The 72,089-nt window shown below is 41.2% G+C and overlaps 1 long non-coding RNA gene across 1 annotated transcript; it reads left to right on the forward strand.

Moving 5' to 3' along the window:
* Positions 1–38,268: 38,268 nt before the first annotated feature.
* Positions 38,269–41,853, forward strand: LOC137151929 (uncharacterized). Its single transcript, XR_010919411.1, has 4 exons — positions 38,269–38,300; positions 38,496–38,556; positions 41,484–41,512; positions 41,826–41,853. It is a non-coding gene; the product is annotated as an uncharacterized lncRNA (long non-coding RNA).
* The last annotated feature ends 30,236 nt before the right edge of the window (positions 41,854–72,089 follow it).

Here is a 72,089-nt window from a genome sequence, read left to right on the forward strand (position 1 = left end):
GTCCCTGGATAAAGATAAAAGGGAAAAAAACAGGGGCAATGTAACAGTAATAGTTACTACAGACCACCAAATCAGGAAGAGGAGGTGGATGTGGCGTTTTTAGAACAAATAGAAACAACCAAAAACACAAGACCTGGCAGTAATGGGGGACTTTAACTACCCACACATCTGTTGGAAAAGAGCTATGGGAAAACACAAAATATCCAATAAGTTCTTGGAATGTGTTGGGACAACTTTTTGTTTCAGAAGATGGAGGAAGTAACCAGAGGACAGCCATTTTAGACTTGAAGAATCTAACAGAGGAACTGGCTGTGAATCTGAAAGTGAAAGGGAACCTGGGTGAAAGTGATTAATAAATAATATATTTAATCATTCTAAAGAAATGAAGGTGTGAGAGCTGCAGAATCAGGGCAATGAAGTTGAAAAGAACAGACTAACAAACTCAGAGAACTGGTAGGTAGGGTCCCATGGAAAGAAAGTGTAAGGGAAAAAGGAGTTCAGGGGAGTTGGCAGTTTCGCAAAGAGACAATATTAAAGACACAACTTCAAACTATTCTGGCAGGAAGGAAAGACTGGAACAAGAGCCCAGCATGGCCGCATCAGGATCTCTTTAATGACCTGAAAATCAAAAAGGAATCCTACAAAAAGAGGAAACATGGGCTAATTGCTAAGGAGTACTAAACAACAATAGTGCAAGTATGTAGGGACCAAATCAGAAAGGTACAAAATGAGTTATACCTAGCAAGAGTCATAAAAGGCAATAAGAGAAGAGACTATAAATGCAATAGGAGCAAAAGAAAGATGAAGAAAAGTGTAGGTCCATTACTTAGCAGGGAAGGAGAGTTAATAATGGATGACACTTAGAAGGCTGAGGTGTTTAATGTCTATTTTGCTTCAGTCTTCATTAAAAAGGCAAATAGTGACAAGATGCTTGAAGACAATATTAATAACAAAGGTGAAGGAACACAACCCAGAATAGGGAAAGAACACGTTAAAGAATATTTAGATAATTTAGTAAGTCACCAGGGCCTGATGAAATTCACTCTAGAGTACTTCAGGAACTAGCTGAAGTAACCTCAGAACCATTAGTGATTATCATGGTGAAATCCCCGAGGACTGGAGAACGGCAAACACAGTACCTAATCTTTAAAGACAGGAACAAAGAGGACCCTGTGAATTATAGATCAGTCAGTCTAACTTCGATACCTGGAAAGATACTGGAACAAGTTATTAAACAATCAGTTGGTAAACTCCTAGAGAATAATCATGTGATAAATAATAGCCAGGGTGGACTTCTTAAGAAAAAATCATGCCAAACCAACCTAATTTCCTTTGACAGTGCTGCTGGTCTACTGGATGGGGGAAGCAGTAGACATGATATATATTAATTTTAGTAAGACATTTGACACAGTCCCACATCACATTCTTATATGTAAAGTAGGAAAATGTGGTCTAGATGAAATTACTATAAGGTGGTGTATAACTGGTTGAAAAACTGTACTCAGGGAGTAGTTATCAATGGTTTACTGCCAGACTGGACATAAATATCTAGTGGGGTCCTATTAGACACAGTCCTGGGTCTGGTACTACTCAGTATTTTTATTAATGTCTTGGATAATGGGTGGAGAGTATGCTTATAAAATTTGCGGATGATACCAAGCTGTGAGGGGTTGCAAGCACTTTGGAGGACAGGATTAGAATTTAAGTGGACCTTGATAAATTGGAGAATTGATCTGAAATCAACTAGATGAAATTCAATAAAGACAAGTGCAGAGTATTATCTTTAGGAAGGAAAAATCCAATGTGCAAATGTACAAAATGGGGAATAACAGATTAGGCAGTAATATAGCCGGAAAAGATTTTGGGGTCATAGTGGATCACAAACTGAATATGAGCCCATGATGTTAGGAAGTTGCAAAAAAAAAACAAAACCTAGTATTCTGGGGTATATTAACAGGTGTGTTGTATATAAGACACAGTAGGTAACTGTCCCCCTTCACTCTGTACTGGTGAGGCCTCACTTGGAATACTATGTCCAGTTCTGAGCCACATTTTCAGAAACATATGGACAAATATGAAAGAGTTCAGGGGAAAGCAACAAAAACTATAAGAGTTGTAGCCTATAGGACTAGCCTTCTTCTTTGCATATATAGCTATCTCTTTCCTCATAGATGTAAGCGTTGTTGTTTTATTATAATAAAGTCATAGATTCATTTTAAAGTATTATAGCTATAATGCAAGGTACCTTACAGGCCATATCCTGTATTAAAGCTAAGGCAGTTAGGATACATATGTTCGGGACCTTTGGCCCAGAGAAGTAATAAGGAGTTAAAGGATAAGGCATATATGGTTATAACCTTTACCCTAGAGAAGTCAGGAGGCATCAAAACAAGGGGGGGAGCTCTCTCAGGTTATGCCCTGAGTAAACTTCACAGATACACCACACTACCCACAAAAGGGCCAGAAATAACAAAGGTGAGATAAACGAACTGTCTGGAAAGGATGTGGACCTGTCATTAATACACATGAACCTGCCAGCCAGCCTACAGAATAAGTGTACCCTAATAATCTGCGGGTGAAAAATCCAAGTTTGGACCTAGGAGGAGGACCCATATTGCTCAGGGTATAATAAGGGGCAAACCATGTTACTTGGGGCGATCGTCAGCTACTCCTTCTTGAACCTTCTTTTAGTTAGTGTATTAAGATTCCTTCGTTTATACTTAGTATTATTTGTAGTCTTAGTCTTAGCCATATAGATCTTAGCTCTCGAGCATTGCCTACTCCACCCCACTACTCAAGAGTGGAGGAACTGAAGATCTCTCTCAACCAGGTCATCAGGGAAGGGTGTGAGTATATTAATCCAAAGCATACCATAGAAATATATATATATATCACATGAGTCTCAAAATAAGACTGTAATCCTATTATCCATTTGATTATTCATTTTCTTGTAATCAGTCATTTGTCTATCATTTTATGTTATCTTAATAAAAGCTTATAAAATTATACAGATTCGGTTATCAGTGTGAACATTCCTGTCGTGCACCCCAGGGTCTCTATAAAACTTCTCTGGAGTCTGATTCCAGGACAAGAACCTCATTATCTTCTGATCAGCTCAATTGGCAAGCCCATAATCCCATTCAAATTACTAAAACACCCAAAATCAGGTTACAGACTGGCGAGCCGCCAGGAAAGTCAAGGAGTGTGTGACAGGAATTCTAGGTGTTTCCAGGTACTTGGGAGACTCACCTGAGGTAAACTGAGCTTGCAAGCAAAAAAAGGCTGTCTGTGTATGAGTCTAGTAGGCTGTTTGAAACACCGGAAACTTGATTTCCTTTGACTGTTTCTTGGAAGTGGCCCCAGAAATGTTTTTTTTTTTTTTGTTCTTCACTCCACTATAGCATCTGTTTATGAGTAGCAATTAATCTTGCAAGAAAAAGTTGTACTGTTTAAAGTGATATGCATGTTTAAGGGGCTTTGGACTGTAGGATGAGTATTGATATCAAGGTACCAGAAGTGAAAATAATTGCAGTAGCACCTGGGCCCGGTGACCCACACTTTGAGGTAGCGAGGGAGTTGATTTTTGTTTTGTTTAAGCCTCCAGAAAGGCCGCAGTATTTTCAATCCCTACAACTCTCTTGGGCTGCGCCAAGATCTGTCTATCACCAGTTTACCCCAGCTGTTTGGTAGGTCCCGACTGGGTAAAGACCTCTTGATCAGCTAAGAGCACATTAGTCATCGAGGGAAGAGAAGGGAACTTGCCCCACCCTTCTGTTGTTTTGGGACTTGTCTGAAATAAATTGTTGAGACTGGTCAGGGGTGTTATTTTTTCCTTTTATTATCTCTTCTTTTGTTATCAAAGGGACGCCTTCAGATTGAGAGTTAGAGATTTTAAAGTTTAGAATATAGTGGTTATTAGTATGGTGTTGGAAATTAGGCTAGCCAATAGAATTTTATAGAGTTTAAGTTTAGAGTTTAAGTTCTTCATTTTGGATTTTGAGTAAGCTCATTTAGTGTTAAAATGAGTGAGGCAAGAGCTGTAGAGTTTGTGGGAGTTGCCTGCAGTATGGCTTTGGAAAATTTTGCCAGGAAATACATTAAGGAACATAGAGGAGGCTTAGGACAACTAAAACAGTGAAATTATCTCTGAATATAATAATCCATGAGGTTTGGTGAGTCAGGTTTTTGATCAGGAGGTAGAACAAAAGAAAAGAAAGGCTAAAGAGGTGAAAGGAATTGCCATAGAGTGTTTGTTGACAGCTTGTAGCGCAGTTGGGCAGAAATTGAATAAGAAAATAAGAGTTACTTAGAAGAGCCCAGCAAACTTTGGAGGAGAAAGAGAAAACTAACAAATCGGCTAAGTGAAGTTTCGGAGGACTGATTAGCCATTGATAAAAAAGGACAGGAGTTGGAGAAAATGTTAGAGCAAAGTTGGCGTCAGGTGCAGGAAGCAGAGGAGAAAATCCGTTGCTGGCAGGAATGGGCAACTGCCAGCGTATGATTGCTAGATGACTATAGATCAGAGCGTGGTCGGTTGCTGGACTGAATCAGTGAGTTGGAAGGTCTATTAGATGGTTATGAATCAGAACATGGTCTGTTGTCAGATCAAATCAGCGAATTGGAAAGGCTTTATGAGGTGTCAGAGAGAGAGAAGACGAATCAGCGCACAGCATCGCTGGAGTATAGCAGGGCTACAAAGACTTCGGCTGCGAGCCCCTTGAGAGAGAGAGAGAGAGTAAGCAGAGAGGTGCAGTCGGTGACACAAATTGTGAGAGAGCTAGAGGATAATGGAGCATCAGTTCCTATCCCTATTAGCATGGTAGAACCGACGGAGGTAGATCAACTTGCAGGACTACTTACTAAAAGTAGGGCAAGAGAGTTAGTTTGATCTGACACGGTACCTTTGGAAGCTGAGTTGGAGGTTACGTCTCAGGAGTTGCAGGAAGAGCCAAAAGAGGAAGTAAGTGGTAAAGTAGCTGAAAGCGGTCTGTCAGAAGAAAAGCGAAGCACAGCTGGAGGAGGAGTTAGATGTCATCTTAGCGGATGTGACTGGTGATGTACAGGATAAGACGAGTGGAGCAAAAGGGGGGGAGATCTCTTCTCTTCTGTTAGCATCTGCCCTCGTTAGAGAAGAGGATGTGCCTTTGGAGTCTGTGATTGTGCAGGGATTGGAAGATGCAGTTTCACAATGACACAAGCAGCTAGTGCCTGTGATATAGTAATCTCTAGATTACAACAAAGAGCTGTACAACAGCCCAGGGATGCTATCCCTGCGCCCCCAACTAATGTTACATTGGCACCATATAGTTCAAGAGATCTAGCCCCTTCGGGTGGTCACTTGGTGTCATTTGAACAATCATTACAAGCACTACCTAGATCCTTTGAATTTCATGGACCGAGATCACCCCCTTAGTATATGCTGGTATCTCCTGGTGTACCTGTAGAGCACCCAAGTACACCTCTTCAGGAACTAGACAATGTCCTGCACCAATGTGGGGAAGCCTTAAGTGGGAAATGGAGAAATTTAATGGAAAGCCACCCTAACCCAAACTTAGAATTGTGTTCAGAAGAAAGTTCTGATAGTTCTGATGATGGACGTACTAATCAGGATAGGAGAAGAACCCTATCTCCTGATTTGGGGAGTCAAACCCCGGAAATCATAAATTCAGATTCAGATTGTCCTGGGGCAGTAGTTACAGATATTAAGACCCTTGATTTGGGTAAGCAAGTAGAAATGATGGAGAATACTTCTGTTGCAGTACATGCACAAAGTGTACAGGAAATAGCAAAAGTGTTTGGCTTACCAAGGGAAGACTGGTTAAAATCCTACAGCTCATGGTAAATCGAGCGTTATGGAACACCTTACCCCTTGAATATAGAGTGGGTGAGAAATCTTTTAAGGAAAGAGTAGCTCTATTGGAACATAATCAGCACCCAGGGCAAGCTATCCTGCCGAATTTAAAGCAAAGACTTAATGAGTCTCCACATCAATTTCATCTTCGGTTATGTGCAGCTTGGCACAGTCACATGAGCAAGGACATAGACGGGCCACAATATGTTAGCTTGTTGATCAATAATTCTTTTCTCCATTTGCAGGAAAAGGTTAATATGCATGTCAATGATAACACTTCCTTGAAGGATGCATTGGCCTTATTGGCTAAGGCACATTCCCAGGGAGGCCTTAAATTAGGTCGGCATGGGCCCCCTGTTGCAACGCTTCAGGAGCCACACACCAATCCTACCGTAAGAATTGAGGGACCTTTGAGGATATCACCTCAAGGATTATGCCAAGGTGTTTCTAAATTCCCTGGAAACCAACGTTGGCAAAATAATTCTAACCCACGTAATAATCCTGAACCTTCAAATAGGTGTGCCCCTCGAAAGGGTTATACGTTTGGACCCCGTGCGGGGCCTCAGGATTGTGTTCCTCTCTTTTCAGATATGGCCCAGAACCAATCATGCCCGCAGGTATCCAGATCACCACCTTCCCGCCGAAATGAGGACTTGGTCATGCCAATGATTAAAGTAATGCAGCAGACTTTAGAAGCTCAATGCCAGGATATCCAGGAACGTCGGACGCGCCTAACTGAGTTGATGTTGGAAGGCCAAGGCCCAGTACCCTCGGACCATCCCGGGGCCTCCACTGACTCATTTTCTTCTCTCCCATGGACTTCTTCTCCTCGTACAGGGTTGGCTGCCCCCGAGGAGATGGCTGGAGAGCCCGTGGACTACTTGTCTGCAGAATACTAAGCATGACACCATCAGGCGCCAAGTGAAGTCATAGCCCCTTTAGGCAGGGATGCAAGCGGGAGACCCACAGTATCTGTGGTGGTAGGAGGCTGCCACATTAATTTTATTATAGATATTGGGGCAGTGATTAGCATTATCCATGTCAAAGACCCTAAATCTTTTCCTCTGTCCTCAAGGCGTACAAAAATGCTATCAACTTTTGTAAGTAAGCAGGTCATAACCACACTGTCTAAACCTACCGAAGTACAAATAGGTCACCTGCAAAAAACTGTACAAGCCCAGAAACAATATCCTTACCCAGACCAAGCCAAACCATATATAGACATGACTGTTAAGTCTTTACTAACACAGGGAGTACTACATAGATGTACTTCCACTGCCAATTCCCCTATTTGGCCTGTTAGGAAACGAGATGGTTCCTGCCGTCTCACAATTGATTACAGACGTCTCAATCAAGTAACATCTGCTTGTGCCCCTACAGTGGCCAAAATGCTAGACGTTCTCAAGTCCTTTGATCCAGAAGCAGCATGGTTTACTGTTCTCAATATCAGTAACAGCTTTTGGATGTTACCATTAGCCCGCATTTCCCACTACCAATTTGTGTTTAGTTTCCAGGGGTTCTAAAATACTCGGAATCATTTACCCTAGGAATACAAAAATTCCCCAGCATTGTTTCGTACACAAATGAGGCGGGTACTGTCGTGATTTTCTAAACCAACTGTTTTGTTCCAATATGTAGATGACCTTTGTTTAGCAATTTGTACCAAGAAGGAACACCTGGAAAGGCTTGACGAGCTCCATCAGATTCTAAAGGAAGCAGGCTTGAAGTGTAATCCTGCCAAGGCACAGTTAATGACTACCTGTGTCTCTTAGGTCTCATTTTGACAAAACTGGATTGAACCCCAGCACAACAGAAAGTGGACACAATACAAAAGTTGCCTCTACCACAGGACACAACAGCTTTAAGATCCCTTTTTTGGGTTTAATTGGGTACCACAGAGACTTAATTCCCAATTTTGCTTCCATTGCAGGTACTTTGTATCAATTGTTAAGGAAGAATGTTCAATGAGAATGAACTGAGCAACACACGGAAGCAGTATCTCAGTTGAAATTGTCCAGGCTCCTGTATTGATCACTCCAAATAGAGAGAGATCCTATCATCTAGAGGTGGCAGTGAGTGTTAATGCGTTAGCAGCTGTGGCTTCACAAGACAGGTATGGGAAAATCCGACCCGTGGCTTATGCCTCACATTTAATGTCATCAATTGACCTTAACTATAACAATTGTGAGAAGTACTTGTTGGCCACTAGCTGGGCCATTCAACATATTTATTTTCTGATTGGCCTGAGATCCATCATAGTACACTCATTGCACACACCCCTTCAGTTTTTGTTGTCTAATAGGGTAAGGGATGAGCAAGTCTCAAATGCTCACTTAACCCACTGGATATTGCTGTTGCAAGGGAAAGATATTGCAGTGAAACCTGTTAGGACACCATCTCTGTTACCAACTGCCCTGCTGTATGAAGGGGACCCACATTTTTCCAGATACTGCTCAACCCCAGAAAAGGGGGGAGGTGAGAGAGCTTTTCCTACCCTTACTACAGGAAGCAGGTTCCTTCAAGGGGTACCAGTTCTTTGTAGACGGCTCTAGTTACTATCATGAAACCTTATACTGGGTTTGGAATCTATGAAGTTCTACCGGAAGAAGGAGGAGAACCTCGGGAGAAAGCATATTCATGCACCCCACATTTGGCCCAATATGCTGAATTAGCAGCAGTACCTTGTATATTGGAGTATTGCATGCAGTTCTCCATCACCACTGCAAATCAAAACATCTGTCTGTTTTCAGACTTAGCATGGGTATGCAATTCTCTTAGAGTTTCTACCATGTTGGGAAACTAATGGGTTTACATCTTCAGATGGGTCACCTATTAAGTATGCCTCACTGTTAAAATACATTCAGTGGTTAGCAGCAATACTCACTACTCCGAAAAAGTTAGAGTGAAAAAGATAAGGTCCCACTGTAAATTAGAACCCTATACTATGGAAAATGGGAAGGCCGATAAATTGGCCAGCGGAGCCCAATCAGGAAAATCCTGGAGTGAGAAATCAGCCGCCACATGAATTTTATTATAGATACTGGGGCAGCAATTAGCATTATCCATGTCAAAGACCCTAAATCACCTCATACAAATTACCAATGATATGGACAAGGCCAAACAGGCTGTTACCCAATTAATGGATGAAACCAAGGAACCTTCAGCAGGCCCCTGTGTAGAAGTCTGATTACAGGGATACATTGTTGTACAGGGAATTGCAACAGGAATTATCTTTATCCTATTAGGATTCATGCAGTGTAAAATTAACACGTATAAGCTGAAACCCAGACCCAACCACGTACCAGATAATAACGTCGGAGAATATGTATCCATGGTACCCATGATTGCAAGGCACCAGGACATGTAGGAAGAGGTGGTGAAATTATCCCCTCAAACAATTAAACATCCATATCCACACTTGTGTGATGGGGTTCATTTTGCAACCACCACATCAAAGGGGGGATTTGTAGCCTATCGGAATAGCCTGCTTGCTTGTGTATATATCTTTCCTTATAGATTTAAGTATTGTTGTTTTATTATAATAGTCATAGATTCATATTAAAGTATAGTTGTACTGCAAGGTACCTTAGAGGCCATATCCTGTATGAAAGCTAAGGCAGTTAGCATACATATGTTCGGGACCTTTGGCCCAGAGAAGTAATGATGAGTTAAAGGATAAGACATATATGGTTATAATCTTCACCCTAGGTAAGTCAGGAGGCATCAAAACAGGGGTGGGGAGACTCTCAGGCTATGCCCCGGGTAAACTTCACAGATACCCCACAGAACCCACAAAAGGGCCAGAAATAAAAAAGGTGAGATAAACAAACTTTCTGGACCCGTCTGGAAGGGATGTGGACCTATCATTAATACACACGAACCTGCCAGCCAGCCTATAGAATAAGTGTAACCTAATAATTTGGGGGTGAAGAATCCAAGTTTGAACTTAGGAGGAGGACCCATATTGCTCAGCGTATAAATCGTGTTACTTGGGGCGATCATCAGCTACTCCTTCTTGAACCTTCTTTAATTAGTGTATTAAAATTCCTTCGTTTATACTTAGTATTATTTGTAGTGTTAGTCCTAGCCTTATAGCTCTTAGCTCTCGAGCATTGCCTACTCCACCCCACTACTCAAGAGTGGAGAACTGAATCTCTCTCTCAACCAGGTCATCAGGAAAGGGTGTGAGTATATTAATCCAAAGCATACCATAGAAATATATATATATATATATATATATATATATATATATATATATATATATATCACAAGTCTCTAAAATAAGAATGTAATCCTATCCATTTGATTATTCATTTTCTTTTAATCAGTCATTTGTCTATCATTTTATGTTATTTTAATAAAAGCTTATAAAATTATACAAATTTGGCTATGAATGTGAGCATTCTTGTCGTGCACCCCGTGCACCTCGTGCTCCCTCTTTTGGAGCCTGATTCCAGGCCAAGAATCTCATTATGTTCTGATCAGCTCAACTGGTAAGCCCATAACCCCATTCAAATTACTAAAACACCCAAAATCAGGTTAGAGAGTTAAAAAACATGACTTATGAAGAAAGGTTAAAAATACAGGGTATGTTTAGTCTTGAGAAAAGAAAACTGTGGGGGGAACCTGCTAGTCGCCAAATATGTTAGAAGCTGTTATAAAAAGGTTTTTTGCCTTCCTGTGCAGCATGGGGCACGGGTCACTTGCTGGTGGATTCTCTGTACCTGGAAGTCTTTAAATCATTATTGGAGGACTTCAATAACTCAGTCTTAGGTGAGGGGTCTATTCAGCGGTGGGTAAAGATCTGTGGTCTGTGTTGTGCAGGAGGTCAGACTAGATGATCATAATGCCACATTCTGACTTTATAGTCTGAGGCTATGAGGACAGTGATCATCTCCACGTTCACTGAAGGTGGGACAAGAAGTAATGGGCTAACTCTGAAGCAAGAGAGATTTAGGTTAAACATTAGGAAAAACTTTCAAAATATAAGGATAGTTAAGCTCTGGAATAGGCTTCCAACGGACATTATGGAATCCCCATAATTGGAGGTTTTTAAACAGGATAGTCAAAACATCTATCAGAGATGGTCTAGGTTCACTTGGTCCTCGCTCAGCACAGAGGGCTGGACATGATCACCTCTGAAGATCCCTTCCAGCCCTACATTTCTATAAATTCATGTCTCAAGAATTTAGAAAAACTCTCACAAAGAGCTTGTCTGAACTAGAAAAATGTTACAACACATGGTAATCAACATGATTTAGCACTAAGTGCACACAAGGACTGTCATTATTAACATCATGCCAGCTGGATGAAGTTAACCCTAAGACACTTGAACTTCTGAATGTGTACTCGGTCAGTTAACATGATGTAATTTTCCACTGCAGACAAGCCCAAGAAGCAGCTTAATTTTACTCTTCACTCTATTCCTTTTCATCTCCAGACCCCATCTTGTAGACTCTTTGCTGCTATACTAGGGATAAAGATGGGAGATAGTTTGGTGCTTACTAATGCTAATATTGTTCCCATTAAAGGTACAGTATGGCGGTACTAGATTAAGTTTTTGTGCCTGGTTACATGTATGCATTTTCAGATGAACCATTTGTACTTTACACAAACATTCACACTTTGGTATCTTCCATAAATACTGTAAATAAAATATGGGAAAAAAGTTACTCTGCGAAGTCCTGGGCAGCTTCCCCCTGGGAACAGGGAGAGGGAAAGCCCCAGGCAGCATTAGCAGGCTGCATTAACTCTTTAGCTGGTTTTCCACAGGGCTTGAGAATAATGAAGAGTTAATGATGGATGCCTCTTCCCCAGTCCTCCTGCTCCCACTCCTTTCCATCCCAATCCTATTGAGGAGTTGAGGGGGTGTTTCCTGAAAGTTCTGTCACAAAAGTGGAAGTCCCACAAAAGCAGGTGAGCTCCCCATCTCCTTGGGGATGGGAGAGGAAACATATGGAGGGTCTCCTGTGAAAAAGCAGGAGTGTTCCAGGTAGAAGACAATCATCATGTATAGCATTTCACCACTCTGCGCTTTAGTTTCCCTTTCAGTAATGGAAATAATTCTAACCTCATTCACAGGGGTGTTGAGACAAAATTTGTAACAGCGCTTTGAAATCCTTAAGAGTGAAAAGTGGTAACTAAGCGCAAATTTCTCAATAACATTTATCCCAAGATTGTCAGCATGACTTAATAAATGGCTGTTAAAACGACAGCCATGCTTCTCCTCTTGCTTTAATGGGAGACGTTGATGGGGGAAAAATCAGTGACCCTTAGATCAGCAGTTCCCAACCTTTTCCAGTGCATTGACCCCTTTTCAACCTCCAAACATTTAGTGGACCACCACATGCTACTAGTTGCCTTTTACACTCCATTTTTATTTTAAATTGTACGTTTCCTTGGTGAAGATGTTATTTTTCTTTTCTGCGGACCCCCTGTAGTAGCCTCACGGACCACCGGGGGTCCGCGGACCACAGCTTGGGAACCACTTAGATTAAATTAAAAAACAATTTCTATTCATTGTCACTATGCAGGAGCGCTCAGGGCTAGTTGGTAGATAAAACACTCTCTTAAAATGAGTATTAATCCACCAAAATGAAGGGCTTGTGTTTTTGATTTAGCTTCGTAACACTGGAAAAATGACAAGAAACTATTATCATCATTCCACCAGTGGAGGACTAGGAGGCACTAGTTTCTGATGTCACAATCCTATTACTGAGATGGAAAAGGGGGAAGGGGTTAGTACAGATTATACTATGCTCATCAGAGATGTATACTGCAGATAATTTTTCTTTTGTGTGAATGAAAGCTTGCTTAACAAATTATATATATTCACACACAATTTAAAAACATTTAAAACAGACACAAATGATGATAAAATCAGAAGGAAAGGAAGCCTAAAGAGGGGTTGGACATTGTTCACTGATTCACACTAACATGAATTAAAAAGCAGTTCTACTGTAAACTCAGTATATTAAGGCTAATTGGTATTTACTGTATTATCCATGAACATATAATGGAAAAGGTTCATTATCTGTTTCAATAAGGCTAAACTAATTTTAGCTGTCAAAGGTTGTAGTCAAAGACCTATAAAAAAAGATCCATTCCCTCAATGAAATTAGAAGCGACATTTAATTTATTTCTGCTCTATTAACCGTGCTTCCAAAGAAACCATTTTGAAACAAATAATGTGTGGAAACAGACTCCAGACTTCTTCCATGGCCTTGTAAATTATAAATATTTTCTTAAGAAAAGCAGAATTTGGAAACATTTAATTTTAAAACATGGACCCAAAATTTTCTCTCATGCTTAGCTACCTACCAGTCAAAGTTACTGTGTCTAGAGAAGATTCATGAACCTTAAAAAATATTCTGAGGTATGAATTTTTTTAAGATTTAAGGTAAAGAAAATTAATAGATTGCTTAGTGCTAGTGTGAATGTAGCCCCAGCAAGGGATTTCAACATACAAATTCCCTTAAATACAAAGTTTTGATTGTTGTTGTTGCCTGATTTCTGGGTGTTGAGTAATTTGAATGGGATTATAGGCTCGCTGATCTGATCAGAAGATAATGAGGCTCTAGTCCCAGAATCAGGGTCCAGAAGAGTTTTTACAGGGAATCCTGGGGTGCACGACAGGAATGCTCACACTGATAACCGAATCTGTATAATTTTATAAGCTTTTATTAAGATAACAAAAAATAATAGACAAAAGACTGATTAAAAGAAAATGAATAATCAGATGGATAATATGTAGGATTACAGTCTTATTCTAAAGACACGTGATTATATATACACACACACACACACACACACACACACACACACACACACACACACACAGTATGCTTTGGATTAATATACTCACACCCTTCCCTGATGACCTGGTTAAGAGAGATGTCCGGTTCCCTCAACTCTTAAGTGGAGGGGTGGAGAGCTAGGCATTGCTTCTCAACCAGCCACAAACAGTGCTTCTGATTCCCCACACTGGTTATCAAGAAGCCAAAATACAAATATACACAGCCCCCTTTACTGCATTTGAGCCTCCGGCTCCCAATCAGCCACTAGGTCCAGTAAAGAGACCACTTATTTAAAACTCTATGCTCTTTACCAAAAAGGTTTCTCCTGACCCCAAAGGGTCAGCCACAGTACCAGATCAATATAAGTTTGGATCTTACCCAAAATACCACATGGCAGCCAATCCTTTACTAAATAAAACTAAAGGTTTATTATAAAAAGAAAGAAACAAACCATAAGAGAAATGTTAAAGGATTAAAGCAATCAGATACATATAAATGATTTGAAAGTCCATATATATCAGGTTTCTAGTATAATTGTGGAGTTTGCAGGCTTGTATAGTCCCTCTGGTATACATCCAGTACCTGGATGGCTCTCAGTCCTTCATTTCACAGCTTCAGTTCAGTTCAGTAGTCTCGGCCTTCACACCATCTTCTGGTCAAGAGTTCCACAGGTTGACTGTGCCTTCTGTGAATAAATACTTCCTTTTGTTTGTTTTAAAAGGTGCCTATTGATTTTTTTTGGTGACCCCCAGTTCGTGTTTTGAGAAGGAGTAAATAACACTCACTTATTTACTTTCTGCACACTAGTCATGGTTTATAGACGTCTATCATGTCCCCACTTTATCATCTCTTTTCCAAGCTGAAAAGTTCCAGTCTTATTAATCTTTCCTCATATGCAAGCTGTTCCTTACTCCTAATAATTTTTGTTGCCCTTTTCTGTATCATTTCCAATTCCAATATTTCTTTTTTTGCAATGGGGCGATCAGCTTTGCAGGCAGTATTCAAGATGTAGAGGTACCATGGATTTATATATAAGCAATAGATGAGACAGAAAATATACTCTCTCTTTCCTCATGATTCCCAACATTCTGTTGTTTTTTTGACTGCCACTGTACATTGAGAGAATGTTTTCAGAGAACTAGCCACAATGACTCCCAAGATCTCTTTCTTGAGTGGTAACAGCTAATTTAGACCATCATTTTATGTGTATAGTTGAGATTATGTACTCCAATGTGCATTACTTTGCATTTATCAACACTGAATTTCATCTGCCATTTTGTTGCCCAGTCACCTAGTTTTGTGAGATCCCTTCACTGTCTACTTAGGACTTAACTATCTTGAATAGTTTTGTATCATCTGCAAATTTTGCCACTTTACTTCCAGATCATTTAGGAATATGTTGAACAGTACTAGTCCCAATACAGACCCGTGTGGGATACCACTATTTACCTCTCTCCATTCGAAAACTGACAGTTTATTCCTACCCTTTGTTTCCTATCTTTTAACCAGTTACTGATCTGAGAGGGCCTTCCCTCTTATCCCATGACAGCTTAATTTGTTGAAGAGCCTTGTCAAAGGCTTTTTGAAAAATCTAAGTACACTATATCCACTGGATCACCCTTGTCAACATGCTTGTAGACCCCCTCAAAGAATTCCAGTAGATTGGTGAGGCATGATTTCCCATTACAAAAGCCATATTGACTCTTCCTCAACAAATCATGTTCATCTATGTGTCTGATAATATTGTTCTTCACTATAGTTTCAACCAATTTGCCTGGTACTGGTACTTATGTTCTTAATAATTTAAGAAAGTGGTAAATAGACTCAGAGTATATCAGAAAACAAGTATTTTATTAAAAGCTATTAGTAAAATTACATAAGACTTACTGACAAGAAATACTGCTGCAAGTTTAAACCCAAGGTAATTATAAAATGGGGGCACTGCAAAACATGTAATACATTGCAATAATGTAAAAGACCTATAACAAGGATAAAATAACTAGTGCAATGGAATTCTTATATTTAAGCTGGAGTTATTTTTCCAGATGGTTAATAGACTGATCTGAGCTAAACCATGGGACATATCTGTCTTGGAGAATTGGACAGACATTTTAATGTTTCTCAAACTTCATTTGAAGAAATATATGGTGGGGGTTAGGATGATAAATATTGAAGCAAACGGAAGTCTTAATTATGATATTGGCAAGCATAATCTCAGTTTCCTGCAATGATGTATGGTGCACAAAATGACCACATACAAGTTACAATTACTAAAACATGGTAAAATCAGCAGCTTTGGATTCAGTGGTGGTTTTCTTGTCTGCCACTAAACAGAACCCTTTCGTGTTTCCATTCATCTCTTGTCTCAATGCCAATTTGCCTCCAATCTGAGTCTTGACTTTCCCCGATTGAGAATAAATGATAGAGGCGGGCATCATTAAATTATATACTGTAACATTTGAAGTATGGGAAGGAAGGGAGCTCCTGAACCTATGCAACGTCAAGCTGTCAGACAAGGTTGAGAGTTGTGGTCTGTACGGAATAAGTAATTGGAAAGAGATAAAAGGGTCAATGCATCAGGCCAGCATTTCAACCCCACTCATGGTACAAACTCTGATTAGTTTTAGTTTCCTAAGTCTCTCTTCTATATGCTCTAGATTTTTATAGTTTGACTTAGAAAAGAATGTTAATGTATATGGCTTTTTTTCTATCTTTCCCTAATACTTGTAGGTTCTCTAGAGTGCAAGGACAAGCTGCTTAGCTAGCATAATACCACTTTTTACACCAGTTAGAATACCAAGAAATTGGTTTCTTCCACATTTGACATGTTTCAAATTCATTACATTTGGAAAAATATAGAAATTATAGACTTTTTTTTTACTCTTAAAATACTAAATGCAGAGATACACAGCAAGCTGCTGTAGTACAACTGGCCTTGGCCATGAGATACCAGCAAGGGAAGAGCTCTGAATGCACACTCATCTGGCCTTGCCCTCCTTCTTGGAGACATTCAGATAAGATGAAGAGGGAACAGAAAGACTTACCTTGATCACAACAGGGAGTTTGAGACAAAGTGGCATAGTGGATAACTAGGAAATGTCAATCTGTAACTTGGGACAGCAAAATAAGTTAAGGAGGGAGATTTCTGGACTGAGGTGCAAGGCAGACACTCCATTGGGAAGAATATAGAGATAGGTACAAAAAGCCACATTTCCTTGTAAAAATCCAGGAAGGATAGGTCATAAAGGTTAAAATGAGGACAAGCACTTGATTTACTCTGTGGACAGAAGAAATGGCTACTAAAAAGCTTCTAGGAGAGGACAGAGAAAGGGAGAGACCTGAGGTGTTCAAAGAGATCTGAACACTGGGCTTTAGCTCTCTGTTGAAACTCCAGGGAGGGACTACAGACCTAATGGGAGGCTTTAGGTTAGATTTCACTTGGTAAGGTTACACATGGGGAAGTGAGGCACAGAAAGACTAAGTGACTTGCCCAAGGTCGCACAGAAAGACTAAGTGACTTGCCCAAGGTCGCACAGGAAGTATGTGACAGAGCACAGAACTGAACCGGTGTCTCTTGAGTTGGTGCCTAACCACTGGACCATCCTTCATCTCAGAATCCACATCTCTATAGCATCTGAGAGATAATAGATAAGGGGGAGGGAGAATTAGGCCATGAGTGTGAAATTAAGTAAGTAGTTTATGTAGGATATGATGGATAAGGTGGATCCACTGGAGGGCTGGAGATAGAGGAGTGATAGGGTCAAAGCAATGATATAGGAAAATGATCTTTGCCACACCATTTTGAAGTGTGCCAAGAGTGCCTTTCTCAAGGCCAGAGAAGGGGATATTGCAATAATTCATGAGCTGATGAGAGCCTGGATGAGAGTTTTAGCTGTGTGGATTGTTAGGCACAGCTAGCTATTATGCAGGAAGCATCAGCAAAATTTAGACCCAGCCTGGATGTGAGGATCTAGAGCGAGGTCCAGGTCAAAAGATATCACACTGGTTAAAGGCCTGAGGCTTGGTCTACACACTTACCACAGTGATTCAGCGGCAGTCGACAGGAGTTACACAAAGTATGCAAAGAACTTGCCTAACTCCCGTCGCCTTCTGTGCCTCTCTTCTGCGCACTGTCTTCACTACACTGCACTAACGGGAACCGCGTTCCTGGCGATGCAGCGCTACACCACTTGAGGAGATGGTTTTAGTACGTTGACTTCTGGATCGACTGAGCGGGTCTTCAGTGACTGTTCAGTCGATCCAGATAAGTCAATCTGACAGCGGCAACTTTGCCACTGTCGGTGTAGACATAGCCTCAGTGACAGGGAGGATGGTGGTGTTTTCCATAGTGACTAAGAAAGGAGGGAGTGTGCGGGGAACTGAGGTGAAAGGTGGCATTTTATTTCAGTTCCACAAGAACTGAACTGTCCAGGTGACCAGAACTACACATATCCCGTGTTAATTATAATAGCACGTTCTTGGGCAATTTCCTTGCAACACACTTTGAAATACCGCCTACTCCTCTTAGTCTCCCTTGATCATTAGAGGGGCCAGAATTTTTCAAATAATTTTCTTGTAAAACGAATGGGCTTTTTTGAGAATAGAAATTTTAATAAAATGTTTTATCCCCCCCCCAAAAAAAAAAAAAAAAAAAAAAAAAGACAGGGAGACCAGGAAAGGTTTTGATTTTTCATGTTTATTTATCCTTCCTAACCCTCTTCCTGTGGTAAAATGAAAAGGGGGAAAAAGTGTGGGGAAAGGAAGATGGAAGGAGCGGGACAACCCCCCTTCCCTCCACCAAATCTGATAAAAGAGTAACACATTTTGAATAAATGAAAACTCATTCCGTTTCAAAATTTGAGGAACAAAAATTATTTCAAAATTTGATTGTGAATTTTTGCAGGAATCACATTTTCAAATAAATCAAAATTGATATGAGCCAGCTATAAACCTGTTTAAGTCTGCATACACTTGGGTGTGCACTGGTGTAACTACGTATATTTCAAAACCAATTTTAGTTAAACTGGTGCAAGTTGTGTGTAGACAAGGCCTTCGTCCTCTAGAATTTGATAAATACCCTCTTCCCCTTCTTTTTCCTACGTAGATTGTAAGCGCTTTGGAACAGGGACTGTATGTTACTCTTCTTCTGTACAGTGCATAGCACATTTAGTTGGTCCCTATGTACCACTGTAATGAACATGAATAACAAATAAATTTTCAAAGGGTATTATATAATGTAGTGTACACACAAGAAGTGAACATACGAGAATGTCATTGTCATGAGAAGAGTTGTTTATTGTACAGTATTTTGTCATTATTTCTAGGTGTAATGCAACAATTAAGCTCTTCATTAAAATAGTGACTTGCAGGAGCACACAGAAGGGCTAGATTCTGTTTATCATACTTGTCTACAGACTTAAAATGGAAATGGTCGATTAAGTTTTGGGCTCAGATTCTGCTTTTTGAAACAGAAAGGAGAAAAGATGATGAACAAGCAAAACAGAAATTGCAATGGCTCTCTCTGCTTGTGATCAGGGCAGCAAAACACACAAATGTTGATCTTTCTTTCTCATTGATGTGTTCATTTTCCACTGCAGGCTGCTTGCTAATCACAGTGCTGCCAAATTCCAGCCAGTTAGTTTTGTCTTTTTATAGTCAGAATTTCTACTTAAACATCTGCCTCAGTCTGGTTTACTAATCCACAACAGGTTTCCCATTCATTTCTTTGCCAGATGTAACAGACCAGCACAATAAATGTTAATTGCAATAGGAGATGAATAAACAACGTGGCTGAAACCAAAGGGTTCAAACAGCTTTGACAACCTATATAAGTCCAGAACATAGAGTATTTCCTTCTATTTCTCATCCCCTTTTTATGGCTCGCAATTACAAAATACAGAAAGCCTAGCAATACAATTTACTTGACCAAAATTTATTACATTTTACATAAGCCATTCCTAATGTTAGGTTCTCCTATGCTGCTCATGGCATTTGGAAACAAAAGGAGACTGTTCATATTTTTCCTGCCAGCCCAGTAATGTGAATGTTCAAAAGTTAAGAAACCTTCTCAACATGAATACAAAATTAAATCCTATGGTTTTACAGACATCACATATTGGGCCTGTTTCTGCGTCTAGTCAAATCAATAGCAAAACACCCAGTGACTTCAGCCAGTGCAGGGCTAAGCCTATTTTTCTTCTTATGGGCAGTGCAGCTAGTGCTATAATTAAGATTGCCTGACAATTTACATTCTAAGCCCCTGTTTTCAATTGCTTATTATTTTGCTAATTAATTATCTGGGCTGAAATTTTCCAAGTCCGGTATCTGCCTCAGGCTCATATTGTTTATATATAATAAATATTTTAGCAAATATGACTCAGCCATTTTTCAGATGAGAGTTTAGGGGTAAATGCATTGTTCTGTCCAAGTTAAAGAATTCTTACAATTGTTTCTTTGATAAACCCTAGCAACTTTGTGCTCTGGAGCAGGGACTTGAAATATGGCAGCAGGTGTTCCTAGTATCAAAGCTGCATCTTTTACTGTCCTCGTGAACTTTCACACAAATTTGACCAAGCTGTAAGCCTCTGAAAATCAAAGTTCAGTGATTCTCTGAAAATTTCATTTGGACTCATGGACTGTACATGAGCCATCCCCACAGAGTGACAGAGCATGCTCCATCCCGGGCCTGCAGGGACTGAGCAGGATTTATTATGCAATTGTTCCTCTCAGTAAGTCAAAGGCTGCTGGGGTGCCTAGCACAGGAATTGAGACCAGGGAGAATCGTTCTCCTGTGCTCTCAATGCTTCCCAGGCTGGTGCCAAGGCAATGTGGAGAAGAAAGCAGCAGCAGCATTGGAATGCAAAGGGGTGAAGCGGTAGGCCTGGGGTGGGGTGGGAAAACTGGGGCATGGAGATGGTGGGGAATGGAGACCGGGACATGGAAGAAAGAGGAAGTTACGTATCTTGTGAAGTAATGATAGTTTTGATATGTGTGTTCCTATGGGTGCTCCACTCTCTGTGTGTCTGCGCTCCCGTGCTGCTGATTGGAGACGCCAATCTGTCCCACCTGCCCATGCGCTGCTCCCCGCTTGCTACAAGGCTAGCCAGCGTGTGTGGGCATTCCCTCCTCAGCTCCTTCTCTACCGCTGAGTCAACTACTAGAACTCTGAAGTACAGGGGAGGAGGGCGGGTCGTGGCGCACCCGTAGGGACACACATCACAAAGAACCATCGTTACTGCACAAGGTAAGTAACTTCTTCTTTGAGTGGTGTTCTTATTGGTTCCTCACTGTAGGTGACTCCTGAGCAGTACCCAACACCAGAGACCAGGACTTCACAGTCGAATCTGATGATAGTACTGCAGCACTGAATTTGGCATCTTCAGCCGAATTCACCAGGATGAGTGTGCTGCAAAGGCATGCGCAGATGCTTAGGTAGCTGCTCTGCAGATATGATATAGAAATACCCTTGAAGAAGGCGATGGACGAGGAGACCGACTTCATAGAACGCATGTGAATTAAAGATGCTACTGGTAACAGGGCTTAATACAGCTGGAGACCCACTTAGACAGTCTTTAACCTAAGATCACTGTGCCTTTTGACCTATCAGCAACGGATAGGAAATGTCTCTGGGTAGTCAGCTGGGAGAAGATTGAGTATACTTGCAACTGCTGCCGAATGAACCTTCTATGAACGAAGAGAGTCCTGACTTCTTTAAAGCCAACAGGTTGTGGGGATCGTTTCCAGCAAAAGTGGGGCTCACAAACCTTTTCTTGGTGGCCATGTGAGAGTGGCTCATCTCTTCGGGATCACTCACCTTCAAAGTAGAAGGCTGCAGTGAGAATTCTCACCAAGACTCGGGGTTGAAGGGCCAACCACATGAACAGGAATTTGAGTCTTAACTCTGTCTTTCCTGGACCTGGGTTTTAGTTGCTGGCACCAACCATACATTTGTTGAGTGTGCTTTTCTCCCAGGCAGCAAATGCACTGCGAGTGTCTGTCAGTCACTGGGATAGATCCCTTGCAATTGAGGCACATTTTGAAGGTTGGAGAGACAGGTGTAACCTCGTGCAAGGCATTCCACTCCCAACCAGAGTTGGCAGGAGGCAAACTTTCTTTCTGGCCTGGCCAACAAAAAACAAAACAAAACCAAAAACAAATGAGGTAAAGAAAGAAAAGAAAGCTTCAATAGAAGCTGGAATTAACAAAACTAAAGGGAGTTAATGATCCATTAACAGACAGCTCTGAGCAAAGTCTCTAGCTGGGGCGGTTGAGAAGCAACTGAAGAGGAAATGCCCACGCATGCTGGCTAACCTAGTGGCAGGCGGGGAGTGACGCATGCACAGGCGGGAGAGACTGCTACCAAAGTTCTCCGATCAGCAGCGCAGGGGCACAGACACACCTACAGCAGAGCACCCATGGGCACTACTTGAAGAAGAGCAGAAGCTACACATTGAGGTGGGGCAGTAGCCCTGGCTGACCCCATTTTACCTCTCACCACCCCAGTACAGCCCAGTTTGGCTGCTTCTTTGTCTACCGGCTAGAGTCTCTGGCTGGCTCCTCTGTGCAGTTTCTCCGCCATCTCCCAGGCCGCATTTGGGGGAGGGAAGGGTGGAAGGGAGACACTAAATCCTTAGCTACCAACAGTCTAAACCTTAGGACAGAAGGATGGGAAGGAACTTTAACTTTCATCCGAGTAGCACAACAGTATTATTCAGATCAACATGAACAAAAAGGAGGCTAATACAGCACAGCTAAGGAATCTAGTATTTTAAGAATCCAACACAGTGGAATTTACAAAAGAAAGAAGAGATTTTCTTTGCCTCAGATTCCTTGTGAAGAACCTTCTCTCTGTGGTAGATTATGGCATAACAGAATGGATCTGCCTTTCTAAACTGTGTCCTGAAAGAGACCCCAGATTTGGGTGTCCACCTCCTGACTCTTTCAAGCTGGTTTAGGCTTCTGCATTTTTGATGGATTAAGGCCTCACCTAGATTTAATCTACTCCTAGGAAGTCATAATGGAGAAAGTGTTAATAGAAAGGCTCTTAACAGTTCACATCATGATGTTTTTCTAAAAAGATATGCTCTAGTTCAAACAGGAATTATTTTGGGGAAGTTCAATTGCCAGGGTTATACTAGAGGTCAGACTAGATGAACACAATGGTCCTTTAGAATCTATGAATCTGTGGTAACAAGCGCATTTTCAGATACATCACTTGCAAGTGCAGCACTGAGCAGCAAAAATCTTTTCCTTCCTTCTCTTTCACATATGTGCCCTAACAATATTGTTAGTTGTATTATGATGTTATCGCTGTCCCTGGAGAGTCAATTTACTAAATATCACTGTTATATTAGGGAATCATGTCAGATAAGGAGGTGGTGAATTAGAGCCACACTTGCAGCATGTTTTTTTTTTTTTTTTTTTTTTTTTAATTTTAAGTAAATTCCTGAGGTTGCCTACTTTGGGAACATCTCTAGAAGGAGGCACGGAGGAGGGCGGGGGGAGCAAGAACTAAGTGAAGCAACATCTAAATATTAACTTTAAAAAAAGAAGTTAGGATCGAGGTCGGATTAAACCCACTTCCTCTGACATACCATTGCCCTATCCCCTGGAATAGCAGCAGTAGTAAGACTTTCTCCAGCATTGCTAACAGCAGTAGCACAAGTGCACGTTTATGTAGATATTTGGGAGAAGAGAAAGAATGGGTTCTGTCTATCACTGTGATACTAACTCTAGCTATGATTATAGGGTTTTGTATAATATAACTCAAACATGTGTGGGTTGTGTAACTACAGTACCAAAGTCAGAAACAGCCATATGAAAAACTCCACTGCTAATTTCTATAAAAATCTTGAGAAGCACATGTTCCTAATCTGTATAATTTTTCAATTCTTTAAAAAAAATTATTAAACCTTTCTTTGATTTATAGAAATTTCCTTAACTTACTTTCTTTTAACTCAAGTGTAAACATTCCTGTTTGTATATGGCCAACATCATCCTCAGTGGAATTCTAATGACTTCAGTGGATATCTGACATGGATGAATTTGGCCCTTAGAGTCTACTTTGCCTATAATCTATAGCAGTGACAATGTGTGTCTTGCAATACTTGATTTAAAAAAGTATTTAATAGGGTCAGCTTTTTAGACATCTTCCTGAAATGTCACTAAGTACAATCTTCTGATACGACCGTGTCAGTTTCTAAAGCAAATATCTGTAACTGTTGATATAAGTGGATCACCTATACTAAATTGTTAGCTTCTAGTTAGAATCATTCAATTTGCTTAAAATAACCTTTTAAATTTGATCTTGAGGTTATCTGGTACTTTAAAAAAATAATTAATGAAAATCCGAACCCCCCCCAAAACAACTTATTAAAATATATGTCAAATAAAAGGGGAATAAATTCAAAATTGCTTGTTCTTGTGAGAATACATGTAATTAAACACTGCTAAATTATAAGCATTTATTAAAAGTATCCCAAATATCCAAAACAAAATACTACTGATTTAAATTGTTCATTTACATAAACCGGTATAGGTTACATCAGAATCAAGTGCTTCTGTGAAAACAAGGCCTTTCCATATTTTAATATAAAGTTTCTACATCTTAATTTCTTAATGCCAACTTCACTTACCATAATCGTAACCTAAAAGCCATCAGAATATTATATCAGTATGTCTGTCAAGGAGATACAGATATTGAGACAAGGATTGGCAACAAGGACAAACTAAGAGGTCAAAAGATTTAGAGAAGACATTAAATGAAACATAATCTTGACAATTTACGGCCAGAGCCTTGTTCTCAATCAGTATTCTAATTTGTGTCAGTTCTACCGTGTTCAAAGCAGCCAAAAGTGCTAACATTGACTCAGTAACTTAATATATGAACATCTACAGACCACGGTTTCAGTCTGCCAAAATGCAAAAGCAAAACAAAGAAAGTGGTCACTACAGAATTCATTCAGATAGCCCCTCACGCAGACAGCTACACAAAGAAAACAGCTACCTTTTGGACCAGGATCAGATGTACAAAAAACTATAAGCCAGTGTCCAAACGCTGCTGGAGGTGGTCATGTTTATTGATAATGCAGCAAAGTACTTCACAATTCTCTACCTGTGCTAACAGCATTGTGGCAGTTATTTAGGTAATTCCATTGAAGATTCACAACTGATCTGCTCTCCATGAGGGATGTAGCATATGAACTTGATAAACTGTTACTTAAGTACCATATTATATTGCTAGAGTGCACTTGTAGAGTATTCTTGCATACATCAGAGGATTTGGTGGCACTAAGTGATTTGTACACATTAATACCACAAAATCCAAATCTTTGAGACCTTTGGAACCTTTGTAAAAATCCAGGAGTCACATAATCCTGGCTACCAGAGAACTGGAGCACTCCAGAGCTCCTAAACTCTGCAAGGCTAAGGTTAAGTCCCTTTGGAGCTCTGCAGGACAAACTCTCTAGCAGATCCCCAATTGTGTTGCAGAAGAGAATCAATGATGTGGGCACCGAGTTTCAGTCAACGGGACCCATATGGCACATTTCTAACCTCCTGCTAACTGGGAATTTCAATTAACCAGTTCAGAAAGTCAAAGCTGAACTGTTCTGAGTTGAGGGAAAAAACCAGGACCCAAAATTAAAAAACAAATTGAATCACATAAGAGATCAGTACCAGTTATTTATAATACAATTAGAAGATTGTTTAACATGCTGTATTAATAAAAATAACAATAGCACTCAGAGAACACTAAAAAGTCTTGGCCATATTCCAACAAAAACAATGCCTTGGATTTTGCTCACATTGTCTATAATGTCTGTAAATATTCAAAACAAGTAGAAGAGGGATAAGATATGCCTGCCCAATCTTGAAAGGTGTTAGTGTTTACTACATTGGAGAAATGATTCAAGAACAGCTCATTCTTTTGAAATATTACCCACATCATGTATCCCAAGGACTGGGGCTTCAATAGCCATCTGCTATGCATAGAACTTGCTTCAGTTTTGACCTTATTAAAATATAAAAAATTTATGAATGGCATATTTAAGTTTGGCCTACAAAGATGTTAAGAGTTGAAATGCTAAAAAGTTTGTAAGTCATTTTCCCCCTCATGCCAAAGTTCACTGGAAATTTTCTGTTAAAATATGCAATTAGGTATCTAGATAATTTAATTTTAAATTGCACTTGACATCCAAGCAACACATTTTTATGAGAGACTTTCCTGCATTATATTTTAGTAAGGATTCAATTTTAAAAAATATTTTAAGAGAACACATACATCAGAATAAGAATATTGAGATAAGATAACTGAAAAAATAGTCAAGCACTATAACAACAGAATCTAGTTAAAAGTCCTCAAAGCATTGAGGATAATGAGGAAAAATGTTGAGCCTTTTAAAATAAACTATTCAGTATTAGAAATGGATATTGCATTAATGGCTTAAATGCATCTGAAAATAGCTACTGACAGTTGTTCAAAAATGTGGTTGGAGAGAATCAGATAACACTACATCAGAATCATTTTGCTATTTTCAGAGGACTATGCCGTATTATTTTAAAAAAAAAAAAAAAAAAAAAAAAAGATAACCTTTACTCAGTTTTGCAGGAAAGGAGTACAGAGGCAGAAAACAAAAAATTCAGGTCAGAGAAATATTGTTTTTCTTCTCATTAAAGTAGCCTTTGAAACATCCATGATCAAATTTTATTAAACGAAATACTCTCCTTCCTTTTCCATTTTAGGAGATGATTTCAGTTAAATTTATAAGAAAAACAGTGCTCCGCGGGACCTAGCAGGTGACAATTCTTGCTCTATTGAAATCAATGGGGGTTTTACGAGTGATTTCAGCAGTGGCACAGTTTCACTCATTGATACTGCAAACTCTTTCTGCAGAAGCCACTCAGAGGGAGTGGTAGAGGGTGTGGTCCTTTTGCCAACAGGAAATGCTGCTACTAAGTTGTTTTACTGTACCCTCCATTGGACAGCAGAAATGTGAAGTTATGACAAAGTATAAAAATACAATAACGGTCTCTTAGCTAGAGAGAAAACAAATGTGAACAGCCTATATCATCAATGAATTCAACTGCTGAAAGTTACCTAGAACCAACTTTCCACTCCACTTGTACTGGTACAGAAGAGCAAAAGTGGGGAAAGTGGGTTTTTAGGGCTCATGTCCTGCCCAAGACCACTGTCAGAATTTCTTCCAAGTTCTATAGTAGGATTTACAAGAGCCTCTTCAATGTGAATCAGTCATTTATTGCTACGCTTTATTGATTTGTTTTTCATAGCTTCGCTGCTAAAAGGGAAGCTAAATTCAATGATTGAGGTGCCTGACAGTGGTCTCTGGCACAGGAAATGTGATCTCATCAGGATACTGAATGGAAAGCACAATGACATTTGTATTATCTCTGAAAATCAGGATTTCTTTGGCCAGTGTAGGTCAACGAGTATGACCGCAGCTCTTTTCCTCTTCATCTTCTATATTATCCTGGCTACCAGAGGTATTGGGGGATTTGTATACAAAAGTTGTGCCCAGGATTGCATCAGGACATCAAGTCTGGCTGACTTTCTGTTGAGTGCCCTGGAGAAGAACACTGACATTAGGAAGTTTTCTGCTGAAGTGAATAGCTCTCTCTCTCTCTCCACATGCTCTTACTTTTTCTGGTTCAGGGACCATTCCCCTGGCCGTCAGTAGCTTTTGTTCAGGCAGTCCACTCAGGTGTTTGAGACTGACTTTATGCACTGAGAGACGCTTCCATCCAACAAAGACGTTTGTCCTCTGGATGCTATCTTATCCTCATCAATTCAAATAGACTGTGGTTACGTTAGAGAAAAACATGCAAGACAGTAATTTTACTGGAGACAGTCTTGCTCCTTGAAGTTGATGTGACTTCTTCTGTTGTTGTTTGACCAGACTCCTTGGACGGGGGCATCTCTGGAGCAAGCTATCCACCCTCTGAGGCTGATGTTGCATTTTAGGACAGTTGCACTGTCCCCTCAAGTGGCCTCTCTCTAAAGTAACCTATTTTTCCTTCTGTCCACCAGGTCAGGAAATATTTTACATCTTCCTGGACTTTTATGTGAACATTCAATGAAGCATTCCCTTTCATTTGAAAAGAATGAACCTCTGAAAGGTCCTTATTCTCCAACATGCCCCACATGAAGACTTCATTAAATTATAGCACTATCCCCTAAGAAGAACATATTTCCGTAACAGATTTACTGTTGGATTTCACATCGGTAATCATTATCCATAGGTTTAAGGCATGTTGGTTGCTCTATTTCATATTGATAATTATCCTTATTGTCCTTGAAGGGCTGATGTGGTCAGCTCATTTGAAGACTGCAAAGATGCAGAAAGGTTTTTAACATGACACATTTATTTTCATGGATGTTGTTGGTAAAAAAAAAAAAAAATTAAATTCTAAATCCCTGTCCTCCAATGATCAAGCACAGCAGCTAACCAACTTTTTCTACAAACATTTTAAAATAAAATTTGAACAAGCACAGCATACCAAATTATCCTGTACTATTATAGTCAGCAGTCTCAGAGAAGACAAAAAGCAAGCATAACTAGCCAATTATAAGTTAGTGGTGCATAAATAAATAGATTTCAAATAAAAAAAATCAAAAATTTATTAAAAACATCAATTCTAGATTTTCATAAAAAAGAAATAAATTATGTATTTTACTCAGTCAGGGATACGATATAGTGGAGGGTTTCTGTTTCTTTTAAACTCAAAATCCTTACCTAAATCCAAAGCTTAAATCATACATATTTATTAAGATGTTATTTCTAGAAGATACTTTTAACCTAATCAAAAACTTTCCTCACTTGTTTTCAAGTTAAATTGACGTAAATTGCAATAAAAGCTCAAGTTTTCGTGAGTTCCTCTTAATAATCTAGACAGCACATCTTGAGTTTAACAGACATAGCTGATGACTTGACTAAGAATTCTTATATGCTACTTTTAAAGTGTTAACACATAGTAATCATAATTCATTTGTTGTAGTATTTAAGAATCAGACTTTGTTTTTTAAATAAAAAGAACATTTATAACTAGAAGGATGTTGAAAAATTTGAGGGGGCTCAGACAAGAGCCACGAGAATGATTACAGGATTAAAAAACCTGCCTTACAGTGATAGACTCAGGGAGCTAAAATTTAGCTTAATAGAGAAATGTTTAAGGTATGACTTGATTACAGTCTATAAGTATATACAAGGGGGAGCTCTTCAATCTAGCAAAGAAAAATATAACACAATCCAATGACTGGAAGCAGAAGGTAGACAAATTCAGATCAGAAATGAAGAGAAAATTATTAATAGTGAACATTAGAACAATTTACCAAGGGTTGTAGTGGATTCTAGATCACTGACAATTTTTAAATCAAGATTGGATGATTTGCTAAATGATATGCTCTAGGAATTATTTTGGGGATGTTCTAAGGTCTGTGTTATACAGGAGTTTAGACTATATGATCACAATTGTCCCTTCTAACCTTGAAATTTATGAATACATAACATTGCTAATTGCAACTGGGTTATTTTTATATTGCTAGAGGCACACAGCACTTTATTCTTGCACCAGAGTGGATAAAAAAAATGATTTAAAAAAATATATCCAATTTTTCATTTTAAATTAAATTAAATATAGGTTATTTTTTAAAAAAAATAAACTCATTTAAAATTAAATTGATTACCTATGTTAAGCCCAAAACTTATTACACTCTATTAAAATAATTTAAATTAAATACAAAAAATAATATTAAACCATACATTTGCTGCCCAAGTTTTAAAGAAAGTCAAACCACTAAACTCTTAGAAGCACCTGGAACCAAAGGTTGCTGAAGTGCTAAACCAGCTTTTGATAGCAGTAGCCTCTTCTGCAAGTGCAGAGAGAATATTTTAATTTATTTTATTCAATTAGTTCAGTTCAAGGTTAAGATACCAGTTGGGAGTTGAAAAAGCAAGAAATCTAGTCTTCCTCTTCCAATCGATGAACTATGCATAAGCGGAAGACAGCTATTAGTGCTCAAATCTTGGATCGGATGACTAGAAACACTCAGTTCATAAGAAACGTGAATGATCTGACCCAGTATGACCAATGTCTAGCCCAGCATCCTTTCTTCTGACAACAGATGCTGCCAGATGCTTCACAGGAATGATCAGAACAAGTCAATTTGAGTGATCCATCTCCTGTCATCCAGTCCCAGCTTCTGGGAGTCAGAAGTTTAGGGACACACCCAAAGCATGAGGTTGCATCCCTGGCCATCTTGGCTAATAGCCACTGATGGACTTATAAGAACCTTATCTAATTATTTTTTTGAACCTAGATATGCTTTTGGTTCTCACAACATCCACGGCAATGAGTTGCACAGGTTGACTGTGCACTGTGTGAAGAAATACCGCCTTATGTTTGTTTTAAATCTGCTATTAATGTCATTGGGTGACCCTTGGTTCTTGTGTTATTTACCCCTTCACATAACACTTCCTTATTCACTTTCTTCACATCGAATGATTTTATAGCTCTCTATCATATCCCCTTAGTCATCTCTGTTCCAAGATGAATGATAGCAGTCGGTTTAATCCCCTCATATGGAAGTTGTTCCATATGCCTAATAATTTATGTTGCCCTTCTCTGTATTTTTTTCCCATTTTAATATATCTTTTTTGAGATGAGGCAACCAGAACTGCACGCAGTAGTCAAGATGTGGATGTGCTATGGATTTATATAGTGGTATTATGATATCTACTGTCTTATTATCTATCACTTTCCTAATGGTTCCTAACAGTTAGCATTTTAGACTGCTGCTGCACACTGAGCAGATGTTTTCAGAGAACTATCCTCAGTGACTCCAAGATCTCTTTCTTGAGTGGCAACAGCTAATTTAGATTCCATCATATTGAATGTATAGGTGGGATTCTGTTTTCTAATGTGCGTTACTTTGCATTTATCAACATTGAATTTCATCTGCCATTGTGTTGCCCAGTCATCCAGTTTAGTGAGATCCCTGCATAACTCTTTGCAGTCAGCTTGGGACTTAACTATCTTGAATAATTTTGTATCTGCCAATTTTGCAACCTCCCTGTTTACCCGCTTTCCAGATTATTTATGAATATGTTGAACAGCACTAGTCCCCTGGGGGACTCTGCTATATACCGCTCTCCACTGTGAAAACTGAATATTCATTCCTATGCTTTGTTTCCTATCTTTTAACCAGTTACTGATCCAGGAGAGGACCTTCCTTCTTATCCCATGACTGCCTACTTTGCTTAAGTGCCTTTAGTGAGGGACCTTGTCAAAGGCTTTCTGAAACTCCAAGTATGCTATATGCACTGGATCACCCTTGTCCACATGTTTGTTAACCATCTCAAAAGAATTCTAGTAGCTTGATGAGGCATGATTTCCCTTTATAAAAGCCAAGTTGACTATTCCCCCAATAAATCATGTTTATCAGTAAGTCTGATAATTTTGTTCTTTATTATAGTTTCAACCAGTTTGCCTGGTATTGAAGTTAGGCTTACCAGCCTGTAATTGCCAGGATTGCCTCTAGAGCCATTTTAAAAGTTTTTGCTACATTAACTATTTGCCAGTCATCTGATACAGAGATTTATTTAAGTGATAGGCTATATACCATAGATAGTAGTTCTGCAATTTCATATTTGAGTTCCTTCAGAACTAGTGTGTGTGAATACCATCTGGTCCTGGTGACTTATTCGTGTTTATCAGTTCATTCCAAAACCACCTCTGTTGACACCTCAATCTGGGACAGTTCCTCACATCTGTCACCAAAAAGAATAGCTCAGGAATGGGAATCCCCCTCACATCCTCTGCAGTGCAGACTGATGCAAAGAATTTTGCTTCTCCACAACTATCTTGTCTTCCTTGAGTGGTCCTATAGCACCTCAATTGTCCAGTGGCCCCACTGACTGGCAGATTTCCTGTTTCTAATGTCAGTAAACTGAACTAGCAGCACAAAAACTAACGACAGATATTGCCATTGTTTAAAAAATCAATTTTAAATGCAAAGCAGGTTTTGATAAAAAACTTACATTAGGGAAAAAGTATCTGGCACATTTAAGGTAATTTTATTTAACCAATAAAGCAACTAAATACTGTTTTAGCATTTAATTGATTTTTTAAATTTCCATCCAAATGTCTGAGCTGCAGCACTTTTAAACATCCTGCACTTGGAGCACAGCTTGAATGAAATGGTCAATACGACAAGTTGCTACAAAGCTTTGTTCCTTTAAGTGTGTTGTTGTGACTTCACATGTACAGACAGAATTTTTTGCTGTCTGTCACTGCCTTTGCTGCCACCAACAGACAAGCAGCAAAACCATTTCCATCCACAAGGGGACGGAGGGGCGTAAACTTTCATTCACCCTTCCCTTTCCTCTACTCAAGTGGGAGAATCACTTGCTGTTTGAATTACTCACTAATGGCAGTTTGGTAGACAGAGTATTAGGTTGAACAGATTCTGAATGTGAATTAGATAGTAAAGCTACCTGAGACTGAACAGGAACAAGTTATGGACATTTTTTTAAAACAGGTATCACTAAGAAACCAGCGTCATGGAAGGGCTATTGAAAGATTTTAAAAAAGTGTCACGTTTTCTCTTCACACTAGATTTAAAAAATGTAACGCTAAGACAGACAGAGAAAGTATAGAAGAGGGAATGATTCAAACCACAGGCTCTGAATGCCTTCCAAAGCTTACTGCTCCCAGTCACTTCTTCAGTCATTTGTGCCAAGTTCTTCCACCTTTGCACTTTGCCTGCACAACTGTCCTCAGTCTTGCTTTGCTGAGGTGAATCCTCTACTCCCACTTGGTTTGTGCATTTCCAAATTTCATAACTAAGTTCAGTCTAAAGCATGCTTATCACACCTTACTATCTGATCCCCAAAGTCCAGCCCTGTTTCTTTAGAGACAGGCAAACAATGCTGTCCACCTCGGAGTTCTTCCCGTGCCTGGACTGGAACTCTAGGCTACAGCTTGACAACTGTGCTTTCTTCCATCTGTAATGAATCTGTTCATTTCAGATACATTATCTATTAAAAACCTTAAGCAATAGTAACCAGGACAAGACACCAAGTAGAGCCATGATTTAGCATATGCTTCCGTGCTTTGCTGGATCAGGGCCTGCATGAGGAGCTGCTGGCGAAGGTACAGCCAAAAATGGAAAGGCAAGAAGAAACTCATCTGGGTTGAGGATTCTCCCTCCTATTGTGTAAGCATTTTTAATGGGAGTTGGTGACTAGGGATGAGAAAATGTGGTCACCGCCATATCCATGTGGTAAGTTCTTATCCGGCTTGCTGGAGGAAAGGGTTCCTTGCCCCCTTTAGGAGGTCCTACCTCCTATCATGGGTAGTGGAGGGGATGGAGGAAGTTTACAGGGATAGAGCAGGTAAGAAGAGAGCTGGAAGCAGCTGGGACAGGTCAGGGGGAGAGCACGGGGCATAGGTATTTTATAGCTTGATAGATTCTAAGGGCTGTGCAGTCCTCAAAAAATCCATTTACCTGGATCAGGCTGCAGCTGTCCAGTGCAGGTTCTTGGTTCGGAAGGGATATTGTTACTGGATAAAATGGAATGGATAAGGATTTGAAAGAAAGCATCCCTTAAGGGAGCTGAATAATGGGAGGTTGGACCTCCTATAGGTTTCCTTTTATATACCCCTTTCACCTCAGGTGAGGGGAGGGCACTGGGTTCCCAGCGGCAGGATGTCTGAGACCAAGTTGGGGATTATGTGGAAATGATAAAGGAAAGGATGAGGACAACCTGCACTGTACAAATTTATTGCTAGGTATTCCCAGATATCTTACTTGACTAAAGCTGTGGCCTAATAAACCACTTCCATTGCCTCCCATCTTTCCTTCCTGCATGGCTGGACAAGGTGGACTTGGAGGGTGGGGATGGGAGGAGATGGTTTACTTGTGGTCCCACAGGTCTGTACTGTTTACTCATTAAAATCTATATGAATAATTTGGATTGCCATAACCCAGTTAGATGACTTGCTCTTTCAGGCATTTTACAGTTACACCGTAACAGGTTTGGTAACAGAACAATTTAAAGAAAAATCCACAAAAAATTCTCTCTTTGAACAAGAGTTTCAAAAGAGCATTTTGCCAACTCGTCCACAGACCATCGTTATGGGCAGGATTATGCAAGGGGGCAAGTACCCTAAATTCCCGCTGGTGACAATGGGAGCAGTTGACACCTGGCAGTGTAGGGCTCTTTTGTCATGCTACAGCAGGAAATGTGATGAGATTGGACATGACACTCTGCAAGATGAGTTTCCTAAAATATTAAAATATAATGCAATTCTCCACTCCCTGTGGGTACATGTAATTACAGGTCTTTTATGAGCAATCATCTCTTATGTGCATTCATTGCAGATAAGTGACTGTTGAACATTTAAATTTGTTCCGTGGTATTTTATTCTCCATGTGTCTCCATGTTACAAGACAGTTTTCTCTCTTGACAGAGTTACCTGCCCGTTTTACAGTTCTGTCTTTAAATATTCTTGCATTTATGCCACTTAAATACTTTAAAAGGCAAACTTTTATCATTAAGCTATTGCACTTGAATCTTTTATTTTCTGGAGGGGTTTGTTGGTTTGTTTTAAAAACTTCCTTGCAAAATCTCTGTGCAGCGATATAAAACAAAACAAAAAACAAAAAATATATAGGCCCATAGACACAAAAAGAATACAGACCAACAGAAAGGGGACTAAATATTTGCTCAAGGTAGCTTTGTGATGAGTTAACATCAAAAGGTTTAAGGGATCTATTTAGGCATTCTGAGGTTTGTCTGTTTAGGGCACATAGTATTGCAGTGCTTTCCATCTTCAAAGTGTTTTAACAATGATGAATTGATTCTTCACATCCTTGAGAAATAATTAAGCGTTATTATCCTCCCCCGCCCTTTTCTTCACCCCCCAGATAAGGAAGCCGATGCTGAGAGTTTAAGTGATGTGCCCAAGGCCACAGAGGGAGTCTTGTCAGATCTAGAAATACAGCTCTGGGCTCAGACTCCCAATCTGTGCCATGCCTCAAATCCCTACAACCGTCTCTTCAAAGATCCGTTATCCTTCATCCTCCGGAGCAGGTCTACAACTTTCGATCTCTCTATATATTATGACCTAGGCCAGGTAGACCCACCCCAACAAACTTGTAACTAAACCTTCCCCCGGCCTCTGATTTCTGTCTCTCTATGCCCCAAGCCACCTCCTCAGCTCACATGCTAACACCACCATCTAGCCTAGTTGACCTCACAAAAGAGGCTCAGTACAATTCTAAACTCACTGCTAGATCCTCTGTAGTTCAGCTAGTGGGCATCCCATTAAATAGCTTAGGTTACCACTAGCTCTACACACAAACTAAATCACACACTAGCTCCCAGCAGACGACTCAGCAGATGGAGAGGACAAGCAACTCACCATTTTCCACGTTTAGACTAGCATGGAAAATTCTACCCCAGTTCAAGAAGGTTTAGGGGTTAGAATAGAAGCTGGAATTAATTCACACTTGACTAGACTGGATGCTACCAAGTGCCTACTATAAAGCACAGGGTTACAAGTACATATGAACTCTAGGAAGCTATTGTGACAAAGACAGACCACAATTCCAGAGGAAGTAAAAACTGAAGGCTCAAATCTCTAATTTGCAAGATTTCTTCAGATACTAAATTTCCAAGAAAAGGAACAGGTCAATCTCTAAGGCCATGTCTATATTGATGGTGGCAAATTCGCCGCCGCCAGATCGATCTTTCTGGATTGATTGAGCGGTCAATATAGACCCACGCAATCGATCAGGAAGTCGACTGAGTAAATCCACTCCCTCAAGAAGCGGAGTGCAGTGTAGACAGCACGCAGAAGGGAAACAGAGCAGTCGACGCGAGTTACGCAAACTACTCTGTGTAGTTTGCGTAACTCCCATTGACTGCCGCCGAATCACAAGGTAAGTGTAGACCAGCCCTAAAGGTGTAGCAGTTTATTTCAGGGAAACAGCCCAATGTTCACATGAGAGACTAACCTCAACTATTTGAAATTCTTTGGTGTATAAAATTGTGTTGGAACTCATGGAAACATGCTCCCTGGCAGCAACCAGTATTTCAGGTGTTGGAATGAAACTAGAAATGAAAAGAAGAAAGGTGAACCAGATTTTACTGTATTTCAGCAAAGATTCAGTCAAAGGGACTGAGGGGGTATGGATTAGTTCTTATTGTAGCCAAGCCAGCTGAATTTATCCTTAATTATTAAGAAAGTGCTTTCTGCAAAGTGCTGATCACCTTCAATTTCCACTGATTTCAGTGAGAGTTCAGGGTGCTCAGTACTTTGCAGAATCAAGAACAGACCAATGCCATTAATGTCTCAGCATACGAGTTCTTTGAACGACATGACATATTATCCTGTATAATCAAAATACGGAAGATTTATTTTTCCACAGAGCAGTGGCTCATAGTAATGCAACAGTCTGAAGAAGCAACATGGCAGAAACCATGCAAAGCAAAATGAGAAATGCATCTTTGCGACAAAGAAAAGATGATTCCAAATTATTTTTTTAAAATCTTTAATAGTTAATGGATGCATCTAAAACCAAAAAATATCACATACCCAAGATGCTTTCCTTTCAAAGCCAAAGAGCAATAACTAAAATAAATTAAACAAAAGAAAAAAACCTGTTACCATTCCAAAAATCAAGAAAGATCCTCCCCTTTCTCTGAAAAAGGTAAAATATGCCATTTCTCACAGGTTATCAAAGAACATGGTAATTAATTCAGAATAGAAGTAAAATGAAAACAAGTAGCGAGTACATTTGAATATGATTTTGCTAGGGAAGGGTTTTCACAGCACAAAGCTATAGGACCTTTTTATTACTGTACAATTTTTACACAACAATTAAGGACCAGATCCTGATTCTGTTTTCCTTCAGTGGCACAGTTTTTTCAGTTAGGCACTGCAGGTTCGGACACTCTGGGCCAGATTTGTCAAACTAACTTTTAGATACCTAAATACCTTTACAAATCTGGTCCTTAATGCCTAACTACTGCTAAAATAAAAACTACGGCTAATGAAACACCATGAAGGTAACCATTGATGTTAGAATTAGAATTATATAAACATAAGAGGGGAAGGACCTTGAGAGATCATCTACTCCAGTTCCCTGCACTTGCCCCATGCAGAATCAAGATTATCTAGACCACCCCTGACAGGTGTAACCTGTAACCTGCTCTTAGAAATTTCCATTGAAGGAGATTCCACAACCTGCCTAGGCAATTTATTGCAGTACCTAACCACACTGACAGTCTCCTAATGTCCAACCTAAACGGCCCTTGCTGCCATTTAAGCCCATTGCTTCTTGTCCTGTCCTCAGAAGTTAAGGAGAACAATTTTTCTCCCTCTTCCTTGTAACAACCTTTTATGTACTTGAGAACTTATGTCCCATCTCAGTCTTCTCTTCTCCAGACTAAACAAACCCAGTTTTTTCCAGTCTCATAGGTCATGTTTTCTAGACTTTTAATCATTTTTTGCTCTTCTTTGGACTTTCTCCAATTTGTCCACATCTTTCCTGAAATGTGGCGTTCAAAACTGGACACAATACTCCAGTTGAGGCCTAATCAGTGCAGAGTAGAGCTGAAGAATTATTTCTCGTGTTTTGCTTACAACACTCCTGCTAATACATCCCAGAAAGATTGCTTTTTTTTCTTCTTCCAAGTGTTACACTGTTGTCATAATTTGCTTGTGAGCCACTATGACCCCCAGATCCCTTTCTGCAGTACTCTTTTATAGAGCATCATTTCCCATTTTGTGTGTGTGCACAACTGATTGTTCCTTTCTAAGTGGGATACTTTGCATTTGTCTTTATTAAATTTCATCCTAATTTACTTCAAACCATTTCTCCAATTTGTCCAGATCATTTTGGATTTTAATCCTATCCTGCAAAGCACTTGCAACACCTCCCAACTTGGTCTTGTCCGCAAACTTTATAAGTGTACTCCTCCATGCCATTATTGAAATCATTGATGAAGATATTGAAAAGAACTGGACCCAGAACTGATCCCTGTGGGATGCCACTCAATATGCCCTTTCAACATGACTGTGAAGCATGGATACCTACTCTCTGGAATCGGTTTTCCAACCAATTATGCGCCCACCTTACAGTAGCACCACTGAGGTTGTATTTCCCCAGTTTGTTTATGAAGCCATGCGAGACAGTATCAAAAGCCTTACTAAAGTCACTATATACCACATCTACTACTTCCTTCCATCCACAAGGCTTCTTACCCTGTCAAAGAAAGCCATCAGGTAGGTTTGACAGTATTTATTCCTGACAAATCTGTTGTTGTTGCTGACTGTTACTTATCACCTTATCTTCTAGGTGTTTGCAAACTGATTGCTTAAATTATTTGCTTCATTATCTTTCCTGTTACCAAAGTTAAGATGACTGGTCTAATTCCCTGGGCTGTCCTTATTCCCTTTTTTATAGATGGGCACTGTATTTGCCCTTTTCCAGTCCTCTGGAATCCCTCCCATCTTCCATGACTTTCTGAAGATAATCACTAATGGCTCAGATATCGCCTCTGTCAGCTCCTGGAGTATTCTAGGACGTGTTTCATCAGGCCCTCGTGACTTGAAAACATTTAACTTGTGTAAGTAATTTTTAACTTGTTTCCCCCCCTTATTTTAGCCTCATATCCTACCTCATTTTCACTGGCATTCACTATATTAGACGTCCAATTGCTAACCAACCTTTCTGGTAAAAACTGAAACAAAAAAGTCATTTAGCACTTCTGCCATTTCCACATTTTCTGTTATTGTTTTTCCCCCTCTTCATTGAGTAACAGGCCTACCCTATCTTTGATATTCCTCTTGCTTCTTGCAGTAACATGTATCAGTGCATTTAAGGTAACTACATTTTGCAAAACATCATGAAAAAGTAAAAGCCATTTGATGTGTTCAACCGCACTTGTGTATTTTTTTAATGTTTGTGAAATATTTTGAAAATAAAAAGGTCTCTTACCTAGTATGGATTAGTAGCCTACAAAATGTTCATGCATCTGACGAAGTGGGTTTCTGGCCATGAAACTTATGCCCAAATAAATTTATTAGTCTGTATGGTGCCACAGGACTCTTGTTGTTTTGCTAGATACCATGGCTGCTCCTTGGAAATCAAACCATCAACTGACCAACTAGTGTATGTCACATTATGACTCTGGACTGATTTTCTTTACTAATTTAGAAGGCAAGTCAGTGTCTTGGGCCACAGAATAAATGCTCCAATCTGCTTTGTGCAGCATCAAGCACACTGGAACAACAAACATAACCAGTGATTTGTAAGGAGAATATTAACAGAGCCTTACAGCTATGCTATGTATCAAATACAGGTCCACATTTCAACTCCATGTCAGGTTAAGACCCTTACTAGAACAATCAATAAAACACATGTTCCATCGGTAACTTGATGATTTAGTGTTACTAACAATCCAGGTACCATATCATTTCTGGAACAGCGATCCATATGAACAGATTACCAAAAGGGAGATTTACCATAAATTGTTTCAACGAGGACTTTTGGAACCACAGTTAAGTGATTTACAACCCAGATAATTTTTCTTAAGGGCAGGATTCCCCAGGGCATAGGAAACCGCTCTTTAGAAAAATCTCCATTTCAAAATCCTGCATACTCTGTTTTCTTGTTTCATAAGGAGAAACCATCGTTTTAATGGCTGATAATACTGGTTTAAATCTGTGACATACTAGTATTATACCAACTAACCAAAGCTCCATTTATCCAAAGAAAGCTTATTCAAGAGCTGCCTGACATCCTGGTATTCCCAGTTAATGACTCATGTCACCTTACCTTTAGAAATAAGGCACAGCATAAGCACGTCTGCATCTGCCTCCATCTCCTGCCTGAGCACATCATTTCCGTGGCTTAACAAGCCTTCAAGATTCTCCTGGTTCCCACGTTGAAAGTTTATTATCTCAAGTCTGCTAATAAACAAATAAATAGAACTATCAGTTCCTACTTTCCATCCCGCAAAACAAAAACTGCGATGTTCTGAGGACACCGGACGTAATGGGAAGCAAAAGAAAAAGGTGAAACTACATGCATGCAATATGAAAAGGCAGCAGGCCTTTCGCTATTTAACCATAGCAACTGCAACAAATCCATGACAGATTGGAAGGGATTTTCTTATTCTATGGAGGATGCTAAATGAGGCTTTTTAAATGGTATCCTCCGTTAAGATAATTATGGGAAAACACATTCAACTTTACATGAATGCTACAGATGTATTAACAGTTTAGCTGGCAGCACAATTTGCTACAGTGCGAAGGACATGGATTCAGAATCAAATACAGGATTTCTTTTTTCCCCAAAGCCAGAGGAGACACAAAGGAACGACATCTTCTGCAGAAGGCAAACAGAAATCATTCTGTGATCCTTCACTGAGTTTGCCCATCCTGTGAAGTGAACAAGGACGATGAACAGAATCAGGTAATTAAAAATGGAAACAACTGCATCCTCAAATGACAGAATGTCCGTACTAGACCGGCATGAGCTCAGGATGGGCATTCGGTTTTTCTTCTAATTTATACTAACCATGAAAAAAGTGTCAGAAAGTGACTGGTCAACATGATGACGTAAGTCACAAACAGGCATGTGGCACATCTTTTTAACAACAATTCACAAAACAATCGACCAGGAGAAAGTCTGCTGCCATTTTGGGTTTTGTTTGACAGCAGAATAAAGAGGGATTCATTATCCTGACCCAGGATATCAAGGTTGACAATGTCTAGAGGGCGAGTACAGCAAACGGGAAGCAAGAGCCTATGCTCACAGACCAAAATATGCCCTGCTTCAAATCAGACAAAAACAGTCAGTTTTCGATACACACACTTTGCACAGGCAGAGAAAGCAAAGAGGAAAGAAAAGGAGAAGAGTACAGAGCATAAAAATATTTTTATTGATAAATTTAGGATGAACTTTTAGCAGATCTTATCTACAATCAAACAGTAGATCATTTCAGAAACCTACTTCAGTGAAATGTAATTAAACCTTTAATACTTGGTGGTAATCTGCAAAAAAAAAAAAAAAAGACATCTAAATTTAAAAAGAATAATGATAAATTTAAGGTAAACATGCAGGAGGGTCTCCTTTGTGGGTGCAATTTGTATCTACATACTTGAGACCCTCAGTGAATCGCAGAAATAAATCTGACTATGACTGTTGCTCCTCTCACTACCTGACAGGGAGTGCAAATAAGCTGGGGGTACAAGCAATTAATTTTGCAGGCATAAATCACATCCACCACCAGACTGAAAAAAAAGCAGCTTATTAAAAATACACTCATTTTTCTGGAAGGAATTCTATCTAGACATGAAATCAGAAAACAAACTATGCAGGGAACTTTCACTTTCCCTCCGCTTTATTACTAAATGCATTTGTAAGAGAAAAGGATTTTTATTCCATCTGCGCTTTTCTGCCCCTGCTGCTGATTTCTTACCTGAAATCATAATGTTCTGTTTTCACATAAGCTATCTGAGATGTCACAGAGGAGCACACTACGTCATCACTAATTGAGGATTAGAACTTTAAGTGGGAATATGCAGAAGCAGAAAGACTCCTATAGAAACAAAGATCTCACAAGCCTCAGCTCAAACTGCTTGTATAATTTGCTTTAACTCCATTCTGTCAAAGATCCTAAACTTAATCCCTCATTTGTCTGCTTCTCTCAACCATTCTTTGCTTTTTTCTATGCCACACATTGCACATGGAAAACCCTCTGTGCTGAAAAACCACTATCCTGTCCTTCAAATCCCATCTCAAGGCCCACTTCTGCCATGATTCCTACACAAAGTAAGTCAGTTCACAACAATGGGGCAGATATTGATACAGTTTTTAAAATGTTGTGTTTTGATTTTTACAGTTTTATTCTTCTCCTCCACTATTTGAATCTTGCTTGTATTTTTAGACGGTAAACTCTTCTGAGCATGGTCTATGCCCTCCTGTACTCATTGCGAGTATTTAGCATGTTATGTGCATTACTGTGCTACAAACAGCAATAGTTGCATACAAATAAATTCTAACCAGCCACAAGCACTGCTTTTCGAAAAGTTAACAGTGGGTAACAATTTGACTAATATTATGTAATTCTTTTAACATTTTATAGCAACAAGCTGGGACTGGATGACAGGGATGGATCACTCAATACTGCCCTGTTCTGTTCATTAAGCATCTGTCATTGGCCACTGTTGGAAGATAGGTACTGGGCTAGATGGAGCATTGGTCTGACCCAATATGGCTATTCTTATGTAAACATAACATTTCCCCTGCTCTTGCTGATTATGGGCCAATTATGAAACCAAGAAATAGAACTAACAGGTACAAATCTACAATTCAGGACCCAGGCAGTGATTTACCACGTTTGGGATCTCTCTAGTTTTGCTATACTGTATTTAGTAGAACCCCAGAGTGAAACTCCAGAGTTACAAACTGACCAATCAACCACATCCCTCATTGGGAACCGGAACTACACAATCAGGCAGCAGGAGAGACACAAAAGCAAATACAGTACAATACTGTGTTAAACGTAAACTACTAAAAAAATAAAGTTTAAAAAAGATTTGACAAGGTAAGGAAACTATTTTTGTGCTTGTTTCATTTAAAATGGTTAAATGCAGCATTTTTCTTCTGTATAGTGAAGTTTCAAAGCTGTATTAAGTCCCTGTTCAGTTGTAAAGAACAACCATAACATTTTGTTCAGAGTTATGAACATTTCATTTACTCCATTCCCGTGGCATCTTTAACTCGGAGGTTCTACTGTATAATGAAGAACATTAACATCTCATCCCTTGCATTTTGCTATTGAGAGGACACCACAGTCTGCCACAGAACACTCCTCTCAAAGGCTGCATTACAGGAAGCAAAAATGTTAAATCTAATAGCGTAAGAGAATTAGACAAGACCAAAACAGATTGTTGCTTTGCAAATCTCTAGAGAAGAGACCTTGATAGCCAGACCCTACTGAAACAGACTAATCTCTTCAGAAGAGGAAATCCAGGAAACAGGTTTGCACATGAACACCCACATCCATTTAGAGAAGTAGACTTTGAAACAAGAAAACCTCTCTTTGGGTTAAAAGTGGCCCAACGTTCTCACAGATTGACTAGACGGGGCCAGCGGGAATTTAATTATCCTTCGTACATCCAAGGATTGCCTCATGCATTAGGGGTTTTGTGCTTTGACCATCAAACTTTGATAGAGAGCCTGGGAAGGAAAAATTCATTATTAAGGGGGAAAGAGCATCACCTTAAGCTGTACATTGCCTTGATGAACAAAGGTATGGGAAATTACATAGTGAAGCTACTAAATCTCTTAGCCTGTAAGCCAAATAATTTTTTTCATTGTTCCTTCCCACAACAGAGTCTGGGCTCTCTTTGAAGGAGGAAGAATATTTATTTCTAGGTCATCTTGAAAGAAACTTAAGGTATTAAGGTTTTAAAGGCTCTGGTTCCTTCATCATTGCACAGAAAGAAAAGCTTGGGATAGATCTGATGGAGTTGGTGGTGGGACATTTCACTTCTCAATCATATGGACAAAACCTGCACACCACCCTCTCCTCCATGAGTCTAGGGTTACTAGAATGTTTTAGATTTAATCTGCTCATTTTCTTGCCCTCATGCAGGCCATCGCAAGTCATGGAGACTCTGGGATTTCACAGCCAAAAAAACTCCCCCCATGGAAAGGGCCAGGCTTCTCTATGTATCATTTCTGGGTGTGGATATCAGCTGCAATTATTTGGGAATCTGTGCTTCTCTGGGATAAGGGTGTTTTACATTCCAAGAACAGGGGCCCCCTTTTAAAGTATGAGTCCTGCAGCTAATGCTATCTAATGCAGCTAATGGCAAAAGGTCTTAATGCTGTGCATAGAACTGGAGATGGGTACAGCCTAGATAAACTGAAAACACTGATGGTTATGTCTTGACATTGGTACAGGCAGATGAATATCATGAAGGTCCATCAGACACAGTCCTAAGAACCATCCTGATTAAATGCTCATTGTCAAGAATCCCAGTGTTGATTACTCCATTTTGAATTGCATTTTGAAGATAGATTGGCTCAGCTATTTTAGGTCTAGGATAGATCTGTTCATTTCTGAACTGCTTTTGCCAGTCAGTTGGTTCTAGGACAGGGATGGACTGGGGAAAAATGGGCTGTGTAATTGCTGCCCGAGCTGTCCTTGTCCCACAAGTGATGGGCTGAATCTTCACTTCTTATGCCATCCAGCTCCATTCCAACAATGCTGCTTTCCTGACTGGAACAGGGACTGACCAATCTCCTAAGATCCTATGTGGAGTCTCTCTCTAACGATGGGAGGGAGAATGGGGAATATGACTGAAGTGGATCTCTCCCCCTCAGAGAAGTAAGATTCTCTCCAGATCTAAGTCAAAAAGGTGAGAATATTCACAAACAATACAGACTAAAGCGAAGTACATATTTGTGAGGGTGAATGGTCATGTGAAAACTAATTTAAAATGTAGTGGTATAATCTGCATAGTCTAAAGTTTATGAATTTTCTGGGTACATTATAGCCAAGACTTTCAGAACTGATTAGTGATTTTGAATGCCTAGACTGACACTGCCTTCTGGGCCCTGCTTTTCAGAAGTAGCTGATAAACCACCCTTTGAAAAGCAGGAGCTGGACACCCAAAAATCACAAGCAGGATGGATTGATTTAAATCCAAGTAATTTAAGTAATCATGATTAAAATCAGCAAGCAGGAAACCTTGATTTAAAATCAACAATTTTAATCATGCTTTGCATTTGTACTTTTCAATTATTTTCCTAGAGAAAGACTGGTTCTCATTGACTGGTTAAAAAGGTATTGTTTTGCAACTGAATTCAGTATAGCCTTTACACTAAATCTGGTGTTTTTTGCTAACAAGGGAGTGTCCATTATAGCCATAAAGATTTATTTATGCAAATAAATAGAGTTGAACACACTTTTATTTAGATTCTTTTTTTACTTTTCTGTGTTACACAATGGTTAATGATGCATTTCTTCTTTACTAGATGATTAATTTTTTACTCATGATTTGTTTCAGGCTTTATTCTGGGTAGAAATTAGAACTCAAAAATGCACCAACAGAATTATTCTTTTCCTATTAATTAAATAAAATAAAAGCCTTACATGTGTCAGATATATAAGAAAAAAGTTTACCAAAACATGTTTTGCATTTGAAGCCAACTGATTTTATTAAACAAAGTAAATATTATCTGCAGTTAGTAAACGGAGCTGATTATTTCTGGCCACCATGTCCTTCAAAGTTTTCGAACTAGTAGATCTCATCCTCTCACACAATTCATAGATTGAAAGAGGAAAAAACGATCACTAACCTTCTGTAACTATTGTTCTTCGAGGTGTGTTGCTCATGTCCATTTCATGTTAGGTATGTACGCGCGCCGTATGTCCTGGTGCCAGAGATTTTTCCCTCAGTGATATCAGTAGGGCCAGCTCCAGCGCCCTTTGCAGTGATGCCCATATGTGTCAGTTTATAGGGTGCCACTGCCCCCTCCCCCCACCCAGTTCCTTCTTGCCGGTACTCCAACAGAGGGGAAGGAGGACGAGTCATGGAATGGACATGAGCAACACATCTCAAAGAATAGTTACAAAAGGTTAATAACAGTTATTTCTTCTTCGAGTGCTTGCTCATGCCCGTTCTATGCTAGGTGACTCACAAACAGTACCTCTGGAGATGGGCCAGGAATTCATGGACGTGCTGCTTGCAAAACTGCCCTGTCAAAGCCCGTATTGTCCTGGGCTTGCTGTATGATTGCGTAGTGGGACATAAAAGGTATGCACTGAGGACCAAGTTACAGCCTTGCAGATGTTCTGTATCAGGATTTAGGCTAGGAAAGCCTCTGAGGAGGCTTGAGCTCTCATTGAATGGGCTGTTAGAGTGGCAGGAGGTGCAGCCTTTGCCTGCTCATAGCAAGAATGTATGCAGGAGGTAATCCAAGAGGAAATTCTTTAGGATTAGATTGGTCTACTTTCCATGCGTACAGCCACCGCTATAAAGAGCTGTGTGGACTTCCAGAAGGGTTTAGTTCTCTCTATATAGAAAGCCAATGCTTGCCTGACATCCAATGTGTGTCGATGTCTTTCCTAGTTAGAGCTCTGTGACTTGGGAAAGAACACTGGCAGGAAAATGTCCTGATAGTGTGATGTTTTCATGTCAATCTTTGGCAGAAACGCAGGATGAGGTCGCAACTGGACCTTATCTTTGTAGAATGTAGTATAAGGAGGACTCCGAAGTTAGTGCTTTGATTTCCAAGACACACCTCTCTGATGTAATCACCACCAGGAAGGCAACCTTCCAGGACAAAAGGAGAAGGGACCAATATGCCTTGGGCTCAAACAGGGGCCCAGTGAGTCTGGAGAGGACCAAGTTGAGGTCCCATGGGGGGACTGGATCTCTGACCTGTGGGAAGAGCTCTTCCAAGCCCTTTAGGAATCTGTCATTTCATGGGAGAAGATTGAACTGCTGTGGATGTGTGACTGAAAAGCTGAAATGGCTGCTAAATATGCCCTATGTGACAACAGTGCCAGGCCCTGCTCTTCTTCAGGTAGAGAAGGTATTCCAGGATGGACGGCAGAGGTACTCAAGACGGAGTGAGGTTAGGCTCCCTCGCCCAGCAGGAGAAGTGTTTCCATTTTGCCAAGTAAGTGGTCCTAGAGGAGGGTTACCTGCTCTCCAGCAAGACACTTTGGAGCAGGGCGGAAAAGGCCCGTTCCTCCTAGCTTAACCATGCAGGATTCATATGCATGCAAGGTGCATGTCCGGTGCAAGGAGACAAGATCTAGGTGTACCATCTGACCGCGATCCTGTGAGATCAAGTCCAGACAGACTGGGAGCATCCAAAGGGCTGCCACCGCCAGGTCCAGCAGAATGCCGAATCAGTGTTGTCGGGGCCATGCTGGAGCAATCATTATAACCTTCGCCTTCTCCCTCTTGATCTTTATGAGGATCCTGTGGACAAGAGGAATCAGAGGAAGGCGTACACGAGGTCTCCTAACCATTAAAGGAGAAAGGACACAACAGCGGCTTCCTCCCCGATGCCTCTCAGGGAACAGAACCAATGGCATTTCCTGTTCTATCTGGTCATGAACAGATCAACTCGATGAATCCCCCACCTCTGGAAAATAGTTCTTGCCACCTCCACATGCAGTGACCACTTGTGGCAAGAGAAGATAGACCTGCTGAGGTGATCTGCTAACTTGTTCGTGACCCCCCCCCCCCCAGGAGGTGAGAAGGTTTGAGATGGATCATGTGCCTGACACAGAGGTCCCACAGGCTGAGTACCTCCAGACATAGGGCTGAGGATCTTGCTCCTCCTTGCTTCTTGATGTAGTGCATTGCTGTCATGTTGTCTGTCAGTACTTGCACTACCTTTCCTGACATTTGGAGAAGAAACACCTCATAAGCCAGGTGGATTGCTCTGAGCTCCCCGACATTTATATGCAACCTCAGCTCCTCCGAGGACCAGAGGCCCTGTGTCCTGAGTGGGCCAAAGTCCTGAGTGAGGTCCTGAGTGGACCTCATCCCAGGTCCGAGGCATCTGACACCAAGGTAAATGATGGGTGCGGGGCTCTAAAGGGAACCCCTTTTGTCACATGTACAGGGATTGTTCACCAAGCCAGAGAGGTGAGTACACGGGACGGGATCGTGATGTCTAGGCTGTGTCTTGCTGGGAAGTAGACCAATGCAAGCCACATTTAAAGGGGCCTGAGATGGAGTTTAATGTGGCCTCAGGGGTGGATGGCACTACAGGGTGCCGAGGGCCTTTGCCACTACTGGGCATAGGAGGTGGGTCCTGAGGCGGGCTGGGAGCTCTAGGGGGTGAGGCCATGGCCAATCCAAGCTCTGTGGGAGATGAATGGCTCAGCACAGGTCTTGACTCATTCCCCGTTCCCGACTTACTCCACTTAGGTGGAAAGCACCCTCTGTCGATATGTGTCTTTTTGTGCCGTTTCTTTGGCATTGGAGATGGTGATCGGTGCAGGGATGAGCTGGGTGCTGAGGGAGTGCTTTGGGTTGATGCTGATGTACTAGGTGCCGAATCTGATTGGCCTGGCTCGGATATTGGTCTGAAGGCTGACTCCATAAGGAGCACTCTCAACCTGATGTCAGCCTTTCTTTGTGTGGGGTCTGAAGTTCATACAGATCCTGTACTTGTTCAGAATATGAACCTCCCCCAGGCACTTCAGGCAGCTCTGGTGAGGGTCATTCATGGGCATAGGCTTTTTGCAAGACACACATGGCTTAAAGCCCGGGAACTGGGGCATGCCCCATTCCCTGAGCTAACCCGTGAACGAAGAACATGTAACCACTAAAACTGCTAAAAAAAACCCAACTAACTGAACTTACTAAAACTATATACACTACTAATATAAGAAAAACCACTGAGATGTTTGCTGAGGAAAGTATGTTCCATAGGCAGTAAGAAGGAAATGAGAGGGAGGGGGCCTAGTGGTGCCCTACATACTGGCACATACAAATGTCATTTTGCAGAGAGTGCTAGAGCTGTCCCTGCGAATACCACTAAGGGAAAAATCTCCAGCATCAGTGCATGTGGTCCACATACACACCTAGCATGGAATAGACATGAACAAGCACTCGAAGAAGACAATGACAAGCTTTCCTGATTTTTCAGCTCCCCATCAGTTTTTTAACTTCGAATGAACTCATCCTTGAACTAAGTTAGCTGAACAAACTGAAACAAAGAAAATATTTTCTGTACCTGCAAAAGAGGCTACTGCTATCAAAAGCTGATTTAGAACTTCAGCAAACTCTGGTCCCAGGTTGCTAACCAGTTACTTCCACCAGTTCAGTGATATGACTTTCTTTAAAACTTGGGAAACAAACATATACTGCTTAATATTTTGTTTTATTTAATTTAATTGATAACACTGTTTAGGCCTTACCCACTGGTAGCTATAATTTCAAGTTTAATTTGAAATACATTTTAAAAAATAATAAACCTATTTAATTTAAACAAATCAGGTGGCAAATGTCATGGCTTGGACAGCCAGTTTAGTGTTTTGAGAAAATATGAACTGATAATTGGTGTCTGCCTTGCAGATCTCCTCCTGAGAGGTGAAGGAGGATTAATGCTATCCAGAACACATCTCCTTTAAAGTCAGAGGCAGTGCTGGATCTGCTCCTGGCAATACTGTCTTCTCCATCTGTGGGAGGATTAGATCTGACCAAGGGCATTCTAATATAGAGGAGAACAGCAGCCACAATTTGCCCTCATATAAGGGTTATAGTAAGCATTGAAGTTAACTCAGCGCTCCCTCTCCCGCTTGGACTTTTTCTTGTCAGGTTTGTGTACTATGCTGAGAAGTAGCAAGAGGAGAAGAATACGAGGAACCAGAAAGAGCCAAGAGAACGGAAGATTTCGAGGTAAGAAGGACCTGTACAAATTGAAGATTCTAGATGGTCAACATTGCTGGAGTTAGAAACAAAAAAGATAAATTCCTAAGAGAGAGCTCTGAAAAGTATGAAGGAGTCTCCACCCAGCTTTTTGCTGATTTGGGAGCAGAAAAGTGTGTAGGAGGATGGTCTCCCTAAAGGTCCCTTGCTGTCACTCCCTCCAATGCAAGCTAAAGGAGAGGAAACCCCATAGGAGGACACGTGGACAGGACTGTGCCCAGAATGGACATAACAAATCACTGCTATTCCCTTTGAATGATTAAAGCAGACATCCTCAGAAACTGAGCAGAGCACCAGCTACAACTCCCTGTATCTGACTGATCAACCTCTGTATCGGCTTTATCGTATTCAGAAAAGGTACCAAGCTGCCGGTAGACATTTGAAAGCACTACAGCCTCTGTCTCGCTTATGCTATTCAACAAAAGAAAAAACACAGATGCTAAATAACGATGTACTTATTTGGAGAAGAAGGTTGCTTTAATATTTTCACATTCTTATGAGCTCCTTAAATTTTTCTATACTAAATCCCAACTGCTATAAAATCAAGAGTGCAATAAAACAGCAGCCACATATCATAGATTTATCCAGCAGCTCACCCAGCAAGAGCAAATCACAGAAAACCGTGTAGGAGAAAAGCTATGCAAAAGACAAAAAAAGTTGCATAAAAGTCAAAAATTAAGTGGGAAACATGCGAGAGGGGGAAAATGGGCAAAGAACAGAATTTTACTAGAACACCAACAGGAGGGAGATTTTTAGATCTCCATAAAAACAAACAAAATCTGTCACCCAACGGCTAATAACTAAAGCAGGCTTTTCATGGTCATTGTCCTTTATAAATAAATGCTGTCCAACATTTCAGGTACTTCACATTGCCTGGAGGGGAGCGGGGTCTTTGCTTTAAAGAATAAGTCACTGATCACTGGTTTCCTCACGCAAAATTGGGATAACACATCGTTTAAATGACTTTAAACCACGGAATTTATTTCATGATTTAATTTTTTTTTTCCTATCAAAGGACTCTCACCTGAAAGGCACTGAGACTGTTCCTTGGCTAGAACTCTGTAAAAGCAGCCACAGATGATATTAATAAAACCTTCTAAAGAGATTCTGATTTATCATGATCATGTCTTAAAGTTCTCATGTGAATTTCTCGTCATGGTTGGGAGTTTGCTGAGAAGTTATTATAAGGATGTCTCCCTGAAAACACCCCACACGGACCACATCTTAATACAGAGATTGTCTCAGCAACCCTCTCCCCATCCAGCCATGACCCGCTTCAGAACCACACATCACCACTGTGGCGACTACAACAATTACTCACAGGGGAAAATACTTCTATAAATATCTCTAACTGTGTTTAGCATCTCAAAAAATCACCCCCCAAAAACAAACAAACCAAAAAACACAGTAATCACTGACTCCTTTTGTTCTTTATTTTGCTTTTCCTCTCTCATCCATCCCGTTTCTTTCTCCCCAACCTATGCATGTTTCTCTGCAGCTGTTCCTCTGCTCCCTGCACTCATCAGCATATGCTTCTTTGCATCCTGGTACTCCTCTCCCACTATACAGGCTTCTTTGCCACTCTAATCCTTTTCTTCTCTGCTCTCCTGCATACTCTGCCTAATTCCCTTCTTTCCAGTATAAGATGTCCAACCCTTCCTTTTTGATTACCTTCTCCCATGCTCCCCTGAACAAATTGCCTAGTCCTCTCCCCCTGTTCCTTCTTCTAGGATGCCTGGCTGCCTATCATGCACTTTCCCCCTTGATCTCCCTCTCTAACTGGAAGGGATCAATCCCAACTTTGGCTCCTGGCATTTCTCCTTACTGCAAGTCTTCATGGCAGGAAGCCCTAGTCCTGCTGGAAGATCCAATTCCCAGAGCACAGATCCCATTTCATCCCCTGCTTTCATGTTCCCATGCCCCCAATTTATCTGGCACCACTCCCCAGCGCTAGACACCTCCCAGAGTGTTTATTGAGCATATCCTGCAGGAAGCGTATCTATTCCAGTAGTCAAACTGCTGCACTGGCTTTCCTCTCATAAGTGTCCAGGTGGGGTTTAAAGTGCTGGTTTTAACCGACCAATCCCTGAATGGTTTCAGATCTGGATACCCAAGAGACCTCATCTTTCCCTGTGCCATGCCACTACACTTGAGATCAACAAGGGTGCTTAAGCTGGAGCCTATGAGGGAACGGTGGGCTGGACACGTTCCCTGATGGACCTCGACTCTAGAATGTGCTTTCCTCTTTGGTCAGCTAGACCCTAAGTTGATTTGCATTCAGGGCACACTGCAAGGACTATTTTTTCTTGAAGGAATTAAAGGGAGAGAGTGCTAGTCCATAATTGGAGAAGCAGTACCTTCGTGAATCCCAATGCCACAGCTCTTATTTCACTGGGGGGGGGGGAGGGGGGGGAAACCAACCCAACCACCCAGCTGTTGGTTAAAGCAAGTCAATCCCATGAAAACAAAAATCACCACCCCCACCCCTCAAGGCTTTACGTTCAACTAATGCCATCTATTCACCTGCATGATCATAAATCTAAGTGCTTTGTTTGGACTGGCACAGAGAGTATGCACTCACAGCAGAAGTAAACCAGATCACAGAAAGAAGCTGACACCATTAAAAAAAAAAAAAGTGTTTAGAGTCATAGGGAAAGCTTTGTTATCCCATGAGACAGAACACTGTCCTTAGTCCTGAAAGTGCTCGCCTACATGTTTTTGACATCCTACAGTAAATTCCTTTTTGGAAATGATGCAGATTGCAGTGCAGTTATTACTACAGGCCTCCAACACAGACAAATTACAATCAGTTACAACACAGTCATTGCCAGACTGTGTCTGATGAGTTTTCAGCAATCAAAGTTAAATCACGGTCTTCTCATGGATTACTGCAGTACAGAACAGGCTGACAGCATCACAGAACAAATATTTCCCAATTTCAAAGCAAAACTTTCTTGGGTTTCTATGGAAAAGTTCCCATGGCTTCATGATTCAAAACTGCTTTTCAAGTGTCACGTTCAAGAAAGTGGTCTATTATTACATTTTAGATGCACCTCCCAGAATCCAACCATAGAGCTGGTCATAGCCCAAATGCCAGTTCTAATCACAACCCTCCCTCTCTCCCTGGCCTGAAGCAAGTCACTTGAACTCTGCCTCAGTTTCCCCATCTGTAAAATGTGACAATACCCACATACTTTGCTCACAGAAAAACTTTGAAGATTTGACTAATTAATTAAATGTTTGTAAAGCACTTTTATGATTAAAAATAGGGTATTTTCATCACAACCAAGGCTGCCAAGCATAACAGCAGTTAACAACAGAAGGACCTACGTTGCAGGGGCTTCCAGTCAAAGAAAGCATCACAGAAGGATAGTTCAACTGGAAGTTTAAGAACAGTTTCCAGTGTTATTCTCTAGAATACTAATCCAAATTTCCTCAATTGAGAAAGGACTTTATAGCAATACATGGATAATCTCAAGAATGTAACACAATTTTGAAAAACAGTAAAATGGGTAAGGCCCATTTTTTCCTTTAGCACTGGAAGCTAAGCAATGAAACAATGGGATCCAACAAATACCAAGTGCCAGAAACCTCTCAGCTAAGAGCCACCATAGCAACAGTACAATCTTCCTTGGAATGTGTCTAATATGCATCTCAGTTGGTGAACTGACAAGCTAATTAACCTTGTAGGATGAAAGCTAGAAAGCTCAGACAGCAGCACGGGTGAGAAATCTGAAAGGAAACTAAGCAAAAGTTAAGAAGAGTATATGTTAAAAAGAAAAGGTTTTGCTAATTCAAAGATGCAAAAAAAAGCCAGCCACTGATTCTCTGTTCAGCAAGTTGGATGCAAGAGATTTCAGTAACAACCACCTCTGCTCACCTGAAACACTTGCTGTCTTTTTCCGAAGTGCACAACGTAAGCAAGTTTCCCTGCCTGTAAATTAGATTTCTGTTAATCAACTACAACAATCTATACAGTCCCAACCAGTTTTTGGTGACCAGGCCCAGCCGAGACAATGGTTGTAAAGCTTTTCCTACCTCTTTGGTGCTTCAATCATAATTTTTCAAGTTAAAACGAATTTTGGTAGCAACATTACTTAAACCAGTTTTCCCTGCTCTTTCCAAAGAAGAGCTGCTGCTTCCATAGGTGAATGTGTCAAACTCACCACTGTGGACTGATAGGCTCCAAGTGCAAGTGTAATATAGAGTAAAGGTGAGAGCCAGGATTACTGGATTAATCTGCCCTGAACACTTGTGTGAATCCTATATCTGTAAAGTCAGCCACGTAAATTTGTAGTGCTCAATAAGTGAAAGAACCACAATAATACTCAGCAAGCCTCAGTGTCCATGACCGGTTCTTTTTCTAACTAGGACGTATGGACAGGTAGCTCTTTATGACTAGTACACTTCTAGAATGCATAATCCAAACCATTGGATAATGGAGGCTCTAAACAGCATCAGATTTACGTGTCCTCTACCCAGTTTTCTGAATAGGTCAGAAGCACAGTACTGAAAATCCTAAACCCCGGTTTACATTTTAAATTTAGACTGGCCTACCTAGGTCGCTCCGGGATCTGAAAAATTCAAACCCCTGTGTGCCGTAGTTAACCTGATCTAATCCCCAATTTTGACCAGCTAGGTCAATGAAAGAATTCTTCCATCAACCTAGCCACTGCAGCTAAAGGAGGTGGATTATCTACAGATAGAAAAACCCCTTCAACTCTATAAAGAAAGCATCTACACTACAGACATTATAGTGGCATCACTGCATCTGTGCCACTGTAGTGCCCATAGTATAGACATATCCTAAGAAATTTGCATTGATCTTGTATAGACCTTTACAACTCAAAAATCACATTTAATAATGAGTTCTTTGGCCAATCAAGGAGCACCGACTAGCTTTTTTGGAGTCTCATTTGCTTCACCTTGACCAGAAGGGAAAATGACCTTGGTTCATGCCTCAAGATGGGGGGTGGAAAACTGAGGTTCATAGGGTCATGGAAAAATGTGCATTATTTAAATGACACATGTCTGTTGAAAACATATAATTACATAGCAAAATATAGTGTCAGTGGCATTTACATAATGCATTTCAAATGCATACTATGGTGTCTCAGGCATGTAATATAAAAACAGAACAAGTGTGATTTCACAGGCATGGTAGCCACTTTTTAAACTTCAATACTTTTGCTTTTCTACTGCTTTTTTTTTTTTTAAAACGTGTACCAAAACCAAATCTACAACAACATTACGGGTTAGTCATTTTTCAGATTTAGTTCTTAAAATGAGAGCAAAAGGATATAAGGCTTTCACTTCAGTTCCTCATTCTTCACTGCATTTTTTACTGAACTGTTTTAAACACTATCCCTCAATATACATTCTGATTATGGAATTTGCCCTGTTCATTTATTCAAGCTCTAAAAAAGCACCTGAAAACTAATAAGAATACATCAATATATAGAGACAAGTTATTAACATTCATACTATTTACAAACTAAACTGATTATTACAAGAAGAGGAAGTTACTTACCTGTAACTGGAGATTCTTCGAGTGATTCCTATTTGTATTCCAATCGTGGGAGCATGTGCTCACTAGGCGCTGGACCTGGAAGATTTTCCTAGCAGTGGCTGTTGACCTGCACATGTGTTGTGCATCTCCGCATGCTCCCAGCTGAGGTTATAATAGGCCGTGTGAGTTAACATCTCTCCAGTGACCCTTTTACCACTGAATAAATGCAGTCCGCAGCAGAGAGAACGAAGGACAGGTATTGGAATACAGATTGGGACCTCACATCTCGAAGAACCTCCAGCTACAGATAAGTATCCTCCTCCTCCTACTCCCCCCACATTTGTTCCAATCGTGGGCAAGTAGCAAGCAGTAATCAGCATAGAGATAGGGGTAAGGATACGAAAGGGAATGCAGTTTGTAGTATGGCGTGGCCCACTATAGCGTCCTCAGCCGTCCTTTGGAGTAGTGGGATGTGAAGGTGTGAACCAAGTGCCATGTTGCTGCACAACAGATGTGTCTTGCCATGAGACGACTGCTAGGCACACAGATGTGGCTGCTTGCATTTGCATAGAGCATGCTGTAACTCTATCAGGCAGCGACACATTGGATAACACGTAGCATTTTCAGATGCACCCAAATACCGATTTGGAGATTTGTTGGAGGAGAGGGCTTGACTGTTGGACTGACCAGCAATGACTACAAAGAGTTTTGCGGATGCTCAAAAGGCACGGGTCCTACGGAGGTAGAATGTTAGTGTACATCGAGGGAATGAAGGATCTGAAGGTGTGTGGTTTGGGATACAAGACAGGGAGGTGAATGGACTGATTGAAGTGGAACTCCGACACCACATTTGAGAGAAATTTAGCATGAAGCCATAAGGAAACTTTATCCTTGTGGAATACTGTGCAAGGGGGATTGGCCATGACTGCTGCTAGTTTGCTGACCTGTCAGCTGAGATAATGGCTCCCAAGAACATTACTTTCATGGAGAGATGTGAGATGGAGCTCATTGCCGGGGGAGGGGGGTGGGGGAGGGGAGGGGGCTCTGTGAGGTTGGACAGAATGAGATTAAGGTCCCATGGGAGGTGGGCTTGAGTACTTGGGTAAAGGTACTGAGGAGACCTTTAATAAAACAGGTGGAGGTAGGGTGAATAAGCACCAGCGTGCCATCAACTGGAGGGAGAAAGGCACTTAATGCTGCCAGGTGGAACTGTTTAGAACTGAGGGCGAGGCCCAACGTTTTGAGCACAAGGTGATTGAGAATGACAGGTATATGGAGCTCTCATTCAGTTGATGGTGATGGTGGCGAGCCCATTGTTTCCATTTAGCTCAGTAGCAGTCCCGGGTAGATGCTCTCCTGTTTTAGTTAAGGATGTGTTGCATCGGGGTGGAGAATGCTTTGTCTACCCTCGAGCCCCCCATCCAAAAAACTAGGCCATGAGGTGAGAAGGGCCCAGATTGGGATGCCAAAAACTCTGCCCTGATCTTGTGTGAGGTGAACTGGGAGTGTTGTGAGACAGAATGGTGTGTGGGCAGAGCCTCTGAGGAAGGCCGTGAACCAAAACTGACAGGGCCAGAATAGGGCTATGAATATTAGGGTAGGTTGGTCCCAGAGAATCTTGGAGGACTTGCAGAAAGAGGAAAATGGGGAGAAAGGCATAGCAGGAGATCGCCTGTCCAGGATAGGAGAAGCGCATCGCCCTGCGAGTCCTCCCTCATGGCTCCCCTGGAACAATAAAGAGATTGAAGCACATGGTACTACATGTGCAGAAGAGATAGCCAAGAGTGACATCAGAGTTCCCACTCGTGATTGAGGCAGAGAGTCCTGCTGAGCACATTGGCCAGGGAATTTTAGGTGTCCAGGAGGTACATGGGTTGGAACATCATATGGGATGGAGCATCAGAGGGATGGAAACTTAGTGCTGCCCTATTTGTTGATGTAGATGACCACTGTGATGTTGTCTGAGGGTAGCTGGACATGCTGTGATTGGATCAGAGGAAAAAATGGCTGGCATGCTAAATGAAATGCCCGCAGTTCTAGGATGTTTGTGTGCATTCTGCCTCTCATGGTTTCCAGACATTCTGGGTGATGTGATGGTCTAGGTGGGCCTCCTATCCCACAAGGAAGGTGTCCGTTGTTATGGTGGCCTGCGGGATAGGGGAGGTAAAGGGAATACCAACCATAACCTTGGAGGGGTCAGTTTATCAGGTGAGAGAGACCAGAACTGTTTGGGGGACAAGGACTCTGGCCTCCAGATGGTCCTTGTGGGTTCTGTTAAAAGGAGAAGAGCCACAGTTGGAGGTAGCGTATATGTAGATATGCATGCAGTGTCCCGTAGGTGCTGGATGCCATATGTTCAAGGAGGGAGAGGCAACAGTGGACTGTAGTGTGAGGGTTGTGGCGCAGGTCTGTCATTACAGCTGTCAGCGTTGCGAAGCAGTCTGCTGGAAGGAAGACCTGTGCCACAACTGAGTTGATCCGCAGCCTGATGAAGTTGACTGTTTGCGTAGGCACAAGAATGAATGTCTTCTCATTGATGCAGGATATCCAAAGAGTTCAGGAGAGCGTGAAGGGCAAGGAAGGCAGAGATAAGCTCTTGTTGGGAGAGCTCAACAAGGAACAAGTCATCCACGAAAGGGTACATCAAGTAGCCAAGGCGGTGCATGTGCTGCCATGACCACAAAGACCTTTGCCAAGACTTGCAGAGCCACTGATACCAAACAGGTGGACTCTGAATTGGTAGTGGTGTGGTCCTACCTAGAAGCAGAGAGTTTTCTGGGGGAGTTGGGTGAAAGTCAATATAGAAGTAGGCATCCTTCATGTCGGCAGCCACAAACCAGCCTTGTGTGGGAAGGCGGGGATAACAGATGCCAGCATCAACATGTGAAACTTGGATTTTTTTGATAAAGGTAATTAATAGGCGAAGACTGAGGATGGGGCAGCACCCTCTTCCCTTCTTGGGGATGAGGACGTATGAGGAGTAGAAGCCTCTCCCCACATGTGGCAGTGCCACACACTCTATGGTGCCCCCTACAAGAAGAGAATCTGCCTCTTGATAGAGAATGCATTGATGGGAAGGGTCCTCCTAGGAGCATCTGCAGGGGGCTCTGGTGGGGGGAAAAGAGAAATTCTATATAGTGTCCGTGATGGATAATCTCCAGTACCCAAATGGTCCGTGGTGATCTTGTCCCAATTGTGGGAGAACAGGGAAAGATGGCCCCCAAAGATGCCATGGGGGGGCTGTGGGTGATAACAGGGAGGGATCACAGTTATTGACTGACATGTCAACTGTGCCTTGGGAGGTTGGTGGATGAGGGTTGAGGTGGCGGCAGTGGCAGAGGCAGCGTGTCACAGTCACTGGGACTGATGGCACCTGCGTGGGGGGTTCCTGGTGCCGCTGGTAGTAGGCCGGGTAGGGCGCATACAGCAGCAGAACTGCTGGTGCTCCTGCTTGTGACATGGGACTGGGGATTGCAATGTGGCTCTAGAGTCTTGCACACAAGTGAAGGGATTCATCAGTCTTAGAATAAAATAAATAACTTGTCCTCAAAGGGGAGGGTCCTGTATAGATGTTTGGACCTCCTGAGGAAAGCCAGAGGACTGGAGCCAGGAGTCATAGTGCATGACAATGCCTGTTGCGAGGATGTATCAGCCGCATGCACTGCTGCTCGGAGGCCTACATTGGCAACAAAGCACTCTTTGGCCACCAGCACTTGAAATTGCTGCTGCTGATCTGGTAGTAGCTGGTCTCTGAACTCCTGCTAGCTTGGCATAGCTATTAAAGTCGTATTTGGCTACTGGCGCCTGGTAATTGACAATGAGAAATTGCAACACTGCTGAGAAGTAGTCCTTCTTCCCTAAAAAGTTAAGTGTTTGGCTGCCTGGTCTGGAGGGGTGGACTTTTGGGTGTGCTGGTGTGCCCACTCCACCAACAGAGAGGTTGGGGGGATGGGTAGGAAAAGAAGAAGTCCACCCCCATAGCTGGGATGAAATAGCAACGTTTGGTTCTGCATGTTTTGGGGGTGGTGGTGGGATGGGGGGCGTTGTACAGGCGGCAGGGTGTGCCACGCTGCCCACACAGGCTGAAGAATGGCATCATTAATTGGGAGTGTCATGCTGGATGGTCCCTGATTCTAGGAGCTAGCAACGCCGATCCTAAACTTCCACCAGCAGTATGCCCAGGTCTGCTGCTGCCCTCTGTGACAGGTCCTGGTGTTGCCTGTGATCATCCAGGGGTGGCAGGGAGGGAGGACATGAGCACTTCATCCAGTGAGGAAGAAGCAACTGTGGGAACCAGCAGTACTAGCTCCACATTGGCTCTTCCTTGGAGGCAGATGGTACCGGGGGAGGAGCCAGAGCAGAGTGCCAAGAAGCTTGGCAGGGCAGGTACAGAGGGTGATATGGCACCCAAGGCACCCAGTGAGGCCAAGGGGTCAGACCTGGGGAGTGTGGCAGACCCCAGGGGCATTGGTACCACACTGCTGATGCCGGGTTGTAAGCCGGAGGATATGACGGTTGCGGAGAGGAGTTGGAGCTGTGCGTAGGGCAGAAGGTCAGCTCTGGCTGAGAAAATTTCTCCAAGTCTGAAGACGCATAGGGCAGCACTGGAGGCCACAGTGTGGAGTTTGCAGGGGCCTCTCCGGCACTTTGTCCACCAGAGTGTGCACCTCATGGGGGGGGGGGGGGCGGGCGGTCCAGAGAGCAGCAGAGAGGGTAGATAAGGCAGCTCCAGTTCCACCATGGATAGTAAACTCCAAATGGCTGGAAGTGCCTGAAAACTGAGATAGAGTCTAGGGGGCTGGCTGGGGCAAAGGGTGCAGAGGTGGGGGCAGGGCAGGCAGTGCAGTAGGATCGCTTTTGCATTTCACTTTACCCTGGAGCTTCCGTATGAGGAGAAATTAAAAAGACTGGGACTGTTCAGTTTAGAAAAGAAATGACTAAGTGGGGATATGATAGGGTCTATAAAATCATGAATGGTGTAGAGAAAGTGAATAGGAAGGTGTTATTTATCCCTTCATGTAACACAAGAAGTAGGGGGTCACCCAATGAAATGAATAGGCAGCTGGTTTAAAACATACATACGGAAGTACTTTTTCACACAACACAGACAACCTGTTGCCATGGTTATTGTGAAGACAAAAATACAACTTGGTTAAACAAACAAACAAAAATATGTTCATGAAGGACAGTTCTAACAACAGCTGTTAACCAAGATGGTCAAGGATGCAACCCTATGTTCCATGTATCCCTAAACCTTTGACCGCCAGAAGCTGGGACTGGATGACAAAAGATAGATCACTCACTCAATACATTTCCCTATTGGGTTCATCCCCTCTGAAGCATCTGGCATTGGCCACTGTTGGAGGATAGGATACTGGACTAGATGAACCATTGATCTGACCCAATATAGCCACTCTTATATTCAGTTATGATCTTAACTTTTTAAAATCATTGTGTGTTTCTTAGAAGCCCTAAAGTGCACAAAGAAAAAAAAAGTAATGCAGTGGAACAAAGCAGCAGAGAGCTACACTAGAACGAGAGGAATGCTAACAAAGCCTGAGAAATTTAAAGATAATGTGGAGTCAGAAAACTGCCACCTCTGGGCCCCTTTCTTCAAAGACTTTGTGACTGAGCTCATCTCATAGTTAGATTCGCAGATGGCACTGTACAAAATAAATAAATAAATGGAGTGTGATCCACACAGCACCTGACTGATTTAGCCATCTGTCACTTTAAAGGTGGCAAAGTCCAAAATTCCTATCCTCAAAACCCCTTGCTAAAACTCCTGACTAATCTTGTAGGTACTTAACTCCCTTGGCACTTAAGTTTCCCTTGGTAACAACCCTAAGGCACTTAAATCTCTGCTGACGGGCATGCACACAGCCACCTCAGTCCTGGCACAACCAAGCAGCTCAGGGCCTAACTTATGTCTAGATCCTGGTGAGATTCACAAACCAGGAAGGTCCCCTAGCTGTGTTGCCTGATGTGGCATACACATTCAGAGGCTTCCTTAGAGTACATCTATCAGGACCAGTCCTGCACAAAACACAGCCACTGCTACACATGCAAGCTACTCCCTGCTTTTACCAAACAGCCCAGTAGTTCAAGCACTCATCCAGTATGGGGGAGCAAGCCCTCAATATATTCCATAACACTGAAGATATTTTATACAAATATCTTTTAGCTAATATTTTTAAAAGTATTTTCCAAACTGCCCCACCTGGCATACCTATAAATAACTTTAGCAAACATTAGGATTTATCCATTATTAACTAACAATTTCAGTTTACAGTATGTTTGTAAACGCCAGAATGTTGAGACTAACACACAGGTCATTTCTAAAGCATTAAAATAATACCAGAAGGAGCTTGTAGAAACGATTTAAAGCACTCATGTTTATGTCTGAAGATAACTTTGATTCTCATTTATGTAAAAAACAGTCTGCTGAAAACGTATACATATTGAAACAGAGAAGACATTTCTATTTAAAAGTGTAAATACTACCTGTGGGTAAGAGACACTGATAACTGGATGATTTTCTGAATGAGTTAGTACTACACCTGTGTGTTGATCCTGATCAGTGGCATTGTGCCTATTTGTTGCCAGCTGTAAAATATATTAGGCATGTGCTTTCAATCAAAGCAGCCTTCTGGGGGCTTTAATCACTACAGCAAGGATATGTACTCTTATTTTAAAAAGCAATATAAAAAAGGGATCAGAATTACTACAAAGTAAAATATGACAATTAGTTACTGCTTGACATAAATGAAGAAAGTATGGCCAGTGCAATGAATTGAGGAAGAGTTTTTCTTAAATACTGAAAAGACATTGGGAAGGCTTCTGATCTCAGCTGCATCACTGCAATTCCAAATAAGTCCATTCAATTCAGGTTTAAATTTAAACTGGCATAATAAAATTCAGTATCTGACCATCTGATTTTGGCTCCTTAACTCATTTACTGTGTGATGAACTGTCTTCATATTTATTATTCAGTCTATGAGAAATTAACAGCTTGTCCATTTTAGCAAAATGAGCAATTACTTTGAACTTAATAGTGACTATCCCTAGCTGATTACCATCCATGATATTTCCTTAGACAAACACAGTTGATATAAACTTTTAAGTCTTCTGAAATGTAAAGCAATTTAAAAAAACAGAAATTTTAGACAGTGATTTTAACACTATTTAATGTATTGTTTATTTGAAGAACAAACAAACAAACCAACCACATTTTCCCCTTAGTAAGTCTTGGCATGGCATCCAAGAAATACAATAAAGGAAAAAAAACATATATAGCGGAAATAAATGTGAACAGCAGCATTCAATCCTAGGTCATTCCAAAATTTATATCAAGAGGATAAATTCTCTCTCTCGAAAACTATACCTCCATCATTTTTCAGAGTAAGTGACCTCTTACTCAGGTATGTTATTTATGTATATTTGGCGTCATACCTGACTTATTTTTAACACTAAAATTTTCACTGTTTTTTTCTTGTGTTAGCTGCATGGCTGCATACATCTGAGACAGCAGACTGAATTCAAATACTTCTAGTACATCAGAATTGTTTACTAAATTCTGGATAGTAACAGCTGTATAAAATCACTGATGAGAATCAGACTGCACAAGTGCCACTGAGGGCATAATTTGGCCATAGACCTTTTGTTATTGGTAATTATGCATGAAAAGAACTCAGCTTGATTGTCAGATCGAGTTTGCAAAACTGGCAGTTTGAAAGAAACATAACATTTTTAACTTGCAAATTTAACATGGAAATAACTATGGATCTCCCAGATGCTACTTTTACAGTCACTTTTCAAATAGAACTGCCGGAAGGGAGGGAGGGAAGGCAACCATTGTCTCTCAAAGGTTATATTTTCATCTAGCTAAATTTGTTTATGATCGGTAGTTAGGTCCAGCTAGTTAGATCTTCTCTGTAAAAGCAGAAAAAAATCTCTCATTATACAGTATGTTCCTTCTATAGAAGAAGAATAGAAGGACACATTTTAACAGAAAAGATTTCATTTCTATGAAGCAGCCTGTTTAAAATGGAGTAAAAACATTTTTTGTTCTCAAAATTAATATGAAGTTTTGTTTGTTACAATATGAAATTGTTTTCTTCTGAAGTAGGACAGGTTGACAAAGATAGGCTATGGATATCCAGAAATACCCATCACACAAAGATTGCTGCAATCATACCATTTTGTCAAGTTATTTTTAAGAATGACATTTTAAGAAGTTTCAAGATTGTGTTATTGATTTTTCAATTCGCTTACAAGAAAGCATCCTAGATACCTCAAAGCAAAAAAGCATATTGAAATGTCTCCTTCTGCACACTTACAATGTGGAAAATGGAGTTTGGCGAACAAAATGTTTAAAAAAAAAAAAACACACTACGTAATGCCTGGCAATCTGGACTTTAGAAAAGTTTTGGGGCCAGATTCTCCACCCTGCCCCATCAAAACTCATAGCTATGGGGTAGCTCTGACTTATACCACTAACAAAGGATTTTTGTGACTTTACACCACTGGAGAATTGTGTATAGGGCAGCTATGCTTTTTTATGTCCCACCCTGACCAGCTCCCTCAATCCCCTTACATTGATAGTGGGGAACCTGCTTGTGCACGAATCAAGTCCACCAGTAGAGAGCTCCCTCGCTCAGGGAGAATTCTCTACTGGGCAGCTCAGGCCAGTTTAATTTCACTTTGTACCAGCTGAGTTTTGAAAAGTAGATTTGGCAGGCCAAGGGATCCGGCCCATGGCTCTGTTAATGTATCTCCTTTGAGCTACAGACCTCAAAACATTCTTCACTCAACAATTGCTACTGTTTTCAAATATTGCATATTACAGAATTCTACTATGTAAGATTGTGGAAAGGGTGAGAAGCAGCAGACAACTTCTTTCCAGCTAAAGGAGGATGGAACAGCAGACAACAGACTTACTGCTAGCAAGAGGGTGAAATCCTGGCTGCAGTGAAGTCACTGGGAATTTTGCTATTCACTTCAATTTGGCCAATATTTCACCCACCGCTCACATCCAGGATCCAAGGAAGACAGTGCCTTGGCAGAAATCCTAACACCTTCATAATTCTCGGCACTGGGAGTAACTGGGGAGATTCTCACATGTCTTTCATATTTCCCTCTAGCTTGTTTACATCTAGTAAGTTTTTTTGTCTTAGCTGAATATATTAAATTAATGTGTTTCTGGGGGACACAACAGAACAGAGAAAAAGATGCTAGCAGACTTTATTCCCAGCTAAAAATAAATAAATCTGTCAATCAAATTGAATCTTAGAATGAATGATAAATTGTTATAAAGGCAAACTACATTAAGAAAATTAAAGAGAAAAGAACAAATAACTATACTGGTTTAGTATACTTTTTATTATACCTATATTTCTTTATTTCTAAATCCAATTATCTATTAAATCCTGATGCCCTCAACCTCTTTTCACTGAATAAACAATAGAAATATGTATCTGTTATACAAAATGGTTTTGACATTAATTTTCAAGAAGTAAGTTAATGAGGAAGTTAGAAGTTAGGCTGAAAGCAGAAATCACAACTGAAATTATTACATATATTTGCAATTACTACAGAAAATAATACATTTAGAATTAATGAAGAAACCATATGTACTACCAAGTAATAGACATGAAAGAAAATGGCATGGTTAAACAGAGAAGTACAGGAGTTTACCTGGATTAAAAATACTAGCAGAAAAGGATAAATGTTGGCATGCAAGATATATATGTAAGAATGCAAGGGCCCAAATCTTGTGTCAGCATGTAAATATCACAACCCAATAGACCTTAGCCACTGGGGGTGGAGGGAACTGAAGGGTGACCAACTTTTAAAATGCTATTCTGGAAATAAGACAGTTAACTGTACTTTTCATTCACATAGCACCAGTCATCCTAATCACACAAAGATTTACCACTATTAAATCTCATAAGAAGTTTGTGCAGTAAGCAAGTCTGGGTAAAATGAGACAGATGTTAATTGAATTACCTAAATCAGTGGCTCTCAACCTCTCCAGATTACTGTACCTCTCTCAGGAGTCTGATTTGTCTGGCGTACCCCCAAGTTTCACCTCACTTATAAAACTATTTGCTTACAAAACCAGCCATAATAATAAAAAGTGTCACACCGTTACTGAAAAATTGCTTACTTTCTCATTTTTACCATATAATTATAAAATAAATCAATTGGAATATAAATATTGTACTTACACTTCAGTTTGCAGTCTATAGAGCAGAATAAACAAGTCAGTGTCTGTATGAAATTTTTGTTTGTACTGACTTCACTAGTGCATTTTATGTGGCCTGTTGTAAAACTAGGCAAATATCTAAATGAATTGATGTACTACCTGGAAGATCTTTGCGTTCTCCAGGGGTACATGTACCCCTGGTTGAGAACCACTGCTATACAAGATAAGAACTGGTGGGCTACCAATAGGTGCTGATATGTACTCATGTGCTAGAAGAAAAGGACATAGATCAGTAGTAGGGTAATTACTAGCCCTTTCTAACCCAGCCACTGGAGGATGATTTGACATAAACCTTTCCAGTGGACTACACATCTATTTACTAGTCAGCAGTACAATATGGGTGATGAGGAATCCTGGATTCTGGCTCTGGGAGATGATTGGGGTTTACAGTGGATAGGGACAGGATAACCCAAATTCATTTAGTGACTCTGAAAAGCACTGCAACACAGTGAGATAATTTCTTCTTTGAGTGCTTGCTCATATCCAGTCTCATGTAGATGTGTGTGCATCACATGCACCAGAAGCTTTTCCCCTAGTGGTATGAGCCAGCTTGGCTCTGGTGCTTCCTGGAGTGGTGCCTTCATAGTGCGGTATACACACCGTCCCCTCAGTTCCTTCCTGCCAGCTACTTCAACAGAGGGACAGGTGGGTGGATTTTGGAATGGACATGAGCTACACATCTCAAAGAACAACAGTTATAGAAAGGTTAATAATCATTTTTTCTTCGAGTGCTTGCCCATGTCCATTCCTTGTAAGGGGATTCCAAAGCCGTGAGTCATGCAGTGGGGTTAGAGTTTTGTGCTGATATGGACTGTAAGACTGCTTGACCTAAGGCAGCATCTCTTCTTGCCTGGTGTGTGATGGCACAGTGAGTAGTAAACGTGTGTATGGATGACCAGGTTGCCATCCAGCAGATGCCTAGGACTGGAACTTGCGCCACAAACGCTGCTCATGAAGCTTGTGATCTCGTGGACGGTGCTGTCAGATGAGGAGGTGGGCCTGGACTGAAGAACTTATGGATCTAAAGGCAGAGGAGGCTTGCAATTACTTCAAGTCAAAGTTGCAGAAACGATCTGAAGCCGGCACCCCAAAAAAATCATAAGCAAGAGTGGTAGATGAAGCTGGATGAGCAAGCATCTGAGACAGGTGATTAAGAGAAAGCAGAAAGCCTGAAAGGAGTGGAAGATGGGAGGGATCAGCAAGGAAAATTACTTCATGGAAGTCAGAACATGTAGAGATAAAATGAGAAATGCCAGTTGGAAGTGACAGAGGAGGAGAAGGACCTGGGTGTATTGGTTGATCACAAAATGACTATGAGCCACAAATGTGATGTGGCTATGAAAAAAGCTAATGAGGTCCTAGGATGCATCAGGTGAGGTATTTCTAGTAGAGATAGGGAGGTCTTAGTACCGTTATACAAGGCGCTGGTGAGCCCTCATCCGGAATACTGAGAGCAGTTCTGGTCTCCCATGTTTAAGAAAGATGAATTCAAACTGGAATAGGTGCAGAGAAGGGCTACTAGAAACATCCATGGAATGGAAAACCTGCCTTATGAGAGGAGACTCAAAGAGCTTGGCTTTTTTAGCCTAACCAAAAGAAGGTTGAGGGAAGATATGATTGCTCTCTATAAATACCTCAGAGGGATAAATACCAGGGAGGAAGGGGAATTATTTAAGATCAGCCCCAGTGTGGACACAAGAACTAATGGATATAAACTGGCCATCAAGAAGTTTAGACTTGAAATCAGATGAAGGTTTCTAACCATCAGTGGAGTAAAGTTCTGGAACAGCCTTTCAAGGGGCGCTGTGGGGGCAAAAGCCTAGCTGGTTTCAACACTGAGGTTGATAAGTTTATGAATGATAAGTTTATGGAGAGGATAGTTTGATGGGGACAGGCTAATTTGATAACTGATCTTTGACTACTAGCGGTAAATATGTCCAATGGTCTGTGATGGTATGATAGATGGAGTTAGATAGGGTGGGAAAATTCTACAGAGAATTTTTTCCCGGGTGTCTGGCTGGTGAGTCTTGCAACATGCTCAGGGTTTAGCTAATCGCCATATTTGGGGTTGGGAAGGAATTTTCCTCAAGGGCAGATTGGCAGAGGCCCTGGAGTTTTTTCGCCGTCCTCTATAGCGTGGGGCATGGGTCACTTTCTGATGGGTTCTCTGTAGCTTGAAGTCTTTAAACCATGATTTGAGGGCTTCAATAACTCAATCATAGGTTAGGGGTCTATTACAGGAGTGGGTGGGTGAGGTTCTGTGCCCTGAGTTGTGCAGGAGGTCAGACTAGATGATTATAATGGTCCCTTCTGACCTTAAAGTCTGTGAGCTCCTCAGCTGTAATCAGATGCAGTGCTCTTGCTAATATTCACAAATCTTTAACTCAGGAGGTGGGGCACTCATCTCTGGAATTCACTGTCCCTGTTGGTCTGACAAAGCATGAGCTTGTTGAGTGCCTTCCAGGCATGATGCAGAGTTAATCTGTTTTATCTATGCCTGAGCGAGTGATTGAGTGGGAGAGTAAAGGCTATGATGGGGTGAGGACAACTTGTTCAGGTGGACATTGTTGATACTGTGTATATTGTACATTTACCAGAGTTTGAACAATAAATTCATTTTTATAAATCATAATAGTTTTAAGCTTCTATTCCCTTTTTGATGGCAACTGTACATTTTAAGTACCAGTAGACTGAATACTTTCTCTCACATTTTCCTCTTTTGCCCTTTGATTTTAGCATTCCTTTAGTTAGAGTCTCAACCTCCTCTCACTGTTTTCATTCTGACTCCACTTTATTTTGAGTTGCCTTTTGTTTCCTCCCATTCCATTTTTTTCCCGTCATCTTTCTGGTATTCTCTCACTTCGGTTTCAGCTTATTTTTAACTCCTGCTTTCAAAGGTATTTCTTGCTTCATTTGTCTCTCTTTTGTAACACTAAGTTCTTTTTGTCTTGAATATTTTGAATCAGAAGACTTCCAGCATTGTCGGGTGTCTATTGCCACCTCAACATTAAATGGACTGAGTGGAAACTCCACTTTACAGCATCTGTTGCCTAGCAATCTGCTTCTCAGCTTCCTTCAGCTTGGGAGTAGTCTGATCAAAGCTTTTTCAGGCACGCATACAAAGGGGAGGAAAAAAGGGATAACAAAAAATTATTGCAATCAAAATATAATGCTCACTGGAAGACTTGGCATAGTAGTTCTTTATATTACAATGACCAAACCCTTGCATTATTTTATATCCCATTCATCCCATACCAACAGCTTTAAGATTTGATTTATTTTGCAAAGTGTACAGCATCATCATCCCAGCTATAATAAGTAGTACCCACAGTAGAAACTAGAAGTTGTTACTATCAATCATTCAATGGCTTAGCTATACGTGGAATGAGTTAGTGGTATTAGTCCAATTCCTAGCAGGTAGATATTCACATCACCAAAATCATTATCACAATTGGCACCCAGTCAGGGTAGTCTCAGTGAAAGCCAAAGACTTGAAATGGTATGTCCCATTAAGATACCGCTAAGGCACACTAAATGGGGTAGCTTGGAAAACTGTAAATTACACTGTTGATGCATATATTGTACCTGTTAAACACAAACTTTATTTGAAAAAAACAATGCTATAACAATGCTTTCTAAAGCAAATTTCTTAGAGAGGAGAAAGTTCTTGATACTGCTGTGATAAGTGGTTAAGTCTCATCCAAAAAGCCCACACTGAACTTGCTGTTATACATCCCTGGCTAGTACCATTTGCCATCAAATTCAAAATTAAGCCATCAGTTACTAGCTTTATACTACTCCATCCTGCAGCTACAGTGCAAAAGAGAACAGGGCAAATCCTGCCCTCAGTTACATCCCTACAAAACCCCACTGATTGCAGTTAGGTTGCAGGGATGAAACTGAAGACTGAAAAAAAAAATACTCTAAGGACACAAGTTTTATGGCAAAAATTTTCAAAAGCATCAAATAACTTAGGAGCCCGATTCCCACTGACTTACAAATGCAATGTACAAGTCATTTAGGCACTTCAGAAAACATTACCCTTGGAGTTTTTCCCATGTGGACATGTGAGTAACTATGTTCTCCCTATATAATACATGCAAAATATACTCAGAGGAAAAGACACGAGCAAAATCCTAGGTGCAGATATTTTCAAAATGGTAAGAGGTCAGCCTAGTAGGATTTATCACATAGTTATCTTAGTGTTGTCTCTTCCTAAGGTTGCATCCAGTAAGAGATTTGATCATCAGGTCTTTCAAGAGCATAATATAGAAGCACAGATGAAGCATGGATCTTAAGTTCCATCTACATCAAAGTGTCCACACTGGCTAAAGCAGGTAGATGTGTATCTCCCTGTTCAAAATAAATGCAGTTTTTCCTCTGCAAAATAGTTTTAGAACCCCCCCAATGCCACTTTCAACCGCTCCTTTTTCCACTCTGAGAAACAGTCACGCAACCTAAATCTGGAATCTGAAAGTCAAGCTGTGTTCTTTGTCTTACACAAAGCATTTGTAGTTTGGAACATGGTTCTTTTGATCTGTGAGCCTTAAAAATCCAGTTCACTTTCCCTGTGCCGTGCTGATGTAGTCGTGTTAACAAGGCTAAAGTACAGTAAAAATGTATTTGGCAGCAAAAGAAAAACATAGTCCTTTTCGGATCATTCAGTATGACAGTGGTTCTCAACGAGGGGTACATATGCCCCTGGGAGTACTCAGCGGTCTTCCAGGGGGTATATCAATTCATCTAGATATTTGCCTAGTTTTACAACAGGCTACATAAAAAGCACTAGCAAAGTCAGTACAAACTGAAATTTCATACATACAAAATGAGAAAGTAAGCAATTTTTCAGTAATAGTTTTTCAGTAATAGTTCTGTATTTTTATGTCTGATTTTGTAAGCAATTAGTTTTTAAGTGAAGTGAAACTTGGGATACGCAAGATAAACCATACTCCTGAAAGGGGTACAGCAGTGTGGAAAGGGTGGGAACCACTGCAGTAGGAGGTTGCTAAGGCATTGATAATAATGAAACCTGGGAAAAAATGATATTCAAAATGTGATTCTCAAGGGACACTGTATAAATGAAATTCCAGACCAAAGAAAGTTCCCCTTTAAAAAAGTAAAATGAATCTTTTTTTTAAAAAAACCATTTTTTCTAGTCACACAAAGTCTTTGGATTTTTATTCTTTTAGACCTTATTAATGGGGTCATCTGTGCTGTGTCAGTTTCCTTTCAGACTGAAATTCTGCTAATTAACTGCTTTAAAAACAAGATTACTTACCAGTAACTTATGTTCTTCGAGATGTGTTGCTCATGTCCATTCCACTATAGGTGAGTGCACGCCACCATGCACAGTTCCCGGAACTTTTTTCCCTTTAGCAGACCCTACAGGGCCGGCTCTGATGCCCCCTGGAGTTCCGCGCACATGCTGTGGTATATGAGGCATTGCCAGCCCTACGCCCGCTCAGTCCCTTCTTTCTGCCAACTCCGGCAGCAGGGACGGGGGGTGGGTTGTGGAATGGACATGAGCAACCCATCTCGAAGAACATCAGTTACTCGTAAGTAACCTCGTTTTCTTTGAGTGATTGCTCATATCCATTCCACTATAGGTGACTAACAAGCAATACCTTTGGAGGTTGGTCAGAGTTACCGGTGAGCTGCCCTCAGCATGGCTCTGCTGAATCCGTGTCCTCTCTCGCCTGCTGGATAATGGCATAGTGGGACGTGAAGGTATGCACCGATGACCAGGTGGTGGCTTTGCAGATGTCCTGCAGGGGAACTCTCTCCAGGAAGGTTGTAGACGAGGCTTGAGCTCTGGTTGAGTGCACTGTGATGGTTCTCAGAAGTGACACCCTCAACTGCTCGTAGCAGAACCTGATGCATGATGTAATCCACAAGGAGATGCGCTGGGTGGAGACAGGTGAGCCTTTCATCAGTCCACCACTGCAACGAAGAGCTGTGTTGATTTTTGGAATGGCTTTGTACACTCGATGTAGAAGGCCAAGGCTTGTCTCACGTCCATCGAATGCCATCTCCTCTCCTCCTCCGAATCATGCAGTTTGGGGAAAAAATAACTTGGTTACAATGAAATTGGGAAACCACCTTGGGCAGGAAGGCTGGATGCGGCCTCAACTCCACCTTATCCTTATAGAATACTGTGTAAGGGTGCTTTGAGGTCAAGGCCCTAATTTCGGAGACCCTCCTAGCTGAGGTAATGGCCACTAGAAAGGCTACCTTCCATGAAAGTATGAGCAGAGGGCATGAAGCCATGGTTCAAAGCGGGGCCCGTGAGTCTTGAGAGGATCAGGTTGAGATCCCAGGGAGGCACCGGGTCGCGGACCTGCGGATACAGCCTCTCAACCCCCTTGAGGAACCTGACCGATATGGGATGGGAGAATAGGGATGTCCCCTCTAGTGGCTGATGGAAGGCCGAAATGGCTGCCAAGTGAACCTTCAACGAGGCTAGCGCCAGATCCTGGAACTTTAGCTGGAGCAGGTAACTCCAGGATTGCCTGCACAGGCGAGATGCTGGGCGGGATGCCCTGGGACTCCGCCCAAGAGGTAAACCAACTCCACTTAGCCCGATACACGACCTGTGTAGAAGGTTTCCTGCTGCCTAGCAGGACTTGGTGGACCTGCGCCGAGCAGGCTCACTCTCCCTCCATCAGCCAAGAGCCTCCAGGCCGTGCGGTGCAGGGAGTCCAAGTCTGGGTGCAACAGGTGACCGTGGTCCTGGGAGAGAAGGTCATGCTGCCTCAGGAGCTCCATGGGCAGGGCGATCGAAAGGTCCAGCAGCATGTTGAACCAGTGCTGTCTTGGCCAGGCTGGAGTGAGGAGTATAACATTTGTCCTGTTCCTCTTTATTTTCAGCAGGACGTTGGGCAGGAGCAGAATGGGGGGAAACGCATACATGAAGGTCCCCATCCATTCGATAAGGAACGCCTTGGAAATTGACCCAGTCTCACGACCCCAGAGCAAGCAGAACCTCAGGCACTTTGCGTTCCAGGCTGACGCAAATAAGTCCAGTTGGGAAACACCCCACTTTTGGAAGATCGTAGTCACTACCTTCGGGTGCAGCGGCCAGTTGTGGTGGGGTAGAAATGACCTGCTGAGGCTATCTGCCTCATCATTCCTCACTCCCGCAAGGTGAGAGGCAGTCAAGTG

This window comes from Emydura macquarii, unplaced genomic scaffold, assembly GCF_026122565.2.
Source record: "Emydura macquarii macquarii isolate MOO-44397 ecotype Brisbane River unplaced genomic scaffold, CSIRO-AGI_Emac_v2 contig_1119, whole genome shotgun sequence".
Taxonomy (NCBI): domain Eukaryota; kingdom Metazoa; phylum Chordata; order Testudines; family Chelidae; genus Emydura; species Emydura macquarii.